Source organism: Leptodactylus fuscus, chromosome 1, assembly GCF_031893055.1.
Source record: "Leptodactylus fuscus isolate aLepFus1 chromosome 1, aLepFus1.hap2, whole genome shotgun sequence".
NCBI lineage: Eukaryota > Metazoa > Chordata > Amphibia > Anura > Leptodactylidae > Leptodactylus > Leptodactylus fuscus.
The window spans coordinates 228,982,065-229,054,153 of NC_134265.1; the positions used below are offsets into that span (position 1 = coordinate 228,982,065).

The 72,089-nt window shown below is 43.1% G+C and overlaps 1 protein-coding gene across 1 annotated transcript; it reads right to left on the reverse strand.

The window, feature by feature from the left end:
- Positions 1 to 5,583: 5,583 nt before the first annotated feature.
- RASGEF1B (RasGEF domain family member 1B) lies at positions 5,584 to 35,556 on the reverse strand. Its single transcript, XM_075283871.1, has 14 exons — positions 35,259 to 35,556; positions 25,386 to 25,568; positions 24,457 to 24,579; positions 23,491 to 23,628; positions 20,203 to 20,415; positions 20,047 to 20,121; positions 19,471 to 19,566; positions 19,286 to 19,388; positions 18,122 to 18,201; positions 17,571 to 17,666; positions 9,957 to 10,052; positions 9,691 to 9,814; positions 8,231 to 8,303; positions 5,584 to 7,914 (listed from the first exon to the last, which is right to left on the reverse strand). The coding sequence occupies exons 1-14, from the start codon at positions 35,316 to 35,318 to the stop codon at positions 7,890 to 7,892; spliced, it is 1,485 nt and encodes a 494-aa protein (XP_075139972.1). The 5' UTR covers positions 35,319 to 35,556; the 3' UTR covers positions 5,584 to 7,889.
- Between the last annotated feature and the right edge of the window lie 36,533 nt (positions 35,557 to 72,089).

Sequence of the window (72,089 nt, forward strand, 5' to 3'; positions counted from 1 at the left end):
GGTGAAGACAGCCGTGAGCAAGATCAGGAATCACTAAGCAGAACTGTAGCACTAAGAGTATTTGTAGGGCGAACATTGTAAGATGTGTCTTGCAAGGTTTCTTCAGCAGTTAGACTTCGCCTCCTCCGGCACTCACCTCTGCTACATCTCTGGTGTAGCAGAGCTCAGTGCACGGCCAGCGCTGCTACATCTCGTGTGTAGCAGAGCTGTGCGCTCAACACTGCTACATCTGAGATCGGACCACAATGGAGACTGCTGTGGACCAATCTTAGATTTTGCCACCTCCAGCAGAACCAGCATTGATTGGCCAAATGCTGTACTCTGTATGGCATTCGGCCAATCAACGCTGGTCAATACATTCCTATGGGAAAAAGTCAACTCCCGCATATCGCAAGCTGACAGGGATCCCGACGAGATAGTGGCGTAATACAGGTACTTGGGCATGTTAGATGAACCCAGACATGCTTCCCCTGCTGGCCTAGTTCCATTCCAGGGTGTTGGCATCATTTCCTGGGGTGTCATAGTGGACTTGGTGACCCTCCTGAGTCGAAGTGTGGCTTCCCCTGAAACGAAGCATTTTTTCCCCATAGACTATAATGGGGTTCGATATTCGTTCGAATAGTCTAATATTGAGGGGCTATTAGAAACGAATATCGAATCTCAAATATTTCACTGTTCGCTCATCTCTAATCCTATCATTTAAACACTTTTTTCTCCTTACCACGTCAAAATAGCCTTAAGAAAGGCTATTTGTCTACTACCTTTAGAAGTCTTCTCTGGGCCGCCGTTCGCTTGAAATACCGGTTTTTGCCTGTATGCAAATGAGTTCTCTCGCAGCACTGGGGGAGGGCCCCAGCGCTCAAACAGCACTGGGGGCGTCCCCAATGCTGCCAGAGAACTCCCCAGCGCCGCCTCCATCTTTGTCAGGAATGTCATCTTCCTGTGTCTTCTTCCGGCACAGGCTTTGAAACTAGTAGACCTCGGGCAGAGCAGTCTGCACATGCCCACAGGCCACGAGAAAATGGCCGCTTACTTACTGTGTAAGCGGCCATTTTTCTTGTGGCCGCGGACATGCGCAGTAGGCTCTGCCCGAGGCCTACAAGTTTCAAAGCCTGCGCCGGAAGAAGACGTTCCTGACGAAGATGGAGGCGGCGTTGGAGAGTTCTCTGGCAGCATTGGAGACGCCTCCAGTGCTGCGAGAGAACTCATTTGCATACCATTGAAAACCGGTAGTTCAAGCGAACGACGGGGCGAAGAAGACATCTAAACGCAGGAGACGAATAGCCTCCTACGTAGGACTCTGTTCTGAGCTTTCCGTCTTCTGCATGCAGAAGATGGAAAGCCGTCAGACCGGGTCCGGCCATGAGCGCTGGTGAGCGTTTTATGCTCTCCGCCGCGAAACCGTTTTTTTAAACTGGATACAGAGTACTGCAGATCCGACTCTGTGTCCATTTAAAAAAAAAAAAAAAAAAAAACCGGTTTTGCTGCGGAGATCATAAAACGCTCACGGCCGGACACCTTTCAAACCCATTCAAATGAATGGGTTTGAAAGAGTCCTGCAGCTTTCTGTATCCTGCTCTGTTTTGTACAGGAAACGGAAACCTGTATGAACGGAGACCGGGCGCAGATGTGAACGAGCCCTTGCTCTGCAATATTTGATATTGAAATTTTCTGCCATACTTTATGTATTTTTCTTCATTCCCAGGATGTCAGAGACACCTGGTGGTCACTTCTGTTTTGGTCAGGAGTTGGTTTTTGACTGTCATACTTATATCAGCTGTCATATATGATTACATTTTTATTCAATACCTTTCCTTGTCATGGCACCTGTATTTTGTGATTTATGCCTATAATTTGTGCCATATTTTGATAAGCTGTTAATCTATATTGATTTATAGCATACAAACTAGCACTAGAATATCTGACAAAGGTCTTCCTGAACGAAGCGTTATGTCATATTTTGCAGTTATTTTTTACTTGAAATATATTATTGGAGTGTAGAGGTCCTTTCTTCTATATGCACTGGGTTGGACTAAAGCAACCTGCAAGACAGAATAGTGCTCAATCTATTCATTATATATTGCAAAAGACGTACTGTAGACAGACTATGTAACACATTAGTATCCTCCTCTCACCTACAGTGTTGGCCAAAAGTATTGGCACCCCTGCAATTCTGTCAGATAATACTCATTTTCTTCCAGAAAATGATTGCAATCAAATTCTTTGGTATTATTATCTTCATTTAATTTATCTTCAATGGAAAACCACAAAAAGAATTGTCAAAAAGCCAAATTGGATATAATTCCACAGCAAACATAAAAAGGGGGTGGACAAAAGTATTGGCACTGTTTGAAAAATCATGTGATGCTTCTCTAATTTGTGTAATTAACAGCACCTGTTACTTACCTGAGGCACCTAACAGGTGGTGGCAATAACTAAATCACACTTTCAGCCAGTTGAAATGGATTAAAGTTGACTCAACCTCTGTCCTGTGTGCTTGTGTGTACCACATTGAGCATGGAGAAAAGAAAGAAGACCAAAGAACTGTCTGAGGACTTGAGAAGCAAAATTGTGAGGAAGCATGAGCAATCTCAAGGTTACAAGTCCATCTCCAAAGACCTGAATGTTCCTGTGTCTACCGTGCACAGTGTCATCAAGAAGTTTAAAGCCCATGGAACTGTGGCTAACCTCCCTAGATGTGGACGGAAAAGAAAAATTGACGAGAGATTTCAATGCAAGATTGTGCGGATGGTGGATAAAGAACCTCGACTAACATCCAAACAAGTTCAAGCTGCCCTGCAGTCTGAGGGGGCAACAGTGTCAACTCGTATTATCCGTCGGCGTCTGAATGAAAAGGGACTGTATGGTAGGATACCTAGGAAGACCCCACTTCTTACCCAGAGACATAAAAAAGCTAGGCTGGAGTTTGCCAAAACTCACGCTAGGTTCACACCAGCGTTTTATGCTCTCCGCCGCGAAACCGGATTTTTTTATCCGGACACAGAGTACTGCATGTCCGACTGTGTCTGGATTATAAAACCCGGTTTCGTGGCAGAGAGCATAAAACGCTCACCGCCGCTCACGGCCGGACATCTCTCTCACCCATTCAAATGAATGGGTGAGAGAGACTCCTGCAGGTTTCCGTCTCCTGCCTCTGTTTTAGGCAGGAAACGGAAACCTGCAGAACGGAGTTCACAACGCTGATGTGAACGAGCCCTTACCTGAGAAAGCCAAAAACATTTTGGAAGAATGTTCTCTGGTCAGATGAGACAAAAGTAGAGCTTTTTGGGAAAAGGTATCAACATAGAGTTTGCAGAAAAAAAAAAAAAAAAAAAAAAAAAAAAAAAGGAGGCCTTCAAAGAAAAGAACACGGTCCCTACAGTCAAACATGACAGAGGTTCCCTGATGTTTTGGGGTTGCTTTGCTGCCTCTGGCACTGGACTGCTTGACCGTGTACATGGCATTATGAAGTCTGAAGACTACCAACAAATTTTGCAGCATAATGTAGGGCCCAGTGTGAGAAAGCTGGGTCTCCCTCAGAGGTCATGGGTCTTCCAGCAGGACAATGACCCAAAACACACTTCAAAAAGCACTAGAAAATGGTTTGAGAGAAAGCACTGGAGACTTCTAAAGTGGCCAGCAATGAGTCCAGACCTGAATCCCATAGAACACCTGTGGAGAGATCTCAAAATGGCAGTTTGGAGAAGGCTCCCTTCACATCTCAGGGACCTGGAGCAGTTTGCCAAAGAAGAATGGTGTAAAATTCCAGCAGAGCACTGTAAGAAACTCATTGATGGTTACCGGAAGCGGTTGTTCGCAGTTATTTTGTCTAAAGGTTGTGCTACCAAGTATTAGGCTGAGGGTGACAATACTTTTGTCCGGCCCATTTTTGGAGTTTTGTGTAAAATGATCAATGATTTGACTTTTTTTTTCCATTCTCTTTTGTGTCTTTTCATTGCAAGCAAAATAAATGAAGATCTGTTTGGTGTGGAATTATATCCAATTTGGCTTTTTGACAATTCTTTTTGTGGTTTTCCATTGAAGACAAATTAAATGAAGATAATAATACCAAAGAGTTTGTGCTTGCAATCATTTTCTGGAAGAAGATGAGTATTATCTGACAGAATTGCAGGGGCGCCAATACATTTGGCCAACACTGTACATTCTGCTCCAATAGGAATGGAAATAGATATCTATTTTTTCCCTATATGCTTCTCAGAGGTCAAAGATTAGCACTTGAGAATTTTAATTCAGGACCTTTTCTACAGGCCAGATTGTAGTAATCCAAGATACTTTTTGTCTAGGGGTATAATCTAGGCTCCACGGTCAAGGCTAAAGGAAACTTGGTTATTACTTATAGGGGTTTATTTAGGCCCTGTACAAAAGCTTTTTATAGAAGGCAACTTAAGTGGGCATTCACACGGAGTAAAGTGGCGCTGATTCTGCCACGATAACTCAATGGGAGACTATTTAACCCATTGATTTCAATGTGTTCTGCACAGAAGACGGAACCCATTGAAGTCAATGGGAGTCTGTTTATCAGCGCCGATTCTGCTGCGAATGATCGTGGTGAAATCAGCGCCACTTTACTCCATGCGAATGCTCCCTTAAACAAGAGCCTATACAACAGTAATACTTTTAAAATAAAAAGGAAGAAAGGCCAACTATACCCAACCTGTATAAACTCATGGCAGGTTCTAACGTCTCCGTTCATAGTGCTTGTGACCTCCAATATCCCAGTCCTTTGAATTATACCATCCCACTTATTTACAGTACACAGAACTCTGAACCAGAAATAGGATCCAGCCATTATATACCCAATTTGATTTAATTTTATTTACAGAATGCTTCAGCTACATAAATTATAAATGCATTTTATAAGCAAGTCAAAAACAAATATATGCACACACACACACACACACACACACAGATTTCTATCTCTAACACTAGAGCCCTGCTTTCCACATTTCTGGAATGCTCCTGGAATACAGTCTATAGGATTGCATTTGAGCAGAGTAAACTAAAGAATACAACAACAGATTTCCAATGTCCATGTCTAACACAAGGAAGGAATGTTTCACACCCTATACCTGGTGTAGTCACAACCTGATCACAATTTATCAACCATACTGTAACCATTATTTAGCAGTGAGAAGTCAATTATGGTACCTGTATTCTGAATTTGTGTTTTTAACTCTTTCCACAACATAGTCAGAACTTCCCATTGAGCAAAGCATTACAAAACACCAAGATTGAATTTCATAGGTCCCCCCCTCCCCATACTATCCTCTAATTTGCTAAATAGGAATCTGAAGGGTCTCTTTGTCCAAATTTCTTATATACTTTAAAGCAGCAATTTTATTTTGCCCCATATACACTTTTTGAATTGGCAAGTCAGAGAGAAGATCATGTAGGGCAGTGGTGCTCTGGAGAGGACAGAGATCAACGCAGTAAAGTGCAATGTAAGGTTATTTCTGGCATTCTTCAAAGCCTTTAGGAAAAAACGCCAGAGAGCATTCCATAGCCAGAACATGGTGTATTATATAGAACAACACAAAAAGAAAAGATTTTATTTCTGGAGTGTTCTATATTTTACTAAAGACTTTTATGTAACCTTGTGGCTACATACGTCTTTGGGCAAAAAAAAAAAAAAATAATGCATTAATAGATGAACATTTAATGTGTGAGATAGGGAATACCGCAGTTAGTGGGTAAGTCCTCACTGCACATGTACATTATAGAAGATGCCACACAAAAAACTAAATCGAACATAATGCTGATAAAACCAGTTATACTTTTACTTCAACAAAAACTAACACAGACCTCAGGTTTTGTGTTTCCTACCATAATATAGATGTTACCCTTATTGCTAATTGTACCCAAGACACAATTATGTAAGGTAAGCATTGTTCTAAGCCATACTATATTGTATGTATTTCACAGTATGCTTTAAAAAAAAAAAAAAAAAAAACACAACATTTCCTCTCTATTAAATCAGTAGAGAGGAATATATAAAAATGTTATTTCCATGCACATAAAAACATGTCTGCCATAAGGAGTATATTATTCAGTAGGAATTAACACCGATATTCCTTATCGGAGATATACATACTAAAAAACAAATGCCTGGTGCTCTTCCATCCAGCACAGGGACATGTCCTTCTCTAGGGATCCACTGAACGTATTCATGCAAAGTAGTGAGGAGGTGCCGATGTCTTGTCTCAGCAGCTGCCTGTCAGAATATTAACTTCCCAGTAGTGGGAAATGTCTTTAAAATTGATTATGCAAATGTCTTGGGAATATGAGCTAGTAAGCCCATCTCATCGCTTTGTTTTGTCTGATGCACAGTAAATTATTCCCCTGTGATAGAGGAATGAGGTCATCACTTATAGTGAATTCATTAAAGACCCCCCCTCATATTTCTTGTCTCATATGGCACAGTAAACCCTTCTGAGTCAGCTATGACAAATCACGAGATATATTTAGAGTGAATGCATTAACCCCTGACCTTATTATGATCCCAAAACACATTCATCCGTTTTATACCGTTGAAACGCAGAGTGTATATTATCTCATATTTATTATCATTGTCCCTTTCACCGTTGTTAGCATTCCTATAGAGTACATGCACAAAGTAACCTATCCATCAGTGAGGTGGAGAATTACACACAAAAAAAAAAGTATACAAGGAACTCCAATGTCATGATGGCTCTTCTGCACATTGCAAGGAGAGATACATGAGGTAAAAAGGTCTGCTTGTCCTGGTCACAGGACTATCACATCAATGGAGGAAGACTAGTAAACAGACATGATCATAAATACAAATACATCTGCATTATTAATACTTATAACACTACAGTAATGTTCTTACTTGCAACTTCTCAGTTCATAGCAAAATAGAATTTTTCTTTTCGAGAAACTACAAATGTCTCTTCACAGCAGATAAGCATTGAATCTCTTGTGATTCACTGCAGGCCAGTTACTCAAGAAAACATGCATATATATTTCCCAAAATGCTAGCGCCTCTATGGAGCCTCTTGGAGAAAAAAAAAAAAAAAAAGCTGATGCTTGCAGCATTTTGTAGAACAAAATGGAGAAGTGGTAAAAAGGTTACATATAAAAATGCATTAATACAAACTGGAAGAGGGGAAAAAAAATAGCTTCCTCCCAATATACCCTCAGTGCACAACTTGTTCTGTACCAAATGTTCTGTACAGACCTGGCTGCAATAAATAAGAAAATCACATGATCAAAAGATAAAAGAATATATAAAGAAACCACAAAACAAGGAAAAATACTGTAAACCCCTCATCTATTTACACATTTACGCCATAGCCTATATTCAGGAAATAGGCTTCAACCCTGGACAATAATATATATTACTTCCAAAATTAATAATTTTAAACGTTCCGCGAGTCCAACTTTGGAGTTTACCGTCCAGCAGTAAACTAAAGCCGTACACCAAAAACCAGCTGCTCAGCATTCACATCTTAAGGACGCTCGGCCGGCGAGTGCTTGCCAGTTTTTTGATTTTCATATTACTTTGCATTTTTTCTTTAAGTAGTCCTTGTGTCAACCAGCACGGTGCATGATGATACTTTTTAATGCGGGAGAAACAGCTTCGAAGGATTGACAAGCGGGATGTGAAACCCAGTAAAGAAATAAAAGTCAGCATAGGGGCGATGGTGAAACATCCAGTAATTGTTTGTCCTAAGCAGGCTAGGCAGACAAGCCAGTTGTGATTCATTTAATGTTCCTGCCCCCAAGCGGTCTTGATTCACGTCTGCTCTGCTGGAAAGCCTCAGCTGCTTGCAATGCACCCATCATTCAAAACCCAGTGTGAAATGTCTCCATAAATAATGGTCACTTCATGGCTGCGACTTTCTACATTAGACTCTGCCCAAAAGTGCTGACCTGGAAGAAATAACCAAAAGATGGTATAAGAAATAAATAAATAAAACAATACGACAGAAATACACAGAATGACACTCAAAGCATGGTATGAAAGGGCTATAAACAACTGAAAATTCGACCCAATGAAAAATAAAAATATAAAAATTTAATGACACATGAATAATACATAAAACAAGTCTAAGAACTTAAAAGACAAAATAGCAAAAACACAGATTTTATTTAGCCATTGCAACTTGCAAATCATATTTTAGATGAGAGCGTCCAGAGTGCAGAAATGCCCCCTTCATTGATAGATGAAATGGGCTTTGACACACACCTCAGAGTTTTCCATCTGTCTTTTTCAATGTGATTCTCAGGACTCTCATTCTCATAAGAAGCCAAATACAGACCTAAAGGCAAGAGGGAATGTGAAGCAATTAATTCCATATGCATCTTATGACTGTGGGCAAAAACAGGTTTGCATAAGTACATTAACTCAATGGACAGATGCATGTATAGACAATGCTGAAATATATGGTCTATATCAAACATTTATACATTATTTAAGCATTCTTTGTCATTAAAATGTGTTTACTATTTGACTATGGCTTCCAATCCCCTCCTCAATGCAGTCATGCGGTTAGAAGGAAAGGGTGAAATGAGGATGTATGGGTAGGCAGTACAAGCCAGTTGTAAGCTTGACCCAGGCTAAGGCTCCAGAATGCAGAAAATCAGTTTGTTTTATTGTGTTGCAGATTTTGCTGCGGTTTTAAGCTATAAGCCAAAGTCAAGAAAGGCTACTGGGAAATATCTAGGTAGCTCTTATACTACTTCCTTCTGCTCTATCCACCCCTGGTGTGGGTGCAAAAAAAGTAGCAAACCCCGCCTTATCCTTAAGTTTCCCAGGGTTATGTCACAACACATCAATTACTACTACTTTTATATATAACACCGCCTTGGAATAGGAGAACGATTGTTATCAATTCATTTAAAGAGTAACTACACTTTCAGACTTTTTATTTTCTGACAATATATGTGTCATTAATACATTTTGTAATCTACTTTAGTAACACATTTTGGATCCTTTCTGTGAAATCCCTTGCTTCAGTATTGAGAGCTGTTCTCTGCTTCTCACAATCTTACTGTGTATGGGAGTTCAGGCTGCATAGTAGAGAAAATGAGGGTAGGGGAAGGTCATCTCTTCCATGTGACATGCAGTGGTATCCAAATTATTTCCACACCTATTACTGGTTGAAAACAGTGTCGGATTGGGATTTTTATATCGTATAGATTATACAGCTGCATATAAATATCCTAATCCGACTGTTTTGAACCAGTGATATCTCTGTAAATTCACATACCACTGCAGCCTTAGAATCTCTTTTTCACAAGACAAAAAAAATTCCAAAAATGTTCAAAATATAACTGTTTGAAGTGACCCTTCCCCCCACCCTCATTTTCTCTACTACACAGCCTGTACTCACATAAACAGTAACATTCAGTGAGAGGCAGGAATAGCTCTCCCTGAAGCAAGGGAAAGAGTTAAAACAAAAGACACACAGAAAAAAAAAAAAAAAAAAAAACTGGATTTCACAGAAAAAATGCAAACATTTGTTAATAAAGTAGATTACAAAATTTATTAAGGATACAAATACTACCAGAAATCAAGTTGGTGATAAGAAATTCAACATAAAATAACACAACACACCACAGTACATTAAATAGTCATTATTTAAAGATGGTGTGGTTAATTCAGCAAAAAAAACCAGTTTGTTCCTATTGGCAAAATGCACATACCATCTTCACTGAATATAGGAGCTGTCTGGACGTAATGCAAAATTTTTCGGTCTTTATCGAATGGGCACTCAACTTGCTTCCAAACCATAAATTCACTGACTTGCTTTGCTAGTTCCCAGAATTTCTAAAGCATAAGACAACAAAACATTACAATGCATTGTGATGATGCAGTACAATACCATAATGTAACAGACCGAAGAGGAAGTAAACCAGAACCATTCCCACACAATAGAATACCTGGGCATAACAACTTCTCATGAACATACCTCAAAATTCACATGACCATTAGGGAGGCGACTGGTACAGCCTTCATTTAGAAAGTAGATGTCTTTGATCAGTAAACTGCAAAACGGGATTACAATCTGCACAAAAAGAGATACATTAATAGCATTTTTTTTTTTTAAATTTAATCCAGTTAGCTGACATTAAAGCGTTTTTCTCATCTCAGGTAGAAATGAGCGAACAGTATTTGAAACAGCTGTTTCGAATAGCATGCTCCCAAAGAAATGAATGGACATAGCCAGCACGCGGGGGTTAAGCGGTAAAGTCTGCGTGCCGGCCACTTCCATTCATTCCTATGGGAGCATGCTATTCAAAACGGCTATTTCAAATAGTGTTCGCTCATCTCTAATCTCAGGCTTTCAGTTCCTACTTTTTGTAAACTGCACAGTTATCTCTGGATTTACATACACAAACAGAGAAAGCTTCAAAAAAACTACCAAATAAAACCCCAAAAAAACAAAACTCATGGCCCACACAAATTAGCTTGTCTACAGTACACCCTAGTAAAGATCATAAACCATAGAAAAAGGTAACAAGAAATTAGACAGTATACAAACCACAGTTCTGCCCACTGCTACATCTGGGGGGGGGGAGGGGGGTGTCACACACAGGAAGGGGTTACCACTTATGCTGTGCATCACACCAAATGTTGTAATGCATCATGCCAAGCTCACCTCCCACAAAGCCCCCCCCCCATATATCCTCCACGTGGAACTCCGAACAGGCGTGCAATGCCAGAAAGCCACTTAATGAAGATATGGAGAAAGGGGACGAGGATATGTCAGGCCTACGTCACATTATGCACTTAGAGCCACCTTCACCCCACTGACTTTAAAACCAGTTAGAAGTCTTTCATATACAAGAGCAAGAATTGCCTTAGCCATTAGATTGAGAGATTATATAGATATTATCTAGATATACTGAAACACAGATCCTATGTGATAACACTAGGCTTGTGCAGCCTCAACATTTATTCTAAGAACAAGGTAGACACCACTGAGCTCCCCATCCTAAATGGATGCTGGAAAGAAGGTATTTGGCTGCTCTCCAAACTCAAGCTGAGAAATAAATGGACACTGTATCTTGGTAATTATGAAACCCATTTACAAAAAGGTGAATACTTTATTTATAAGCAGAGTTGCCAGTGTGATGTGCTAGTTAATTTATATGCTGGTCGGTGTTAGTGCCTGTCAGCATAAAAAATGCTGTGAGTTTGGTATTAATCTGCAGAGTTATTTTATATGTTTTAGATGTTTTCAATAATTATTAGAGATGAGCGAACAGTGTTCTATCGAACACATGTTCGATCGGATATCAGGGTGTTCGCCATGTTCGAATCGAATCGAACACCACGTGGTAAAGTGCGCCAAAATTCGATTCCCCTCCCACCTTCCCTGGCGCCTTTTTTGCACCAATAACAGCGCAGGGGAGGTGGGACAGGAACTACGACACTGGGGGCATTGAAAAAAATTGGAAAAAGTCATTGGCTGCCGAAATCAGGTGACCTCCATTTTAGACGAATAGTGGATTTCAAATCCGGGTCATATGAGAATGTGAACTTTGTGACTATGAGACAGGGATAGCTGTACAGGCAGGGATAGCTAGGGATAACCTTTATTTAGGGGGGAATGTTATTAAAAATAACTTTTTGGGGCTCTATCGGGTGTGTAATTGTGATTTTTGTGAGATAAACTTTTTCCCATAGGGATGCATTGGCCAGCGCTGATTGGCCGAATTCCGTACTCTGGCCAATCAGTGCTGGCCAATGCATTCTATTAGCTTGATGAAGCAGAGTGTGCACAAGGGTTCAAGCGCACCCTCGGCTCTGATGTAGCAGAGCCGAGGCTGCACAAGGGTTCAAGCGCACCCTCGGCTCTGATGTAGGAGAGCCGAGGGTGCACTTGAACCCTTGTGCACCCTCAGCTCTGCTACATCAGAGCCGAGGGTGCGCTTGAACCCTTGTGCACACTCTGCTTCATCAAGCTAATAGAATGCATTGGCCAGCGCTGATTGGCCAATGTATTCTATTAGCCTGATGAAGTAGAGCTGAATGTGTGTGCTAAGCACACACATTCAGCTCTACTTCATCGGGCTAATAGAATGCATTGGCCAGCGCTGATTGGCCAGAGTACGGAACTCGACCAATCAGCGCTGGCTCTGCTGGAGGAGGCGGAGTCTAAGATCGCTCCACATCAGTCTCCATTCAGGTCCGACCTTAGACTCCGCCTCCTCCGGCAGAGCCAGCGCTGATTGGCCGAAGGCTGGCCAATGCATTCCTATGCGAATGCAGAGACTTAGCAGTGCTGAGTCAGTTTTGCTCAACTACACATCTGATGCACACTCGGCACTGCTACATCAGATGTAGCAATCTGACGTAGCAGAGCCGAGGGTGCACTAGAACCCCTGTGCAAACTCAGTTCACGCTAATAGAATGCATTGGCCAGCGCTGATTGGCCAATGCATTCTATTAGCCCGATGAAGTAGAGCTGAATGTGTGTGCTAAGCACACACATTCAGCACTGCTTCATCACGCCAATACAATGCATTAGCCAGTGCTGATTGGCCAGAGTACGGAATTCGGCCAATCAGCGCTGGCTCTGCTGGAGGAGGCGGAGTCTAAGATCGCTCCACACCAGTCTCCATTCAGGTCCGACCTTAGACTCCGCCTCCTCCAGCAGAGCCAGCGCTGATTGGCCGAATTCCGTACTCTGGCCAATCAGCACTGGCTAATGCATTGTATTGGCTTGATGAAGCAGTGCTGAATGTGTGTGCTTAGCACACACATTCAGCTCTACTTCATCGGGCTAATAGAATGCATTGGCCAGCGCTGATTGGCCGAATTCCGTACTCTGGCCAATCAGCACTGGCTAATGCATTGTATTGGCTTGATGAAGCAGTGCTGAATGTGTGTGCTTAGCACACACATTCAGCTCTACTTCATCGGGCTAATAGAATGCATTGGCCAATCAGCGCTGGCCAATGCATTCTATTAGCGTGAACTGAGTTTGCACAGGGGTTCTAGTGCACCCTCGGCTCTGCTACATCAGATTGCTACATCTGATGTAGCAGTGCCGAGTGTGCATCAGATGTGTAGTTGAGCAAAACTGACTCAGCACTGCTAAGTCTGCATTCGCATAGGAATGCATTGGCCAGCCTTCGGCCAATCAGCGCTGGCTCTGCCGGAGGAGGCGGAGTCTAAGGTCGGACCTGAATGGAGACTGGTGTGGAGCGATCTTAGACTCCGCCTCCTCCAGCAGAGCCAGCGCTGATTGGCCGAATTCCGTACTCTGGCCAATCAGCACTGGCTAATGCATTGTATTGGCTTGATGAAGCAGTGCTGAATGTGTGTGCTTAGCACACACATTCAGCTCTACTTCATCGGGCTAATAGAATGCATTGGCCAATCAGCGCTGGCCAATGCATTCTATTAGCGTGAACTGAGTTTGCACAGGGGTTCTAGTGCACCCTCGGCTCTGCTACATCAGATTGCTACATCTGATGTAGCAGTGCCGAGTGTGCATCAGATGTGTAGTTGAGCAAAACTGACTCAGCACTGCTAAGTCTGCATTCGCATAGGAATGCATTGGCCAGCCTTCGGCCAATCAGCGCTGGCTCTGCCGGAGGAGGCGGAGTCTAAGGTCGGACCTGAATGGAGACTGGTGTGGAGCGATCTTAGACTCCGCCTCCTCCAGCAGAGCCAGCGCTGATTGGCCGAATTCCGTACTCTGGCCAATCAGCACTGGCTAATGCATTGTATTGGCTTGATGAAGCAGTGCTGAATGTGTGTGCTTAGCACACACATTCAGCTCTACTTCATCGGGCTAATAGAATGCATTGGCCAGCGCTGATTGGCCGAATTCCGTACTCTGGCCAATCAGCACTGGCTAATGCATTGTATTGGCTTGATGAAGCAGTGCTGAATGTGTGTGCTTAGCACACACATTCAGCTCTACTTCATCGGGCTAATAGAATGCATTGGCCAATCAGCGCTGGCCAATGCATTCTATTAGCGTGAACTGAGTTTGCACAGGGGTTCTAGTGCACCCTCGGCTCTGCTACATCAGATTGCTACATCTGATGTAGCAGTGCCGAGTGTGCATCAGATGTGTAGTTGAGCAAAACTGACTCAGCACTGCTAAGTCTGCATTCGCATAGGAATGCATTGGCCAGCCTTCGGCCAATCAGCGCTGGCTCTGCCGGAGGAGGCGGAGTCTAAGGTCGGACCTGAATGGAGACTGGTGTGGAGCTATCTTAGACTCCGCCTCCTCCAGCAGAGCCAGCGCTGATTGGTCGAGTTCCGTACTCTGGCCAATCAGCACTGGCCAATGCATTTCTATGGGGAAAAGTTAGCTTGCGAAAATCGCAAACTGACAGGGATTTCCATGAAATAAAGTGACTTTTATGCCCCCAGACATGCTTCCCCTGCTGTCCCAGTGTCATTCCAGGGTGTTGGTATCATTTCCTGGGGTGTCATAGTGGACTTGGTGACCCTCCAGACACGAATTTGGGTTTCCCCCTTAACGAGTTTATGTTCCCCATAGACTATAATGGGGTTCGAAACCCATTCGAACACTCGAACAGTGAGCGGCTGTTCGAATCGAATTTCGAACCTCGAACATTTTAGTGTTCGCTCATCTCTAATAATTATAAACCAATGGTATACTAAAGTTCTGCACACTAGGTTTTCAGCCTGTGGCACATCTATCCTTATGCATACTAGCTATGCCGTTATGCTGAGTTTTAAAAGGAACTGTCCCATCAGAACAACAACCATTGACAAAATACCGGGGGTTTTTTTGGACTATAAGACGCACCTAGGTTTTAGAGGAGGAAAATAGGGAAAAAAAATTTGAAGCAAAAACTGGTAAAATATTTAATATATGGGAGTTGTAGTTTTGCAACAGCTGCAAGGCCACATTGACAGGTGACCCTGCAGCTGTACGGGGACGCATAGAGTGTTTTTTTTTTGCGGGGCCAGAAGTACTTTTTAGTTATACCATTTTGGGGAATATCTATTTCTTAGATCACCTTGTATTGAAAAAAAAACAAAAAACGGTGGTTTACGATATATGATTTTCTACTTTTATATATATATATTCTAGGGACAGGAGGTGATTTAGAACTTTTATTTATTTCATATTTTTATTATATATTTTTAAAGCTTTTTTTTTTTTTTTTTTTTTTTTTTTTTTTTTACTATTTTATTCCCCTCCAGGGGCTTGAACCTGCGGTCACTTGATTGCAAGTCCCATAGACTGCAATGAAACTGTATTGCTGTCTATGGGACATTCTGTATATTAGTATTACGGCTGGTCATAGACCCAGCCGCGATACTAATATAGCCGTGACAGGCCTGGGAGCCTCATTAGGCTCCCGGCTGTCACCCGAACAGGTCGGCTCCTGCGATATCGCCGCACAGGAGCCGGCCTGCAACTTCACAGGTACGGGGCCGGTGGGGACCGGCCCCGGGGGAGAAGGGGCCACCGATACTGACCCGGCATCCACTGTACTAGAGAGGTGGATGCCGGCGAGGGATAGACGCCATCATGGGGCCGGGGCCTGAGACATCGCTGCGCTCCTCTGCCCTGCATGAAGCCAGCGGCGGGGGGACGGAGGAGCGGAATAGCATCGCCGCTGCTGGCTTCATGCAGGGCAGAGGAGTGCAGCGATGTCGCAGGCCCCGGCACCTGTGCCGGCATCTATCACTTGCCGGCTTCCGCCTCTCTATTACAGCGGATGCCAGGTGCCACATTCGGCCTATAAGACGCACCCTTCTTTTCCCCCCAAATTTGGGGGAAAAAAAGTGCGTCATATAGTCCGAAAAATACGGTAGGTAATAAGAGTCTGATCACTGGGTCCCACAATCATGAGATTGGGGGTCCTTCACCTGTCTGAGCAGAAGGTTGGGTGAACACTGCTGTCCATTCAATCTCTGTGGAACAGATGGAGATTGCCAAATACAATGCTAAGCTACCTTCATGAATCCTTTACTCTTAATAGAGCGTCAACAAGCATGTAGAATTGGCACTCCAGTGAAATGGGGCACAGAGGACCTCCATTCTCATGACTACCATACAAAAGAAGTTCCAGTCATCTCACACTTGTCATATATACTGGCGTGACAACCCCTTTACTATGCAACAACCTTTGAGGTACTTTGATATTATCTATTTGAGTAAGGGATATTTGGATTTTGAAACTCTGTCCTACAATTGCTATAGTTTTTAAAATTGTAAAGACCAACTTCATGTCCAGTAACTTATGTGAGGACATCTTCAAACAATGTCTCAATGCCAACCTCCCGCCAGGGCTGGTAGTGATTGCAATGGGGAGTTCAGTAAAGCTGTACTATTCAGAAGGTCTCCAGTTTTATGACAACAAAATGTAATTATACATTCTCAAGACCCTAAGGTAGCCACTAGCAGCTAAGAGTTCATCACCAACACCATATAAGTGGCTATAACTGAAAGGTAGAAAATTATGGCGCCATCCTGCAGTTCTGTGCATCTGAAGAGACATTACAGTAGATGGTGCATATAACCTTCAATTAAAGGTCAGAAAGAGCCACATTGCTACCATGTATGGACATTAATACAGGACTCCAAACACCACAACTAAAAAATAAAATGGACAAATCACTCTGGTAAACTAGGTAACTCAGGAGAATTCTTTCTGAAGCTCTCCCCAATCCACATTTACTGAATTTAGGATACATAAAGGAAATTAAATGCTAGAAAGTTCACAGACATGCAGAAGTCTGAAGACTTGTATTATATTTCGGCAATTGCAATGCCCAAATTAGAGCGAGATTCTGTAAAAATCACTGTGGTGTGACTGGCATGCTTCATTACAGCTCCCAATAATACAGGCTTAAAATGGAGGTTACTCCAGAATAAAGACATCTGTCCTCGATTGAGAGACTATAACCTGGTAATAATCCCAGCGTCATTGCTAAACAAAGGCCTCTTGGAAGGTCGGGCATGAGGCTAAAGGGAGCAGCCATTATTGGGTTATTTCACTGGAATCCTGTCTTAAGACAGGCTTGCACATTCCAGTGAGCGCCCTCTATTGGTTTGCAACAATGAGGCAGCAACTGTCTTCCTAATTACATCATGGAAGGCGGATTTGCATATTCTTCCCATAGTTCCTTGCAAAGTGGAGTGCTAAAGGCTTAACAAGTCTCCACACACCTATATGGTGGTCTCTCCCTAAGGAGTGACAATATCCCCCGACATCTGGCTAGTGATCTAGTATGCATTGACAGTCAGGTAAAGCAGTTTTCCTTGCAATGGCTGTACCTGGTTGAGCAATGACATCGACCCGTGCAACACCACAAGTTTAATACCTTACATATGAGACAATTTGACATGGACAAGGTTACTTCCCTCTTCTTGTCATAGAAAATAATTAACAGTTGACATGATCCTGTACCCATGTCCTCTAGAAGATCTAAGGAATTTCTTCAAACCATTAAAGCTATTTATCCTTTGTGGCCACAATACTAACCACTGTATGTGCATTATTCTGCAATATATCCACACTAGATGCAAATCACACATCCTTGCCATGTTGATTGCTGAGCGGTTTGGACAACTTACCTTTTCTCTGTTGCTCTGCGCAGTTAGAGACCTTTGAGCTGCCCCTCGCAAAGCTGTTCTGTAATTGTAAAAATTGCTTGAAGGATCCATTTGATGCTGTAGGACAACAGCAAATAAAAATCAGGATTAACCAGAGAACACCAAGCCTACAAGAGTTCTGTCAAATCAAGGATTGTTTTTGGTCTAAAGACTATGTTTGAGAACATTCTTTGATGTTGGTAAATGCAACACGAAAAATTTTATACAGATTTATCCAAGTACAATACACGTTTGGATCTTGATCCGTTAAAAGCATGCAGCCACAATTACATCATTTGCAGCATGCAAGCGGACAGTTGGGGGGAAGGAGGGGGATAATAAAAAAAAAAAAAAAAAAAAAAAAAATCACAATTGTTTTGCACAAAAATCCAGTCTGAAATAAAGCCATTTATGCCTTTTACGACAGTTTTCTGCACTAATAAATCTGCCCCAATGAGCAAAACAGGGAAAGATTTCATAACAAAAGTAACCTTCAAGCAACTTTCATGTAAGCTATCACAAATACCTCATACCTCGAGAATATCAAACTTGGCAGTCTTGACTTTTGCCCAGGTTTTCTTCAGCCGAGAAACAGGACTCATGTTCATACCAGCTGTATTAAAGAAAATAGGCTATATATCAGAGTATTCGTATTTGCTGAATATTGTACATTTACAGGGAAGAGTATTAGACGAACAAGAGTTTGTATGTATCATTTAGTCGCATAGGATTTCACACTCAAATTTCACTTAATTTACTAGATAACATGGAAATATCTACACAAAACGCAGAGTAATGTTGTAATGTAGCGGAGTGGTGTAGGTAACTTGTTTCCAAGGGCAGCCAGCAGAATTCTAAAAGCAATGTATCTGTGCATTTCCTTTACATGTACATCTAAACTGCTTCTACTCTGTTTACCAAGCTCCAAGCAGTAAAGTTCAAACTAAATATATTCACGGATTAACTTACATAACACCTTCTTCTGAAGCCCTGCCAATGTGGCAGAAATACCAGAAATGATTCTTATCTAGCAAAATAAAGTAAATAGTTGCCTTTGCAGATTTCTATTGCTGACCGTACTTTACTTTCGATGTACAATTAAGATTAAGACCCCCTGGACTAAACTACTCCTTCTAAGCATAGAAAGAATAGAGAAATGAATGAATAAATGACAAGTTATACTGAACCCTTTCTACAAACCTATATAACCAGTTTGCTCTGCTCTATAACATGATACTTGAACGTAAGACTGCATTATTATGGTGACAGGTTCCCGTTAAAGCTGATCTTTTTTTATTAAAATCAGTAAAAGGTTTAAACATAATTTCCCTTTACCACCTCTTGTTATACTGGACATACCGTACAAAGGTACAGATACAACTGGTTAGTGGCGAGGCCTGGGAATGAACAGCAAACTCACTGCTCTTAAGACTGCATGCTAATTCTCGATTTCGTACGCTAGCCTTACAGTGATGTAATGTGCACCAACACAGTCCTAAGAATGATGAGTACCAAGCATACCCGCTGCTGACTCCCTGAGCCACATACTGTGTGGGAGCTGAGCTACAGCAAGGAATTATAATGTGTGGTGGCTATGGGCATTGTACTGTATGAGCATAAGTGTGCATTATATTGTGTGGGAGCTACAAGCAGACATTACACTGTGTATGTATATATTTACAGTCGCTAATACTTACAAATGATTGCCATTAAAGAGTTAAAATTCCCAATGTTGAAGCACTCCCGAGCTACATCGATGAAGAACTCAATGATCCTGGCTCTGTGTTTCTTCTTAACAGGCTACAGAGAAAGTACGTACAGTTAATAGTGAGCACACCACCGAAACACCAAATGTCAAGATACATCACTAAGTGTTTCTTACCATGCAGATCTCTGTTGCTACCAGGTAACTAAGCCGGTTGAACCACTCAACATAAGCTTCTAGATTTCGAGTTTTCTTTCGGTCACTGAAGCGATTCTTTAAAGACAAGAAGAAAAAAAAAAGTTGTTTTTTTTTTTTTTTTTTAATTCATTCACTTTTTCCAGGATGGGCAGCACTCATTGTAAATATTTAGGAGCTGGGTGCATGTTCTGTGTGGGGCTGACCACCTCCCCCATTGGTACGTGTCCAAGAGAGAAGAAAGTAGAACAGAACTCCAGAGCAATTACGCTTTATAAGGTTTAATAAGACAACACTGCTTTCATAAATTTCCAGTACAAAGTTTCGGGTAACACCCTTCATCAGGCATGTGATTGCTGTCAAGCTGTGAACAGGTTTTGGGCGACATGAATAGGTTTATCAGCTGTCCATGGAGTGGGCGGTATTTCCATAAAATGTGCATGCAGTGTGGCGTTTTATTTTTAATAAAATATATTATTATTATTATCATCATCATGCTATTACTTACTAAGCAAGGTTATAACCACACCCAAATACATTTGTTTTTGATCAGATTACCTCATTATCATCTAACGGATCCTTCTGCACAAAAGCTTGTACAAACTCTTCTGGTCCTATATAACTTAATCTCTCCTGTAATGTAAGAAGCAATGTTACAAATGTATCAGGGACATGGTATACTACATTAGGCCAATGTATGTACCTGTTGCTTACCAATTCTATGTGGGTTAGCTGCTGAGCTAATGTGTATGGGTCACTACAGACACTGATGATATCCCTTTGTATGGACTGTGGCTTGCTCTTCAAAATGGCCATACGATCTGCGCTTTGTGCATTGATTTTTGCAATAAGTTCTTCATACTGACTCAATGCAGCTAGCTTCCGAATCAGATTTTGTATGATCTGCTGAACATTTTTCCTGTACATCTGAAAAGAGAACAGACATATAATGTAATTGGTGTAAACAGCATTAATAGGCATCTAGCAAACAATGGATGTTATGTCCGTATCTTAAAATGATCTGTCTCATGAAGACAACCCTTGTTCATATGCCCTATTGGGACATATGGACATTACAGAAAGGTCTCCTGCTTGGGACTCCAATCTAGGAGTCAGAAGAGAGCCACTCTACAGATTTCAGCTGTCCTTGTATTATATAGGTGGCTATTCATTGGAGTGGATGCCATGAAAAACTGGCCAACAAAAAGGTTTTTGTTCCTTTTAGCCTTCGATGGATTTAGTTAGCTGATAGAAATACAAGAGTGACAGCCTGATGTCACTTTTACTTTAAATCTCTCTATTAGTAGAAAGTGTGACACTTTGCCAGCTGGCTTTCAGAGTTAACCTTATTAAAATAAACAGTGACGCCCACTCATGATTCATGCAGAAGAGATTCTGTTATGGTCCTGGCACAGTTTGTCCCAGCTTTGGAACTTCAGTTCATTGAACCCTGTATAGGTCCACAGTATGTTGTCCACCGGTTCTGATATTTAAAAGAAACAAAAAGCAAAACCCTAAAACCTTTTCCATTCAAAACAGAAGAAGAATAATTTAATCAGCTATAATAGGGTGAGCCTTTCCCAGAATACCACACAAAAATTAAGCCTGATGTGATAATGGTTTTATTCCTGCTGAATTCAAGGAATGAAATGATAGAATTCTCTGATATGATATTCACTAAGCCGAGACTGCATTGTAAAAAAAAGGTTCAGTATTGGAGGATACCTGTGGTACATCTGTCAGATAGTGTGCCACTTGCTAAGTAATCTTCTCCTAGGTTACTCTGTACAGTTCACTGATCTGTTCATTATTGTACTGCTATGTTCAGGGAAGTATTGCTACATCTTACATAACCCCTGATTTACTGTACCCACAGCCAAGTCCACACAGACTATATCCAGCCAATCTTTGGCACCAGTAAGCCACCCATACTTGTTTGTCTAAGATCATCGAATTGTGCCATTCTCTGCTGGATCTGCCATAGATCAAAGTAGTGCATAAAGAGAGCTATATGTCCTTTGTATACTGTCTTCCATGGTGCACTTCTGCTCCTGTGACAAACAAAGTAGTGGTTGTGACTAAGCACAAATACATTGTCAGTGAAAGCTATTTTTCCTGGAGAACTAGTTCGGTTTTTTTTTGGTGTGTGAAACAGAATAGGGGACCACCACTAAAAACGTTTTTTTAAACGCTGCTGTCTCTTCCTTTATTCTCCAACAAGCTGGTGGGGCAACTTTGAATGTTTGATGGACAGGACACTGACATACCTCACTAGATACACGCAATGCCTTTACCATGAGAGACTGATGATTACCATTACTAAAAATCTATAATGGCACGATACAATAGAAATATACAAGGGTAACCACGCTTCTCCAAGATCTTAATAGGCTTTTGCAAAATCAATAATCGTCACATATGCATCAACTGTGCATCTAGGTGGCAGAGTTCAGCTAGCAGCGTAAAACCGATGAATGACACAGGGTCGACTTTGATAATTACAGGTAGGTATTGGACTGATTCCAACCAACAATTCAGTTCCACGCTCACTCGGGAATCAAAATTAGTCAAATGGATAGAGGTTTGAACAATAGGTGGTTTACTGCAAATAGATAACGCGTTTCGGGGTAATAGAGTCACGCAAGTGGCTTCACCCCTTCATCAGATCTATTAAAAAAGGAAAATTACACTAATACACACATAAGTCCAATACATCCCAAAACAAAACAAGAGAAAAATATATAAAATTTAAAAAATACTAATAAATAGATAAAGTTTGACCTACAGTATAATAACGCAGATCAAACATGCACAGTCAAGGTACATGACATTGCAGGGGGTAGGAGAATAGAGGTCATCTGACCTAAGATCGGATAACAGGAGGGGTGTCTTGACAACAAGTGTGAACACTGGAAGGAATAATTTCACATAGCAGATCAATGAAGCAGCATTACTTAAGCAAAACTCTTGAATTTACATAAGCTAGCAGCATAGAAAGGACGCCTGAGATGTGAATACCCCTTCAAAAGGTGAAAGTATTTATTTATTACAAACCAGAAATATATAGCTTTATGTTCTGTTTTTATTTCCTGATTGTAGATTTTTTTTAAAATATTTTCTATAAATTCTACTTTCTGTACATGATTATGGAGGTAGCCATCTTGCCTGAACTGCTAATCTACTCTGTTAATAGCATTAAGTTATCTGCATTACACCATATGGTCATGGCCATAGGCAGCAATATTCTGGTCTATGGGAGAGTTTTCCAGGCATGTTACGTATAGGGAAGGGGAGAAGATAAGCTGTGACATCACCTATTCTCAGTAATAGATGCAATGACGGCTGACCATCATCTACTGCAATGCCATATGTTTTGTGTTTAATGTAAGTAAAAAAAACTTCTGCAATGAACACCCCTACAGAATTAGCAATTGTTATTCTACGATTAGGCCTAGTGGCCAAAGTGAAACTTACAAGACAGTCGTATATTTGCCATTCAAGATTACTTGATACATGTCAAAGATGCATCCCAAAAACCATAAAGATACTTTCCAAAATTAGTAAAAACTGCTTACAATCTAATCATTAGATAACAATAGTCATTGTAATACATGCACCTCAGGTTACTTTAAACAAAGAATATCACAAGATCACATGTTCCTAAATAAAGATTTAGTCATTTGGGGATTTTTTTTCTCTCCAAGAAGTTAAAATTAGTTTGAAAATGGAAATGTACAGTACATTTTTCCTACCAGACAAGAGGCTGAAGTATGAAGTTAATTCCTTGTGATGAAGCAGTACAGTATGATAGACACAAGGTTATGAGTGTTTCTATGAACTCGATGTAGCTATCTGCCTAGAATTATGTACATATTACATTTAGCCCTGTGTACAGACACATGGTTACTAACCAATGCCTGTTTGTGCAGCAACTTGCAGTGCAGTACATGCTCCGTTATGATGGAAATGGTAAAACCTATATATTCTAAGTGCCATGCATACCTCATCTCCGTGTGTGATACGGTGTGCAGTGTCTTTTAGATTTCTCATCATTCTCTCATCTCGGAAATCATACGGGAAGGTCTCGGTCCACTCCGTTAGCAGCTGAAGGATTTTAGGCGCAATCTTCTTCATGTGACTCTGAAAATTAATATATGCAGATTACCATAACAAGCCCATAAATCATTAATGCCCCATGAATGTACATGAGAACTATGGCATCTTCATAGTGTTCCACATTAAAAGATTATAAGTAGGTAAGCCCAAGTCACAATATCGCTCAGGTTGGCTTCACCTCCAATTGAGGGCTTCAAAATCACATACAGTATAGGCATACAGTGAAAATTGTTGCCCATAGACTCATTACTGTGCTGTACGCTTTTTTTACACTGTACACTGCAGAGGAAAGAGTAGTAGATTAGAATTCCTAAACAAGTGGGAGGAAATAAAATATGTATGCCGCTGCATACTGACTTTAGATACATGCCGACACAAGATGTCTATACTGGAGTCACAGCCCATATAGAAGATATCTAAAGATCATGGAGTCTATTGAGAGAGTCTATTGAAAGAATAGACTTGTGTGTAGGAAGGATCTGTGAAAACAGATTACCCTCCGGTATACACCCAGTGGTTGTTGTGTAAATGAGGTGTAAATCACTGCCAGAGGTGCCTGGTAGCAGCTTCCCAATCTCCGAGCTCACTACACATATAGTCTTAACTCATCTGAGCAGTGCACGTGTTAGGAGAGATGGCCAAGCAGTCATATGAAAGACATCTAACAGCTCTCTAAAGTGTATGGTCAGTTTTAGGACACCCTACAGCATAATGTTGTGTAATACGTGAAATGGCATGGTTTCCCTATTTAATCCAATCATCAATCTTGGTAAATCTGTATAGACGAGATACTAAAACAAATGACAGTTAGCTATTGTTTAACCAGTCTGGGACATAAGAGTCACCTCTTACCTTATCAGTTCCTGGTTCTTTTAGCCTTTGCTGTTCTATACAAACATGACAGACTTTAGCCATTAATTCAAAAGGATGAATGAAAAGGCGAGAACTGAGGAGGAAGGTGAAGATGTATGTTCTCTGAGGGGAAAACAAAAGAATGTTAATAGATGCATAAAGCTCAGTAAAAAAAACAAACATGCAAAGGTTACAGCAAGAGCCTACATGTAAATTTAGACCCAGAACAGATCTTCAATTAAATCATCCTATGTGTAGGAAATTATTTACAGAAATGATCAACATACACGAGGAGATTTCTAGTTCTGGCACAAAGTGAATTCGATAGCCTTAGCACCATCACCATGAAAACAGTTTCACACATAAGATGAATGTTAAAACCACAGATAACAGCAAAACTGACTGGACATCTAATGTATATGTAGGTATCCTGACGCTCCCCTCGCAACAGATGTCAGAAAGAAGAATAATAAAGCAGTAAAATTTCAATATGTTCAATCTTTTTGCTCTCAAGATATAAAAGTGGCCAACAGTGCTGTCTGGAAGCACAAGATTCCCCTCTCCCACTTAGGAATATAAGAATGATAGGGCGAGCAGAGTGTGCATGTGTATGGAGTGCGATCAAAAGGAAGAGATTCCAGGCAAAGAGGTGATCAAACGTTAGCCATCTAATGTATGGCTAGCATATCATTTTTTTTTCAAAATTGAATGAAAGAGATATTGTGGATTTATGTATATATTTATGTGAATTACTGAATATAAAAGTCATCCACACAAAGCCAAGAACTGTGCCTGTCTGCCAGCCCAACTCAAGTGTTACAGAGATCAGCTATCTTCGAGTTTCCTGTGCTGAAAAAGTTTCCTATGTCACATCCAGTGTGAAATAGCATGTGCAACAAGAGATTTATTTTCAGCTTGCCCCAACTTACATCCGGATAGTAGTCAACACTGGGCACCAAGTGCTGGATGAGTGCTTCAAGAGATCCAGATAGCAAGCTGTTATCTTGGTAGTACAGGTCAGAACAACTCTCTTCTTTCGACTGATACAAGTTCCGGTTGAAAGTACTGCTGTCAAACATGGCTATCAAACTTGGAGTTTGTGGCATCTTCTCCTATTGAAGAAGAATAGAATAAATGTAAGAATTATAAGTTCTCTTACTTTAGCTTAAATTAAAACCTTGCTGAACAACCAAAGTTTTACATTGTGTTATTTAGAATTCCTCAAAATAGGCAAAAAGGAAGAGACAGCTTGAAGGAGGAAAAAAATAAAAATACAAAAAACACACCAAAGGTGCATTAACATCTGACCCCTAGCACTCAGTGTTCCCATTTCTAAAGGAACAGATGCAGCCCCTCACCCCGTTTTATGATGTTGTTATGTAAAAGAAGCTCAGTTTGGAAGGTGGACAATAAGAGAAAGCAGACTGTGCAGACATCTGATCACAGAAACCAAGGGTGAAGAGACAGCCTGCAGTTAAGTACTTTCCTTCCATCTGTACGGCACATCTTTCAACAAAGAGTGTCACAATGAGTGCATGGTGGGGGAAGACTGTTAAGTTATTAGCTGGATTCCTGGGGACAAAATGCACTTCTCCAACACATCTAGCTTCTGGCAGCAAAGCCAAACAAAAGGAGCGCTCAGATCTACTCAAGAAAGATAGGGCTCAGCAAGTAAACCATTAGAATGATCCAGAATCCAGAGCGTGCACTCACAACTACAAAGCTGCTGCGACTTCAGCCCCATGGGTGACCCTTTTATCTCCTACAATCTAATATTTGCATTAAAATAAGGGAAAGCCTCTCATAGAAAGCATGAAGATGTGTCCTACATCTGCTCAGCTGTACGATGGGGTCTGAATGTAACAGGGTTTTAATAGTACACGTGGCTCAGCTTAGCAGAGCACAGACGTACCATGATATAACGCACCCAACTGGTTCTTTATAGCCAGACACAAATTCAGGGCCAAGTATTTGGCTCAAAAAATAAGAAATGGAACATTCTTCCCAAGATTAGACAGCTGGCGAGGGGGCATGGCAGTCGGAGTGGTAATGAGAAGGCGACACAGAAAAGGGACAATGTGCATTCTGATTCTGTTTGTTCCCTATGTGAGATTGCTTATCACCAGAATAATCCCCCTGTTAAGCCGGGCTTAAACATTACATGTTAGCAAGAGTCCAGACTCCTTATCAGCACACATGTCTGTCCGCTGTGTATTAAAGAACTTTTTTTTTGCTTGAAATAGAAACAATAAGTAAAAATAAAAATATTTTATGACATAAACCTGCCCTGTATAGCTCAGCTTCAGGGAAGGTTAGCTCTATGTGTCTAGTCGGCTGAAGTTGCGTGACTGCGCAGCTATGAGAGCCCAGACAATGTCAATAAACATTATATGTTTCATGCACAGACATAAATGTCTGGGATACAAATGTCATCTCTGCTCAGAGCACTTTGTAAGCAATGTATTAAGTAAGGGCCAGGAATACAGAGCCTCTCATGGAGTATGTAGGAACACGGTGTTTGCCTGCAAGCGGAATTTCCATAAAGCTTTTGCAACACAAGCTAAACTGCTTACTTCACGATAATAGAATTAGGAGCCGCTTGTTGGCACTCAGCTCTATTATAGGAAGACAGGAAATGTCTCCAGATTTGGAGTTAAAGTAGCTTTTAGATGTAATAGTCAAGTCAACCCAATCTGCATTCTCCAGGTTAATATAAGCCGACACTCTGTCAAAGCACTTAGTGACTAGTGCATTTATCCCAGGGATCAGCATGAAGAAAAAAAAAAGCAATGGCCAATGAATGAGGCGAATCAAAGACAATATCTCCCTAAACTAAAAAAGTAAACACCTAAGAAAAAAAACTGACCTGCCTTTACTCCCAGAGTCATAAATGCAAATAAGAACCCCCCCCCCCATTTCAAAATTCTAATAAAGCCCCCTGATAGTCAAGAAAAATCTATTCTGTCTGCACAAACCAATGGTAGAAATTGAGGACAATGGCTTCATAGAGCAGCTCTATTACCATACACTTCCTTGAGGAGCACATAACACCTGCAAGTTCGGTGAATAAATATTGCAACATATTAGAAATGACTTGTTATCTGCTGGTAATTTCCTGCCTTTTGTGAAATATGTGAATACATGCAAGAGGTGTGGGTGAACTGGCAAACAAGGAAATGAGTGAAAAATGCAGATTTGACTCCCATTCTATAGGGGTGAGATGGTCATCTCAGTAACCACTTATAAGGAAATGAATGACTTACAGCCATATACAAAATCCAGTCTACATACAACAGTAAGCCAGGGCTGCCATGACATTACAAAGATCTTTATCTAAACCACGCTATCAATAAGCCAACGGTTGGCAGATACTGGCAAAAAGTCTGGTATTTAAGCAAAACATATCAATAGGACTCCATTTATCCGAGAGAGGCTAAAAGTGCATTGTTTTTGCTTCTGGCGCAACAGTACAGTATATGGTTCTTGCAATGGCAGCACAGTAGTAACATAGCCCACTAGATGCGGTAGAAGATCTTGCTAATTTCTACCTCCAATATAGACTCTAAATTTGATGTGAGTAAAGCCAAATATGAATATTGAATATTAGCTACGCTGCTTGTCAGCTGAAAAAAAACTTTGGCAGACAATCATTTCATGTCTACCTGAATGATGAAATATCTGTATGTTTTCTCTGAATGACTTTCAACATGACATGCCCCTTAGGGAGTTTGGAAAAGGAACACATTTAAACGTGGCCCATTTCACAACACAGGTGATCACACCAACACAGGCACTGGCTGTTCCTTGCTGGTTCACTTTTGGAGAACTCAATTCCAAACATGAAGAGGGTGTACTAAAAGATGTTGATATAGTTTCTGCTGAAGTAAGCACTTGCTCACCTCTACTAGACTCCTGTCTAGACAGTACAAGAATCACTGTGACAGCACTCCAAAATCATTCTCATTCATCAGCTAGACTCCGTCTGACAAGACAGCACAACAAGATCAGGGAAGCAAATGCCGCAGCAAAATGCAATGAAATAAAGAATCTCCAACAAACAGCAGTGGTGACTTATTGTGAGGTGTCAAGAGTATGCATCTAAAGGGGAAACCAAGGTCACCGACCGCCTTGTACTACAGCAAATATAATAATTCACATAAAATACAAATCCCACTTGTAAGTATAATACCAACTATAGAATATATATATATATATATATATATATATATATATATATATATATATATATATATTCATACATCTTATAGTCAATGTTTGCTTAACGTGAATATTATTCAATATTGGCCACGACTAAACAACTCGTCTGATGAACCATGAAGGGGGCTGAGGACTTGCCAGCGACTCACCAACATTGAATTTTCATGTCTTTGGAACCATTCTCAATGGTATGGTTTGGGCAGGGCTGAAATGTGACACGATATTTTCCAACCTAATAGGAGGCTCATGACAAATAGATTGGAGACGGCCTGGCCAATCCTGTGTAATAGCTGGCCATTGGCAACTTTCTGACACAAATCCGCAAGGTCATTCATGAAGGTTGATGTAGAAAATCTCGAGTGGAAAGATATTCTAAGGGCATGTATTCACTGTAAATATCACCAGGTACTAGAACAGTCCATGTGTTGGTCCCTACACAGTCACAACCAGTAACATTGCACGTGCGCACTCGGTGGTATTTTACTAACTCCACTCAATCTGGAAAAATAACCAGACATGTGAAATGTGACACTTAACATAGGCCAGAGGAAAACTCAAATAGCCAACACTTTTACAACACATACATTGCCATCCATTCTCTCACACAAAAACAGACTATATGAAAGAGTCCAAGTCCTTAGAGGATCATAAATGTGCACTCAACGAAGAAAAGACACTACTAAAAACAAACAGCCGAAAGACAACTGTGTATACACAAAGCAGGATTTCTCAATTCACCAAACACCACAATTTTCCTACAACTGCGTCATACACACTCTATTCCATCAATAGGACTCAACGATTATTATCTAACTTCTGCCATTTACCCCAAGAAATGAGCCTGAGACTTATAACAGCTCTTTATGCACATTAAGCTGGTTGATGACAACCCAAAGGCAATTATGCATCTATGACACAAGTTTCCATTTTAAGAAGAAGCATACTTTCAGTAAAACATGGTCTAAATCAACCTTCGGCCATCCAAAGCCTCTAGTATATAACCAGTTTAATATTGCTTGAAGCTAGAGCCGGCCTCCAGTTAGATGACAGGATGTGGACTAAGCCATGAACGTTTGAGCTCTCCAATATCCTAAGTGCACATAATGGAACAGACTGTCCTTCTTGTAAGGTAAAGATGAAGTGCTGCTGGATCATACCCAATACAATACAACAAGTCAGAATCGTGACAGTCTGAGTTCTTTCACTGCCCAGTGTATAAGCATGCAGCACAAAATGTAGGTCACAGCTGAATAATGCTTATAAGATTCACAGACTAGCAGACAATGGCAACCACTGCACCCATAATGACTTGTACAAAGTACAAGTCTAAGCTTTTTACCAGCTGGACAGGGCCCAGTGCGTGTGAGTGGCAGCCAGTTGTCTCAGACTCTTCTTTAAAGTAGGCCCGTGATGACAGATGGGTCATAAAACATTGATGCCCCTATACTACTTGTCAGCTGTTAGTGTTACAGCTGTACATCTTCTGATCATATGCGCCAGACAACAAATAGGGGCCCCCTCTTACCCCAAACACAAGCTTCTGCCCGGCCTGCACTTCTATCTGGCCTTGGAGTTGCAGACAGTTTTACAATCCACAGCACGTAGATCATTTACACAAGAAACATGTGAAATATGGTGACAACATCAGGATATATCAGGCAATCCACCAGGAATGTGCACCTTCTGCCAGCTGTGTCACCGGAACCAAGCAGCAATGTGAATGAGGCTCTACATAATCAGAGCATGTGGAGTCCCACTGTTGTCCATTGCAACAAGATCCTTACCTAATATTTTACATAATGAAAACCCAAAAACACTGAATTCTCCTTTCATTTCTACACCTAACATCAAGATCTGGTCAGTAGCTATTGACTTCTGGCATCAAGCATTGTACTTTGGGACATTCTCTTTAACTAAAAGCATCTTATGGGCCAAATCCCAGACATGAGGACTAGGATACCAACACTAGCCAAACTAGTCAGGAATTCTGCAATACTAGATCTTAAAGTGTAGCTGGAGACAACAATTTTGGCTTTAAAGGGGCAGTCCAGGATATATATATATACATATAATAAGCCAGGGAACATGAAAAAACACCATTAACACCACTCTCGCCTATGCCCAACTCTCCAGTGTCTCTCAGCACGGTCCAGTCCGCAAGTTAGCTGTCTCAGCAACGTAGCCAGCACGTCACAGTGTGGTGGGAACTTATGCGGCAAGAAAACCCAGAAGGCTGAATCACTACATGCCCCATCCTTTGTTTCTCCAGCCACATGGCTGTGATTTATACATTAAAGTCTCTGCTCATTCTTTGCAGAGATGTCAAGGAGGGGTCTACCATTGATTGACAGTTCCGTTTGACAGCCTTGCTTGCATACAAAAATAACTGTCAATCACTAATAGGTCCGCCTCCTTGATGTCTCAGCAAAGAGAGATCAGAGACTTCAATGAATAAAATACAACAGCCTACATGTTCTGCTGTAACATACTGCCCGCTGATAGCCTGCATTTTCCATGTGGCAGATTTACTTTACTAATTTTAATTTATATAGCTCCAAGATATTCCGTGACACTTTACAATTCACTGTGTGGCCACCTTTAGGATACTTCCATCATGCCGAAATTGGCGTTAAATACTTACCATTCATGACTTTAGTCAGCGCGTACAGTTTCTTTTTCGTTTCTGCATCCAATACCAGCCCACTTGCATGCAGCTTATGGGATGCACGATATTAGAGGATTTAGTCTTGATTATGTTTGCATTGGATTAGTTTCATGGGTCATGATGTATCTAAGAATAGAAGCTTCTATAACATCGCTCTTTATCCTGCACTGAATTAATCCTTTCCAAGTGAAATGTGCGCGGTGGTCACACCACATTGGAGAGCAGCCGTGAGCACCACAGACATTTTCTATTATAAGCGGTCAGGATGGTTATTTGTATACATATTGTTTGGTTTTCTCTATTCCACAAGCCACAGCTTCCTGTGGGATGCATTGGTTGTACACCCTATAATTGGCCAGAAACGTAGGTGTCTAATTTAGTGGTTGTTCAAAATGCCAATTGAATGCTAGAAGACAAAGGGGGATATATTTATTTTACTGCTCCTTTACACTTCACTAAAAGGTCATATAGTTGTAGGCCACATATTACAAAATACATTAGAAGGCAGCAGGAGATATACTCTGTACTAAAGAAACTAAGCACCGAACTGTAATAAAGTGAATTAGAGCATTATACTGTGGCGCTGGCTTGATTCTGTCCTTATAGACCCATTTGTTGAATCATTATGAAGAGTACTATGGTGTACACACAACGCCATGTGACTTTACCATGACAAATTGACCACTGGGTGGCACTGTGCCATTATAGTGTTGGATACTGCTTGCTCTGCTCATAGAGACAAGTCATGCTTTTACGTGATGTCTGAGGAAACCAGATTGCCACAATTAGAAACAAGTGTTTCATTAAGGGAGCGTTCACACTACTGCGACATTAGCATCGGACACTAGCTGTCGGACACCGACGGTAGTGTGAACACTCCCTAAAAAAACAAATACAAAAAACAAAACAATCAAATAGTAAATAAAACTTAAGTCTAGGGCAGTGAAGGTGAACCTTTTAGAGGCCGAGTGCCCAAACCCCACTAATTTATCACAAAGTGCCAACATGGCAATTTAACCTTAATAATGTGCGGATGCACAATTGCGCACAATTACAGACCTGCAAAATATGGTCATACGAATGGGACTTTATAGAGCCTTCTTCTCCACTGTGACCCCCACACAGTACAATCTGCTTCAGTGACCCCCACACAGTACAATCTGCTCCACAGTGACCCCCCCACACAGTACAATCTGCTCCACAGTGACCCCCCCACACAGTACAATCTGCTCCACAGTGACCCCCCCACAGTACAATCTGCTCCATAGTGACCCCCCACACAGTACAATCTGCTCCACAGTGACCCCCCACACAGTACAATCTGCTCCACAGTGACCCCCCACACAGTACAATCTGCTCGACAGTGACCCCCCCACACAGTACAATCTGCTCCACAGTGACCCCCCCACACAGTACAATCTGCTCCATAGTGACCTCCCACACAGTACAATCTGCTCCATAGTGACCCCCCACACAGTACAATCTGCTCCACAGTGACCCCCCACACACCGTACAATCTACTCCATAGTGACCCACACACACAGTACAATCTGCTCCATAGTGACCCCCACACAATACAATCTGCTCCATAGTGACCCCCCACACAATACAATCTGCTCCACAGTGACCCCCACACAATACAATCTGCTCCACAGTGACCCCCACACAGTACAATCTGCTCCATAGTGACCCCCCACACAGTACAATCTGCTCCATAGTGACCCCCCATACAGTACAATCTGCTCCGTAGTGACCCCCCCATACATTACAATCTGCTCCACAGTGACCCCACACAGTACAATTTGTTCCACGGTGGCCCCCACAGTATAACCTGGAACATGGATGGGTGCCCAAAGAGAGGGCTCTGAGTGCCACCTCTGGAACCCGTGCCATAGGTTCGCCATCATGGGTCTAGGGAAACAGTCTTAAAGCCCCTTATGTATGCTGTAATATATATATATATTTTTTTATCAGAACTAGTCATTAACACTAAAGATCACTCGGTTAAGGAAGTGAGCTTCTTCGGTCAGCTTACATTCCATTCTCCAGTATCCCAAACTCAGTCTCCAAATACTAATTCAGAGACAGAATTATCAGAAATAATCAGATAATCTTCTAATCTATGCTCATCCTGAGGGTTTTAAAGCTCTAATAGAGATTACGGGTATGTGCACACCGTGGAAAGAGAAGAGAAATTTGAGGCAAAATTACTCCCTTAAATTCTTCTCCACTTTCTGTCCCGTTGACTAAGATGACTTGCCCAAACAGCAGAAGGTCTCTTACGGCTGAATCAGTCACACAAAGTGTGCAAGATAGAAGAGGTCACTAATTTTTTTTTCAATGGGTGGCATATTCCGGATGGAATTTGGGGTTAGTTTTGTTGTACAGTCTACCTCAAATCAGCTCCAATTTCCTGTTTGTGAACTTACCTTTATGGTGTGTGTGGACAGGGGGAGTGTCGAGAAAGGAAAAAACAAAAAAAAACAAGAAAATTTAAAAAAACAAACAAAAAAAACCACGCAATTACACTAGGTTAGCAGTAGAATTCATTTTTCCCTGTAGCATTCGGTTGCTCACAGAAACCTGCAGACCTCATAGACTTTTCTCTTTGCCAATTTTAAGTGGATTCTGCGCAGTCTCCTATGGAGAATCCAACGCCTTAGTGAACCCATTGTTTTGTTTCAGTGTCTGCTTCTTACTTCTGAAGTCCGGACCTTTTTGTGTAATGTCTATAAAGCAGGATCACTGGGCAGTTTTCATCTATTCATTCATGTGTGCTGATAACATAAAACCAATGACAAAAGCCTAGGATCAATCCCAGAACAGGTCTGGTTTGAGACTGACTCACCGGCTCCACTCATTTTTCATAATAACTTTAAAAGAACATTTATCATACATGGCCGAGCAGGAAGGTATATAGGCTAAAGCTGGCCACTAATGGAACTATTTAGGACTACAGTCCTTCAATCACAAAATGGATCGGACAGATCCTGAGGTAGAGGGCAAATGAATGGGAGCCTTTTTTGCAGGTGGATTCCGCCTCAAAATCTTCCTGCTGAAAACTCTGTGTGAACATATCCTAATGGGAAGAAACTTGATTCCAAATGTTTTCTTGATTTATTTCCCTCTGACATAACCCTGAGCCCAAAGTGCCTTTGGTTTTTTTTAAGAAAATCAGTCACTCCTGACCTAGCACTGAAAAAGATCAAGTACCCCCAGGCACAGCTAGTGCTTTACTTTGCACCCCAGCCCCTAGGCATCTGGGGTTGTCACCAGTGATGGTATTCCATGACTAGGCCACCAATACTTCTGCGGGACAAACACACTCATTTACACAAGACTGTATACATTCTTCCAATGCCAGTCCATTAGTCAGTACAATTTATAGGGTTAGGTCAGCACCTATATACTGCAGAGTTGTATAGGGAAGGAATCCAATAGCAAGTGTGTAAGACATCCAGACATGTGAAGGAACCTGAAAGGTGAAACTCCAGAGTTAACATACTAAAGGCAGTCCAGGAAGTGGAGTTGTATAGAAGAAGCAATCTAACACTTAGTGAGTCCAGGGAGATGGAGCTCTGCAGTTTCCCAGCCATTGCTGCCAGGTTCTCATGCCTAAATATAGCCTGAATAAATAAACTTCTCCTGACATTGTCCTAGTAATATGGAGGCCAGCAGTCAGGACTCGGTGTACCCGCTACAATAATAACTCATCACGTAACATGCAATGCACATTATAGACACAATCATGTCGGTCATAACACTGAGTCACAACCGCACATCCCCATTACAAGTGATGTCATGGGAGTCATCACATACAGGACAATGTCAAAGCTATTTATATACCCTAGGAATGAGTATAGGAGAGTGCACATACCAATATATACATATAGAATGTGCAATATACCTTACACATTACCTGAGAAAGAGTGCGGCTAATCGAGCCCCGAAAGTTCAATTCACCGGTGTAATGCTGCATCCATGTGCGGCCACTGACTAGTAATCCTGAGTCCTCGGGGAGCGCGGGAATCTCTCAGTGGTCCTCAGAAAGCTCCATACACGCTCCGGTTACCTCACACTCAGGGCTGCCTGTATATTCTATTACATCGCAGTAATGTGCACTTGTTTCTTCATTTGAAAGTTCACTCCTCCCGGCTCTCCTCCCCCACACGTCACTGCTGTGTATTCCGTATTCCCTTCTCCTCCACACATCCCCTCCCTCCCGCCTCCATCACAAACTCGTCCATGCAGAGCCGCCTCCCGCCCTCTGCTTCCCAGACATGTGAGGCAAACACTGAATCACTAGCCAGCCACACAAACAGCTGCAGGGCAGGCAGCCCCCTCCTCCATCGTGCCAGTTGTAGCCTCAGGGCCATTGGGGAGACAGGCTGATGTATGCAGAGAAATGGAGGCACAGGAGTGTAGTGATGGAGTATTCAGGCATTCCTTGAGCCAGTAATAAAATACTATGACCACCTCACAAGATGTTATTTTGTCTGTCTTGTACCACAGCAGCAAAGTTAGAAGATTATAGTTGCTCATCGTAATGCAACGCGATGTCACACAATGCAGTTTTGCTACCATATGCATGTATCTGCTATTGCTTGTTTTTTGTTTTTATTGTGTGCATACATATGTGTGTGTGTGTATACTGTAACTCCTTTCTGCCACAGGCATTTTTCGTTTTTGACTCCCACCTTCCAAACTCCACAATTTTTTTTATGCATATGGAGCCATATGAGGACTTAAAGGGATCCTATCATTCAAACACATTTTTTTTCTCATTAACACGTCGGAATAGTCTTAAGAAAGGCTATTCTTCTCCTACCTTTCGTTGTCTTCTGCGCGCCACTGCTCGCTTGAAATCCAGGTTTTTGTTGGTATGCAAATGAGTTCTCTTGCAGCACTGGGGGCGTCCCCAATGCTGCAAGCCAACTCTCTCCAGCGCCGCCCCCATCTTCTTCAGCAACGTCCTATTCACGCGTCTTCCTCCGGTTCAGGCGTCAGACTTCTAGGCCTAGGGCAAAGCCAACTGTGCATGCCTGCTGACCACTGTGTAAGCGGCCATTTTCTTGTGGCCAGCGGGCATGCACAGTCAGCTTTGCCCTAGGCCAAAGGCTTAGAAGTCTGAAGCCTAAGCCGGAAGAAGACGCGTGAAGAGGACGTTGCTGAAGAAGATGGAGGCGGCGCTGGAGAGAGTTCTCTCGCAGCATTGGGGCCGTCCCCAGTGCTGTTTGAGCACTGGGGCCCGCCCCCAGTGCTGCGAGAGAACATTTGCATACCGACAAAAACCGGGATTTCAAGTGAATGGCGGCGCGAAGAAGACAACAAAAGGTAGGAGAAGAATAGCCTTTCTTAAATGTATAATGCCAATCAGGAAAACCGGCTAGAAAGTAGGTTTTAGATCAAAAATCCAATACTAAAGTAAAGTCATTTAAAACTCAGATATATTTAAAGAGGACCTTTCACTGGCTCCATTAGGTATGTAGGTTCCGCTCCATTGACTGAGGCACAGTTGTAATTTTTTCTGTAACCCCTACTACTTCTGCGCTATCATTTACATTAGTTTCTGTGCGAATATGCACTCTGGTGTTAGGTCCACCTAACTAAAATGCATAATTTTGCTGAAACTAGCAATTTCTTAGGAATAATGGGAGCTAGAGAAAAAAAAAATCCATCTATACCAGAATCGATGGAGAGGCACCTATTGATGGATTCAAAAAACTGATGCGGTAGAGGTAGGGAAAGGTCCTTTTTAACTCCTGTTTATGGATGTTAAGGAAGTGTCCGTTTAAAAATGATGCAAAATAGATGACACTAAACCTCCAACTACAAATACGGAACGAAAACAATGCAAATACACAACAGCTGGAATAAATGTACCAATTTGTCCATTTTTTCACAGCCAAGACATGTACATGGTCATGTAAATAAGGAGTATCTACAGTATATCAGAAATACTACTTACAAGCCAATGGTATTAGCCAAGCTGTGATAATTGAATCAAATGCAGTACATTTACTCACAATTAGACTTGATAACCTCCTTTGTCATCTTCTTAAAAAGAATGTAGTATATACATTATATGTAAATCTAAATTTACTCAGGAAAGTGATCAGGTGCAATAAACAGTAACATCTTAACTAAGGTTTCTTCTGGACATTGTTGAGTGGGCTGTTAATCACAAAGTGAGTAAACCTTATTGTGGCAAGCGTCCAAGAAAAGCAGCTTTAAGGCCAGGGCCCCTTGTAACATAAAGGCCGCTGCCTTTTAGAGTACCTGTAAAATGGATGTGATTCTGGCTTACTCCATCCACACATTGCAGAAAAATATCCGCAGCAGAAATGCTGCAATTTCAAAAAACATTACATTTTTGTAAATCGCAGCATGTAAATTATACCTACAAAACACTGCTAAAGGTATTCAGTTGCACTTATTAACCTATTAATAGCACAAACAGAGTTGGGTTTTTTTAAATTATTTTTTTGCCCAGAAAACCATTGCAGCTTTCGGTCGCAGCATGTCAATTATACCTACTGTACATACACACCGGCAGTTTCCCTATAGCTATACTTAAAGCAGAAAGTCCACAGCAAAACCCTCTGCGGTATTTCTGGTAGCACTTTTTTTGCTGTGGGATGCTATATGAGGCCTTAGCCTTAAAGGGATCCTATCTTTTAAACAATTTTTTTCTCCCTAACATGTCAGAATAGCCTTAAGAAAGGCTATTCGTCTCCTACCTTTCCTTTTCTTCTCTGCGCTGCCGTTCGCCTGCAATCCCGTTTATTCTCGGTATGCAAATGAGTTCTCCGGCAGCACTGGGGGCGGGCCCCAGCGCTCAAACAGCACTGGGGGCATCCCCAATGCTGCCAGAGAGCTCTCCAGCGCCGCCTCCATCTTCTTCTGCGATGAGGTCTTCACTTAGGGCAAGCCGATTGCGCATGCCCACAGCCACAAGAACACAGTATTGTAAGAGGCCATTTCCTCGTGGCCAGCGGGAATGCGCAATCGGCTTGCCCGAGGCCTAGAAGTAAGAAGACGCTGCCGGAAGAAGACGGGGTGAAGACCTCGTCGTAGAAGAAGATGGAGTGCTGGAGAGCTCTCTGGCAGCATGGGGATGCCTCCAGTGCTGTTTAAGCACTGGGGCCCGCCCCCAGTGCTGCGAGAGAGCTCATTTGCATACCAAGAAAAACTGGAATTGCAGGTGAACGGTGGCGCAGAGAAGAAAAGGAAAGGTAGGAGACAAATAGACTTTCTTAAGGCTATTCCGACATGTTAAGGAGAAAAAAAATTTGTTTAAAAGATAGGATCCCTTTAAGTGTATTCGAGGTGCGGCTATACTTGCCAGATCAACTAGTGTTTGCCTTTGATCACCTATAAGCGAATGCTTAATTGAATTTAGTGTTCATTGATTCCACTTTTCTGCTGAAAAAAAGAAAATACTTTATAGGCGTTGGCTACTTTCAGACCATTATTGAGAGACATACGTTATTGTTTATATAATAAATAGATATACAATTTTCCAATATACTTTCTACATCTATCTATGCTCTATCTGAAACTAAATCTCTCTGACGCTAGGTTCACACCTGCGTTCAGGGTCTCCGTTCTGTGGTTTCCGTCTTCTGCATGCCAGAAGACGGAAACCACAGACCGGGTGCGGCAGTGAGCGTTTTATGCTCTCCGCCGCGAAACCGGTTTTTTAAATCCGGACACAGAGTACTGCATGTCCGACTCTGTGTCTGGACTATAAAACCCGGTTTCGCGGCGGAGAGCATAAAACGCTCACCGCCGCTCACGGCCGGACAGCTTTCTCACCCATTCAAAGGAATGGGTGAGAAAGATTCCTGCAGGTTTCCATCTCCTGCTCTGTTTTATGCAGGAAACGGAAACCTGCAGTACGGAGAGGAGAACGCAGATGTGAACGAGCCTTAAGACTGAACTACTACTGTTTCCACCATCTAACAGATCTGTCCCTGATATATCCATTGCAGTCTCAGGCCTTACTATAACCCCTAGGCAGCGCTTCCCGCTGCCTCGGGGTCATGTTTGACGCAGACCTTTCCTTCACCCCTCATATTGAATCACTCGCACTTTCATGTCACCTCCACCTCAGAAACATCTCCAGAATACGCCCTTTCCTTACCAGAGATACACTAAAGACACTTATTGTCTCTCTGATTCATTCTCGCCTTGACTACTGTAACTCCTTACTAATCGGTCTTCCCCTCACTAAACTCTCCCCTCTACAATCTATTCTGAATGCAGCGGCCAGGCTCATCTATCAGGCTAGACGCTACAGCGATGCCTCGGGTCTGTGCCAGTCGCTACATTGGCTGCCTATTCATTATAGAATAAAAAAGTTATCACCCTCATCCACAAGGCTCTCCATAATGCTGCACCTCCGTACATTTCCTCCCTCATCTCTGTCTACCGCCCAACCCGTGCTCTCCGCTCACTCAATGACCTAACACTTACATCCTCTATTATCAGAACCTCCCACGCTCGTATACAAGACTTCTCCCGAGTTGCACCACTTCTCTGGAATGCTCTACCCCGGACAATAAGATTAACTCCCAATTTCTACAGTTTCAAACGCAAACTAAAGACACATATTTTCAGACAGGCCTATCACAATTTCTAACGTAAACCCTTCCATACTACAATTAGAATCCCTAAATTTAACCTTCCTCTGTCCCCGCTCCCACATTACCCCACATGATATGATGTCTTTTCATGTCCAAGCTCCATCCACATGTTACAGTACACCACTAGTGATGGCTCATAAAGTTTTGTTTGTGTAATGACAGTCACCTCTATTACAAAATTGTCTGAATACTGTATAAGCAATGCCGGCCCTGCTACCTCTTGTGTCACCCCCTCTACCTCATAGATTGTAAGCTCTTGCGAGCAGGGCCCTCAGTCCCATTGTGTGAAATGATGTTCTTTGTTATGTATCTGTCTGTATTTGAACCCTACAAATTGTACAGCGCTGCGGAATATGTTGGCGCTATATAAATACAATTTATTATTATTATTACTACATTAATTCCAGTTTTCTAGATCTCTGCTTGCTGTCATTCATTCTGCTTTCTCCCAGTCGATAAAAATCAGTCCATGGTAATGTGATGGGCATACAGGTGCACAGCTCCTTACCAGGCAGATGTCTCTTTATTGTGCTGAGACTGTAATTGCATCTCTGTGTTCACCACGTGAATGCAACTGTATAACACATGACCATGAACTGATTTTATCAGTCATACAGCTCTGTGAACGTAATAATAAAAATGTTACAGGGTTTGGAAGGCTGGAGTCAAAAACAAAAAATGCCTGCAGCGGGAAGGAAACAAAACAAAATATAACAGCTAATGTCCATATGGTTAATATAAATGCATATACAATCACCCAACTAATGGTCAAAACAAAATAAGTGTCAGCTAATCGCATCATTCATATAGTGTTATAAAAATCATGATTCTTGGCAGCACATCATCCCATTGTAAACAGGACATCATTGGCAGCACATCATTGTAAACAGGACAATATGCTGTCATCAAATACTGCATGGGGATGAGCGAATTGTCCATACAGTAACGATGATCTGTTTATGCAGCAGATGATCGAGAATGAACGTTCCTGAGGTACAACTATTTCCAATCATTGAGTCAGCCATTGTAAAAATGCTTTAATACATCAGTAAACCTGGATTTCTACTTAATTGTGTTCACCTTGACCTGCAGCCTTCCCTGTGTTTTTATGTGAGCCACTGGGGAGCACTACTAGGTGCCTGGGGGGTCACTGGAGAGCACTAATAGGTGTCTAGGGGGCATTTTTGTGTATTTGAGGACCATAGAGGAGCATTGTTATGTGTCTAGGAAGCATTATTAGGTGTCTTAGGGCAACTGGGAGTATTATAAAGTGCAGGCCACTGGGTGGCATTATAAAGTGTTAGACCACTGGAGAACCATATACTGTTTGTTGCACCACTGTGGAGCATAATACTATGTGGGGGCCACTAAGGGAGCATGGTGATGGTGAAAGATACATTTTGATATACTGTATACTAGATGGAAAGAATAGGATGCTGTAGCTTTCAAAGTGCATTTACACAGTTCAGCTGTGATGTAGTTACCATTGCATCACAAAAACATTAAAGGGGCCTCGATCAGCAAAATTATGCTAATAGAGCCCCACATATGCGTGAATAGCCTTTAAAAAGGCTATTCAGGCATCATAAATGTTATATTAAACCCCTGTCCCATTTTTAAATAAAAGCATTAAAACATATATGCAAATCTTACCGAACGTGCACCATTGGCGGGGATGCACAATGCGACGTCAGCTTCAGGCACGCCTGCCTCTTCTGTCTTCTAGTAGTGACGCCCTCTGGTTCCGTGTCTTCTTCTGGCTTCTTCTGTTCAAATCCCGTGCTTGCGTAGTAGCGCTTCCCACTCACAATTTTACTTAATGGCAGTTCGCGAGTGAACCTGCGCAGTAGCGCTCCGGAGGGAAGCGCTACTACGCAGGCACGGGATTTGAAGAGAAGTCGGAAGAAGCCACGGAACCAGAGGGCATCACTACAAGAAGACAGAAGAGGCAGGCGTTGCCGAAGCTGACGTCGCATCGTGCATCCCCGCACATGGTGCACGTTCGGTAAGATTTGCATATATGTTTTAATGCTTTTATTTAAAAATGGGACAGGGGTTTAATATAACATTTATGGTGCCTGAATAGCCTTTTTAAAGGGTATTCACACATATGTGGGTCTCTATTAGCATAATTTTGCCGATAGAGCCCCTTTAAGGCTAAAGCCCCATGTGGCAGGAACACAGCTTTTTTTGTTGCAGGTTTTATTGCGGTTTTTTGGGCCAAAGCCAGGAGTGGATTTAGGTAAAGGAAGACATATAAGAACTTCCTAGATATTTCACATTCCTTTTGCAGCCATTCTTGGCTTTGGCCAAAAAAACACAACAAAACCTGCAACAAAAAAGCTGCGTTTCCACACCATGGGGCCTTAGCCTAATGCAGTTTTGATGTGGTTTTTGGTGAGATTTTCTAAATTGTCTAAAGGTAAACAAATGTATGTTTTGGCAGTAAAACTGTGCTTAAAAAAACGGATCAAAATTTCTGGCATAAAGTATTTTGAAAGCTACAGCATCCTATTCTTCTCATCTAGTATACAGTATATCCAAATTTATCTTTCACCATCACCATGTTCCCTTAGTGGCCCCCACATAGTATTATGCTCCAAAGTGGCGCAACAAACAGTATCTGGTTCTCCAGTGGCCTAACACTTTATAATGCCACCCAGTGGCCTGCACTTTATAACACTCCCCATTAAAGTTACAAATTACTGTGAAACATACACATTAGGTATCTTTGTGTCTGACAATGCCCGGTATGCAAACTTATAAAAATATTTTTCCCGTACGGCTGAATGCCATAGTGGGGAAAAAAAATCAAATGTGCCAAACCTCCATTTCTTTGCTGTTTTGCTTCTGATAACATTTTTAATAAAAAGGGATCAAAGCAGAAGACATTCCCCAAAATGTTATAACTAGAGATGAGCGAACACTAAAATGTTCGAGGTTCGAAATTCGATTCGAACAGCCGCTCACTGTTCGAGTGTTCGAATGGGTTTCGAACCCCATTATAGTCTATGGGGAACATAAACTCGTTAAGGGGGAAACCCAAATTCGTGTCTGGAGGGTCACCAAGTCCACTATGACACCCCAGGAAATGATACCAACACCCTGGAATGACACTGGGACAGCAGGGGAAGCATGTCTGGGGGCATAAAAGTCACTTTATTTCATGGAAATCCCTGTCAGTTTGCGATTTTCGCAAGCTAACTTTTCCCCATAGAAATACATTGGCCAGTGCTGATTGGCCAGAATACGGAACTCGACCAATCAGCGCTGGCTCTTCTGGAGGAGGCGGAGTCTAAGATCGCTCCACACCAGTCTCCATTCAGGTCCGACCTTAGACTCCGCCTCCTCCGGCAGAGCCAGCGCTGATTGGCCGAAGGCTGGCCAATGCATTCCTATGTGAATGCAGAGACTTAGCAGTGCTGAGTCAGTTTTGCTCAACTACACATCTGATGCACACTCGGCACTGCTACATCAGATGTAGCAATCTGATGTAGCAGAGCCGAGGGTGCACTAGAACCCCTGTGCAAACTCAGTTCACGCTAATAGAATGCATTGGCCAGCGCTGATTGGCCAATGCATTCTATTAGCCCGATGAAGTAGAGCTGAATGTGTGTGCTAAGCACACACATTCAGCTCTACTTCATCGGGCTAATAGAATGCATTGGCCAGCGCTGATTGGCCAGAGTACGGAACTCGACCAATCAGCGCTGGCTCTGCTGGAGGAGGCGGAGTCTAAGGTCGGACCTGAATGGAGACTGGTGTGGAGCGATCTTAGACTCCGCCTCCTCCAGCAGAGCCAGCGCTGATTGGCCGAATTCCGTACTCTGGCCAATCAGCACTGGCTAATGCATTGTATTGGCGTGATGAAGCAGTGCTGAATGTGTGTGCTTAGCACACACATTCAGCTCTACTTCATCGGGCTAATAGAATGCATTGGCCAATCAGCGCTGGCCAATGCATTCTATTAGCTTGATGAAGCAGAGTGTGCACAAGGGTTCAAGCGCACCCTCGGCTCTGATGTAGCAGAGCCGAGGCTGCACAAGGGTTCAAGCGCACCCTCGGCTCTGATGTAGCAGAGCCGAGGGTGCACTTGAACCCTTGTGCACCCTCGGCTCTGCTACATCAGAGCCGAGGGTGCGCTTGAACCCTTGTGCAGCCTCGGCTCTGCTACATCAGAGCCGAGGGTGCGCTTGAACCCTTGTGCAGCCTCGGCTCTGCTACATCAGAGCCGAGGGTGCGCTTGAACCCTTGTGCAGCCTCGGCTCTGCTACATCAGAGCCGAGGGTGCGCTTGAACCCTTGTGCAGCCTCGGCTCTGCTACATCAGAGCCGAGGGTGCGCTTGAACCCTTGTGCACACTCTGCTTCATGCATTGGCCAGCGCTGATTGGCCAATGCATTCTATTAGCCCGATGAAGTAGAGCTGAATGTGTGTGCTAAGCACACACATTCAGCACTGCTTCATCACGCCAATACAATGCATTAGCCAGTGCTGATTGGCCAGAGTACGGAATTCGGCCAATCAGCGCTGGCTCTGCTGGAGGAGGCGGAGTCTAAGATCGCTCCACACCAGTCTCCATTCAGGTCCGACCTTAGACTCCGCCTCCTCCGGCAGAGCTAGCGCTGATTGGCCGAAGGCTGGCCAATGCATTCCTATGTGAATGCAGAGACTTAGCAGTGCTGAGTCAGTTTTGCTCAACTACACATCTGATGCACACTCGGCACTGCTACATCAGATGTAGCAGAGCCGAGGGTGCACTAGAACCCCTGTACAAACTCAGTTCACGCTAATAGAATGCATTGGCCAGCGCTGATTGGCCAATGCATTCTATTAGCCCGATGAAGTACAGCTGAATGTGTGTGCTAAGCACACACATTCAGCACTGCTTCATCACGCCAATACAATGCATTAGCCAGTGCTGATTGGCCAGAGTACGGAATTCGGCCAATCAGCGCTGGCTCTGCTGGAGGAGGCGGAGTCTAAGGTCGGACCTGAATGGAGACTGGTGTGGAGCGATCTTAGACTCCGCCTCCTCCAGAAGAGCCAGCGCTGATTGGCCGAATTCCGTACTCTGGCCAATCAGCACTGGCTAATGCATTGTATTGGCGTGATGAAGCAGTGCTGAATGTGTGTGCTTAGCACACACATTCAGCTCTACTTCATCGGGCTAATAGAATGCATTGGCCAATCAGCGCTGGCCAATGCATTCTATTAGCTTGATGAAGCAGAGTGTGCACAAGGGTTCAAGCGCACCCTCGGCTCTGATGTAGCAGAGCCGAGGGTGCACAAGGGTTCAAGTGCACCCTCGGCTCTGCTACATCAGAGCCGAGGGTGCGCTTGAACCCTTGTGCAGCCTCGGCTCTGCTACATCAGAGCCGAGGGTGCGCTTGAACCCTTGTGCACACTCTGCTTCATCAAGCTAATAGAATGCATTGGCCAGCACTGATTGGCCAGAGTACGGAATTCGGCCAATCAGCGCTGGCCAATGCATCCCTATGGGAAAAAGTTTATCTCACAAAAATCACAATTACACACCCGATAGAGCCCCAAAAAGTTATTTTTAATAACATTCCCCCCTAAATAAAGGTTATCCCTAGCTATCCCTGCCTGTACAGCTATCCCTGTCTCATAGTCACAAAGTTCACATTCTCATATGACCCGGATTTGAAATCCACTATTCGTCTAAAATGGAGGTCACCTGATTTCGGCAGCCAATGACTTTTTCCAATTTTTTTCAATGCCCCCGGTGTCGTAGTTCCTGTCCCACCTCCCCTGCGCTGTTATTGGTGCAAAAAAGGCGCCAGGGAAGGTGGGAGGGGAATCGAATTTTGGCGCACTTTACCACGCGGTGTTCGATTCGATTCGAACATGGCGAACACCCTGATATCCGATCGAACATGTGTTCGATAGAACACTGTTCGCTCATCTCTAGTTATAACTAAAAAGTAAACCTGTCCCTACAAAAAAAAGACACCCAGTGGCAATGTGGTGGCTCAGTGGTTAGCACTGCAGCGCTGGAGTCCTGGGTTCGAATCCCACCAGGAACAACATCTGCAAGGAGTTTGTATGTTCCCCCAGTGTTTGTGTGGATTTCCTCCCATTCTACAAAGACATACTGATAGGGAAAAAAAATGTACATTGTGATCCCTATATGGGGCTCACAATCTACATTTGAAAAAAAAAAAAACACCCTATGCATCCCCATACACAGAAATATAAAAATGGTATCCCTGGAATTGTACCGCAAACATAGAGTACAGGTGACATGTCATTTTGGCTGCAGAGTGAATGCATTAAGAATTTTTTTCCAGCTTCCCAGTACATTTTACAAAATAAATAATAAATAGAACCATTATGAAGAACAGTTTGTCCTGCAAACATTAAGCTCTCATATGGCCTCGTGAATGGAGAAATAAAAAAGTTATGGGATTTGGGAAGCGAAAGTAAAAAAAAACGAAAGTCGAAAATCAAAAAAATTACTCCAACAGGAAGGGGTTAAAGTACAGGGTTAGCCAGGGAAGCATGGATGATTTGAAATAACAGTTAGGGTGAGTTCACACTGAGTATACGCCAGCTTATTCTGAACGTAAAACACGTTCAGAATCAGCGGCGTATAAAGCAGTTCCCATTCATTTCTATGGGAGCCGGCATACAAGCACTCCCCATAGAAATGAATGGACTGCTTTTTTCACTACGAGCACTCCCATTGAAGTGAATGGAAAGTGCTCGCGTGTACGGCTTGGCAGAGGCAAGTGAGGCATTTTCGCAGGAGTTCTAAGGCAAAAAAAAAAATAGGGGGAAGGAACATTGATGATTCCTAGGTCATGTGGTAGCTGCAAATAAGCTTTATGTTTACACAGCACTCAGTCCTAGAAAAAAAGAGGTCACACTGTGATCATGTAATTCCTTAAATAAGGTAAAAACAAGATAAGGAAGGACACTAATAGTATTAAGTCTGTTAATATTAAGGGGATGTCTTTAAGACTGTACATATAATGAAACTGAAATAACAAAATCATGCCTGCAGTTTTTAATTGCAATTATGAGTAGCACTTGTCTACTATGCCTGTAAGGGCCCTTTTACACTAACTACTTTTCTTGCCATGTGCTTTCTGTAAAAAAAAAAACAACTAAAAAATGGACTGAAGATGGACCCATTGTTTTTTATGGACGCTGAAATAAAACAGAGGCCTTCCATTTAATTGTGGTTAGCATACAGGTAAAATGCATAGTAACATGTGCTACTCCTTACAACAATTAAAAACTGTATGCAGTTCTTCAGCAAAGAAGTACTGTGTAAATCCAGCCTTACATCGCATTCACATGACCGTGTTTCAGCCATGAACTCGGACAATGTGTTGGCTGGATTTACCGGCCTGTGTGGTATTTCAGTTGAGGGACTCCAAGCAGTATTGTCATCTGTGATACTAGGAATGCCGGTCTCCCAGCGACATACTGTCCTGTACTGATTATAGTAGGTGGGGCTGCTAGCATCACAGATAACTATAATGCTAGGAGTCAGTGTCTCGGCATTCTGTTCAGGCTGGTAAATCCGGTTCACACACAGACCAAGATTCACAGATGAAACTCGGTCGTGTGAAGGCAGCTTTAGACTAAGGCCCCACATAATGGGCCACAGCAAAAAAAAATCACAGTGGGAAAAATCACGGAACCTTCTGTTTTTTTCCTGCTGTGCTTTTCATAGAAAGTCCGCAGTTTTCCTCTACGGACTTTCTGCTTCAATTATATCTGTAAAGAAACCACTAATATTTCCGTAGGTATAATTGAAATGCTGCGATTTAAAAAAACACAATGCATTTCTGCAACTTTACAGGGACTGTAAAACCCCGCTGGACCCTGGCCTTAGGTTGCACATTTTGGAAAAGCTGCATTTTTTTTCAGCTTTTTTTTTTTTTTTTTTGAGCCAAAGTCAAGAGTGGCTTCAAAAGGAATAGGAAATATAAAGACAACACTCATATTTCTCCCTTCTGCTAAATCCACTCTTGGATTTGGCTCGGAAAAAATGCAGAAAGGTCTGAAACAGATTTGTCCTCAACCTTAGGCCAGATGCAGACAACTGTGTACTTCTAGTCGGTCATGAATTACAGGTAAAGGCGGTGCACAGGGGAGACGCGTCAGTCAACCAGGTGCCACCCGTGCACTGGCCATGCTTCCACGGCCCCTCTCATTAAATGAATAGGAGCCATGGGAGCATGGGCCGCAAACATGACCGTGTAATTCATGGTCATGTGTACAGGCCCATAGAAATGAATAGGACCATGTGCTATCCATGAAATACATGGACAGCACAATGATCACAGCCACGGTTGTCTTACTTTGTGTATAATAAACATTAAAGGGGCTCTATCAGCAAAATCATGCTGCTAGAGCCCCACATATGCGTGAATAGCCTTTAACAAGGCTATTCAGGCACCGTAAATGTTATACTAAACTACCCCCCCCCCCCCCTTTTTTAAAATAAAACCCTAAAACCCTACGGCTACTGCGCATGCGCCCAGGCCATTTTTTTTAATCAATGTCAGTTAGCAAGCGCCGGAGGATGACGGGACCCGAGAACATCGGAGGAAGAGGAGGCGTGGAAGAAGAAGAAGACACACCCTGAATGCCCGCCCAGCGTGCATGATGCGTAAGTAGATCATTCTTTTTTTAGGTTTTGCTGATAGAGCCCTTTTAAACCCACTACCTCTCTTCTCTACCTCCAGTTTTCCACTGTAAGCTTCTGGGCAGGGATCTCTCTTATTTTAGGGCCTGTTCAGATTCTGCCACTGATTTTTAGGAGAATTCTGCCCCCAAAAATTGTATTCAGTGGGAGGCAGAGATAGATGCAAGACGCAGAACAAAATAAGCCCACCCATCAAGCTCATTCATCTGCTCGGCTTTGGCATTGGAGGCGCCTCAAATTCCTTTTCATTTTCCGTATTATCAACATAACCTTATTGTCATTTTTCTTACTTTTTCCTTGACAGTTGTTCTTGTTTTCTAAGCTTAAACCTGTCCTGTGCCACAATGTATAGAGCCAGCCAAATTAAATTCTAATGTATGGGTACGTTATATGAAAAATTTCTGCTAAACACTTTTCTTTCAGAAATTCTGTACCTAGCTACTTTATTACCAACTTTATTGAACTTAAGAAAATGAATTCAGGCCTGAAGTAACCAAGGTTCGGTAACTATGCTGCAGACAGCAAATATTGCTACAACTGCTTATTAGTATTCCAAATGTGTAATGCATGGCGAATATTAAGCATGCACCCCCTCCTGAATTGTAAGCATGTGTTCATCAGCATTTGGCACCTGGGCAGCCTCCATTATACACTACTGGACCTGGCTGCATCCTTCACTGATCTAGTGCTTAACCATGTATCTGGTAAATATGGCTTGTAAATTGTAATTTTGATGTCGTTTTCAGTGAAATGCTCATTCAGACGACAGCTATATTCTTCATAAATTATTAGATAGTAAGGCTATGTGCACACAAACATTGTAAAAACGGATACAACATCTGTGATTTTGCATCCGTTGGGCAGCTATTTTCACAGATCCCTCCTAGACTTGAGTCTATTAAGGGTCAATGCACACAGAGTTTTTAGGCAAGGATTTTGACGCTGAATCTGCCTCAAAATCAGCCTCGAAAAAAAGCTTCCCAATAGAACCCTACTGAGAGGCTTTTTTTGGAGGCTGATTTTGAGGCGGATTTAGCCTCAAAATCCTCATCAAAAAACTCTGTGTGCATTGACGGGATTTGTGAAAATCTATTCTATAACATGTTCTATTTGATGGTCTTTTAAAAAGGACCATCAAAAAAGTGAGCCCATCAATACTCCCATTTTAATCAATGCATTCTGAAAACGACCACTTGGAGTTCTTGAATTGATGGGAATTAGGGCCCCTTCACACAGCGTATACGCTCACTGCTTTGGAGCGTGTAAACGTTCCGTAGCAGCGGCGTCTAAAGCACTTCCCATTGTTTTCTATGGGAGCCGGCAGACGCGCGCTCCCCATAGAAATGAATGGAAAAAGCAGCCCATTCATTTCTATGGCGAGCGCGCGTATGCCGGCTCCCATAGAAATCAATGCGATCTGCTTTTAGACGCCGCTGCTACGGAACGTTTACACGCTCCAAAGCAGTGAGCGTATACGCCGTGTGAAGGGGCCCTTAGGTTAGGTTCACATCTACGCCAGATTTGTAGTAGACTCTGTCTCAGATTCCACAAAAATCAGTAGAGAGAAAAGACCTGTACAAAGGTCTAGTCTGTGGCCTAAGATTACACTGCTTTATTGTTCCCTTGAAAAGGAGAAACAACCAAATACATCTAATTTCGGGAAAAAAATAAAAAATGTGTTAGCTCACCCAGGTCCTCTGTTTCCAGTTTTAGGCCGTGGCCCCACAGGACGTAAACGCCGCGATTTGCCCGCAACAGAGACGCTGCGGGAAAAATTGCAGGGTTGTACAGTGCAGGCAGAGTGGATGGGATTCATGCGAATCCCATCCCCACTTTGCGGAAAAGATAGCAGCGTGGACACGCTGCGATTTGCAAAGCCGTTGCGGCTCTGTAAATCGCAGCATATCAATTATATCTACTGAAACGCCGGCGGCTTTCTCGTAGATATAATGTTAAGAAAAAGTCCGCAGAGGAAAAGTCTGTGAACTTTCTCTTAAAAGCGCTGCAGTTCTTTCTGCGGATACGGTCCAGGGGGCCTTAGCCTTAAGGACCCTTGATTGACTTCACTTCTGTTTGTATAAGGTGAATGCTGCAGCTATTTGAATGCCTCAGCAGTAACCTCTGCACAAGTGATGCATGACTAACCCTATATTTCCATGACAGCAATGGTTTTAGAAATCGCAGCGTGTCCAATGTACGTATATTACCGCATTGTGGGGATGAGACTTGCTAGAATCCCATCCACTACACAGTGACTGTGAAACGTCATGGTTTTTTTCCACAGCGTTTATGCCACATGGGACCCCGTCCTGAATGTTTGTTTACCTAATAGCTATTCTCACCCCCATTCCCCAAACACCTGCACACTCAGTTCAGCAGCATGGGATGAGTTTAGTAAGCCACAGTCAGGCACCATGGATAGCAGCTTTTCTGCCATGAGTATAATGAATCAAGCATGTTAAAATCCAATATGTCAGATCCTTCTTTCCCACTGCATAGGTTCTACATTAGATTTTCTGTAGGACAGACCCTCAAAACCATACAGTATATGTATATGGGCACTTCTACATGTTTCATTAGACTGTAACATGGATGTATACAACATGTAATACCATAAAAATAGAAAGAAAAACTGTATACCTATGAGTCTATCATCTAGACTTGAAGTTTCATGTGATGTTCTGCCACAATCACATCTTCATTCAAATTCTTCCTTAACTAACCTATGACCTTATGTTGACAGAGGTCAAGTCAGTAAGGCCAAAAACAAATATGAACACTGGTTGTTGCATTCCAGACTGACAGTTTGACAAATACTGTGAATGGATTGTTATAATGCCATAGATTCATTTAGGACTTCACATTTTAATCATTATTTCCTACCATAAATCTAGTCACAGGGATGCCGAGATGATCTATATCGCCAAACACAGTCAAAAATTGCCAGACGCAATAGTGAGTAGAGAAAAAAGTGTCAAGCTTTATAAAGCCCTAAAATTGGCCTAACAAAAAAAAATTGTTAGCAGCATTTTAATGGCCGACAGTCAGGAAAAACATTGAGAATAAGCCTTGATTCAGAAAGAAGCGCTATTGAATCTGTCAGTGCTGTACACTTTGTATGAAGAGTCAGGACACGTATAACTCCATTTACTCTCCTCTTAGCCATGGCCTTGTGTCAGTCAGATCCCCGCCAACTAGTCTTTATCTCTTATCCAGTGGATAGGAGACAAATGCTGCTGACTGGAATAATAATATTACTAATAATGATAACTTTATTAATATAGCGCCAACATATTCCACAGCTCTTTGCAAATCAGAGACTATATGAACAGACAATATTAGACTTTACAGTGTGACATAGAATTAACTTATCATAAAATAGGAGTGAGGACTCATTTCACAACAGCTTACAATCTATGAGAAAATAGGTAGACACAAGAGGTAAGAGGACTTGCTTGGTCCAGCCATCTTTTAATAAATAAGGTCATAACTGAAGCTGTATGAGCCATCACCAGCTGGTGTATATACGGATACTAAGTGCATGGAGTGCAGAGTAACTTCTAGATGGAGAGGTCAGGGTCTGAGGAATAGAATAGAAAGTATAGCTTAGGATAAGAAATGTTAGATTAGTGTGCAGAGGTGTAGAACAATGTGATCAGGTCATGTGATAAGCCTGCCTATAGAGATGTGATTTTAGGGCAGTTTTGAATCTTCCATGATTGTCTGAGGTAAAGCATATACTGATGTGATTGACCTTTGAGCGCTCACAATACACTTTCTCGTAACTGAATTTAGAATTTTGAACTTAATTAAAATTTCAAACAAACTTTCTTTCCAAATATACTGTAGATAACAATGTATGATAAATTTCCAAGTATATTCAACATTTTATGCAACAATAAGGTTATGTTCACACAGCAGTTGCATTTTATATTTGGCATAAATGCAAACATTTCCACTGGACTTTACAGTCCCGATAGATGCCAAAAGAGTGTCTTTTTGGCATTTGCCAAGCAGGTATACATTTTATTAATTGTATAGGAATTCATAGTTGACTGCAGGCTCCTGTCCAATGGACCATTAAAAAAAATATGCTATTCAGTATATGTTGATTTTTCTAAATGGGGACCTATGCATGATGTATGTTACTCGCTAGCATAAAGTGGCATGCATTGTGGTTTTAAGTTTGGTGCACAGTCTAGGATTATGTCATATGCTCTGAATATGATTAAAGGGGTTTTCCATGAATATAGCCATATTTAGATTTGTAAACTATTAAACATTTTTTCAAATATAAACAAGTAAAATTTTTGCAGTGTTTAAAGAGGACCGTTCATGTTCTCACAGATCGGTGGTATTATATACTGCTAGAAAGCTGACAGTGGTCTGAACTCACCAGTGTTGCCAATATGTGCCCGCATGCTGGAGATATCAGTGCTGATAGTTTCGGCACTGATATCCCTTCACTGTCAGAAAGACAAGCCATACAGCACAGCATCATTGCTGCGATTGTTTTGATTGGTTGCCAGTGGATATTACTGTGAATTCATTGCATTCTTCAGAAACCCAGCCATGATTTCCTTGTTGTGGCCTGGTTATCAGGCAGGGGCACTTTGTGCATTAGAAGATCCAAACACAAAAAGGTCAAGGCTGGGTTTTAGAGTATAGAAAGCTCTTGCATTCATGGTCGTATGTACTGGGTACTGGTCTAGACAGCAGATTTCCACAACTGACATGGTTAGAGAAAATCTTTAAGGCCATGGGCGTAAACGTCACGTTTAGCAAATCCCATCTAAAAAAAAAAAAAAAAAGTGCAGCAGAAATACAGTGATTTCCAAAAACTTTGCATTTTTGTAAATTGCAGCATGTCAATTATACCTACAGAAATGCTGGCGGTTTCCCTATAGGTATAGTTGAATCAGAAAGCAGAGGAGAACTCTGCGGACTTTCTGCGAAAAGTGATGCGGGAAAAATTGCAAAGCTTAACCTTAACCTAAAACTTTCCTAATTTTTTATTATTTATATATGCAAAAATGTTTGTATCTTTCAATTACAAAAAAAAATTTGTAGCATTCAAAATAGTATCAATACTTGAACGGTCCCCACTTGTCAAAACAAACAATAAAACTTAACTTTTAATAAATATGGTTATAAAAATCGTCCCTCCTCAGTCCCTAACAAGGTATATACAACACCCTCTTTTTGGGTGAAACAGATACAATATTAGGACGGCACTGATCTTTCTGCCAAACAGATTGAGGGGGTGGTGAGTAGGTGTCTAACCCTGTTGGTATGGGTGGGCACTACGCAGTCAGTCCTTCCACCCTCTGCCTATATCTCACCACTGATAAAAACCCTCTTAGATGCCAGGTCTGTGTCCATTCCTAATCTAAAGAAATCCCCTACGCGTTTCCCTATGAAGTTTAGTTCATCAGGGGGAGTTAAATGCTGCAACCGATGTGCGGTAAAAACCGCAGTTCGCGGGACCACGGGAAAATGCAAGAGTTACCCCAAGAGAGAACTTACTTGTTCCAAAAAAACAGAGAAGAAACATCTAAAACAATACGCATGATTGGAACATACAATCAGCATGCTATGGAGGTCTCTAAGATCTTCGACAATTATTGGGGGATATTGAAACAAGACAATGATATAAAAAAATTACTAACAGCACGCCCCTCAATAACGTACAGGAGAGGTAGAAACCTAGCTGACATTGTAACAAGGAGTCACCTTGCTCCCCTGCCCACTGAAAGTACTTGGCTGGATGCGAACAGAACTACAGGGACATATAAAAGTGGCTCATGTAGAGCGTGTGCCTATATCAAAAAAGGTATGGAGGTTATGGCATATGGAGTGGGGAGAAGCTTTAAAACGAGACAATTCATAAACTGTAAGAGCGAGGGAATCATCTATGCCACATCCTGCTCCTGCTCGATGAACTATGTCGGAAAGACTAAGCGAGAGTTCAGGAGGAGGATTCTGGACCACATTGGGGACATAGTCCACAGGAGAGACACCCCAGTAGCGAACCACATATGGTTACACCATGCGGGTGATCCATTTGCGATTAGATTCCAAGGAATTGAGAGAGTACCAAAGTCTAACAGACGGGGGGACTGGGACGGATTGATTCTCCGGAAGGAGACTCAATGGATCTCCAGATTTAAGTCAACTAAACCGACTGGTCTGAATGAGTCTATATCCTTTTTACCCTTTGTTTGAATTCCGGATAATGATGTCTGTTTGAGAACCACCCCACAGTGATATGGGAAATATATGGATCACAAATTGAGCTACATAAAGGGAAAGTGGACCACACTCAGTGGCATGATATAAGAAACAGTATTGACTGGACACGCATGTGTAGAAATCGGTATCCATGGTGCCCATAAAGCTATCACTCTAGTTGTTTATGAATGTTTTACTTGCAGCCCCTCTCAAAGTTTGGTCATTTTTGTTAGAGCAAGGGTCTAAATGCCAATTTATTATGACATGCGGAGTGTAGATTATGATACTTACCTGTCTTGCTGCCTTGGACAGACACTTGGGGTGATCACTGGATAAGACACTTCTCACGATTTAATCGTAGCCCAATGTGAACATCTTGAACAATGTATCGATCCAACACCACCAGTAATATTGACCCACAACATTTGGGGGTATAGTGGGGATTTGAGCACCTTATTGAGAACCTTGCCCCTACCCTGACTGATATCGGGACATGTGGAGTGTAAAAACAAGAAATAAAATATGATACCTATTTGTCCTGCGGGTTTGGTCATAAAGGTACCCCATATTGATATTTCCAACAAATGAATCAATATGTACTGATCAAATAATAATTTGCAATATTGGTGGATATACTGGAGGATTAGGGACTGAATCTGGGTCCCTACCTGTGCCCTGGCTGTAGGGAGAGAGGTGGCAGCAGTAAGGAAGAGGGTTAATAAACATACACTCCCGATATGAATGTGAAGCGCCGCAAGAAGAAAGACTTGTGTTTTATCTTCAGTTCGCGCATGCGCGAGCAGCCTTCGGCCCGTACCGGGAAATTGACCACGCCCCCTGGAGTGGAATAGACGCCCAGCCGCACAAGGATTGGTGCATTTGGGCGAGGGGGGCGGGAACTCTGGGCCTGCCCGTCTCGTTCTATATAGAGTCGGGCTGACACAGCGTTCAGTGTCAGTCTCTAAGTAGCGGGGCCATCCACCGTGGTCCCGCGAACTGCGGTTTTTACCGCACATCGGTTGCAGCATTTAACTCCCCCTGATGAACTAAACTTCATAGGGAAACGCGTAGGGGATTTCTTTAGATTAGGAACGGACACAGACCTGGCATCTAAGAGGGTTTTTATCAGTGGTGAGATATAAGCAGAGGGTGGAAGGACTGACTGCGTAGTGCCCACCCATACCAACAGGGTTAGACACCTACTCACCACCCCCTCAATCTGTTTGGCAGAAAGATCAGTGCCGTCCTAATATTGTATCTGTTTCATATTGGTTAAACAACAGCAACATCTTATATAGAGTGAAGGCAACCCCAGAAAACTATTGGGTGGGGAGGTAATGTGAAGTGTATTGGGGTGTTGTAGATAGAGGTGTCGACCAGTCACCTGGAAATACTCACCTAGCAACTCCTACCTCCTGATCTGGGTGTCTACACTAATTTTTAACACACCCAATCTGTTACCAAAAAGAGGGTGTTGTATATACCTTGTTAGGGACTGAGGAGGGACGATTTTTATAACCATATTTATTAAAAGTTAAGTTTTATTGTTTGTTTTGACAAGTGGGGACCGTTCAAGTATTGATATCAATTAGTTTCCCTACACCCTTGTGTACTCATTCAAAATAGTAGTTTCAAAATAATTTTTGTAAATTCAAAATGTTTCCAAATAATTGAATTTTTGTTTTCTTTACATTTTAGACAGTGTCCCAACTTTTTTAGGATTTGGGTTGCAGAAAGACTTGAAGGAAGTGAAACCTCCTAAACAGGATCTTCATAATAAACCTTGCTCTGGGGAAGGCTAATTGAGAACTGTCCCTCTGACTTGAAGTGTAGGCTCTACGTTTGGCTAGATTCACATCTCCTTCGGACATTTCATATTTCTGTTCTGTTATAGGAAAAGAAAAACAGAATGCAAACTGGAAATGGATTTGTTACATGATGGAAGCCAACTGAGTATCCCATTGGGTCTGTTGCAGTATCCATTATTTTGCTGGATGAAAAAACACAGTATGCTATACTCCTTTTATCTGCGATTTTTGACAGTGGGTCCTGTTTCAGATATGGGCATCGCCTAATTGATTCACTACGTATGTATTTATAGTCTTCATTCTTAAACCAGCCAAATCTTGTTTCCTTTTCACTTTAGGATTAACTTCTCAAATCCTGCCTGACAGCATGCAGTAATCACCATGTGAATGGCAAATCATTTTCACATTGACAGATCCTCATTTATGTTGACAGTTGACAGCTTTTCAGTACACTTGAATATGCATTAAGACATTAAAAAGCATGGTTGACTTACTGAATACAGCATTGTGCAGCACAAGCAAATTTTAACCTGAAGGAAATATGTTGGTGCAATATGTTCAGTGCAGTAAAATAAAATGATAGTAACAGCATGTAGTATGGTAGCAAACACTTATAATGAGGGTCATGAAATATGTTGTGGCATTTTTTAATTTAGATCTGATATACTTAACATTCAACCCTATAGTTTCAGTCTGCAAGCAATTAAAGTGGTAAACTACCTGTTTAATGCCCATACTGCTTATTACTATGTCTAAATGTTACATTTATCAAACCTCTTCCTAAGATATTATGATAAGCCATAAGGTTTTGTTTAGTTTTAATCACCATTTTACAATATAAAAACCCCTATAGGGACACTCCAACACTAGATGATTTGTTCCAAGATGAAATGAAGAACAGAAAGATTCTAACCAAAGTTTCCTGTAATTTTTTTACACTTATATTGCAATATAAATACAGAATATAGGCTATTATTTTGTAGAGGACTTGGCCTCCCAAGGAAGCCCAATATCACAGCTTTATCATCCTGGGGATGTACCTGCAACCCTAGGGCCCATTGCCATCAAAAAGCATCATCCTCATCCTGGGACCACAGATCCTCCATGTGCGTGATTTGATTAAGTGCCTCTAATCCACATCAGTCTGGTGGGAGCTAGCATGGACTCCCAAAGTCTGGGAATAATCTGGCGGATCACAATAAAGAAATGGCGCAAGAGGCTTCTCTTTAGCTTAGAGATGGGGCCCAGGAACATGGACAGGAGCGCCTGTTCAGACATAGACATCTTGTGAGTCCTGGTAAAGGACTTAAGCCACTGCTCAGATGAAAGGAGCAACCCAACTCCCCCTCCCAAGTCCCAAAGTAGTAGGGATTCTGGTCCCCCATCTCCTGGCCTAGCAGCAGATTGTATAGCAAAGTCCAGTTCCCTAAAGGAGTGAGTAGGACCATGAGATTAGAGCTGGGGGCTAGAAACTGTATATAACTGTGTGATTGGAAATACATGAGCCAACTCCAAGGAGAAATGCCCGAGAGGCCTACTATGTCAAAGAGGAAGAGTAACCCAGTGTTGTCAGCTCTAATTCTCTAATTCTAGGAATCCGGGAAACCACACAGATTAGGATGCCAGTTTTCCAGGGAGAAATGTGGACCACCCACCAGTGGAGTCAAGGGACATGGTGTGGTAATTAATCCCAAATTCTGTGAGATCCTGTGCTAAACAGAACATAGGGTTCCAAGGAGAAGGGAAATGGACTTCAGCAGTATATCACTTGGGGAGGGGAAGAGGAACCCCTGGAGATGGCATTAAAGAATTGTAGAAGTAGTGGGAGGAGGACATCCCTAAGGGCTTCTGTAAAATCTTGGAGTAAATGTGGCCCAGAGCTTTTACCAGATTTCACTTCTTTGATAACAAACGGTAGTTATGTGCCTATGGACTCACTAAGTCAGTTGCATCATCTGAAGATGTAGGCTAAGAGGCATAATTTCACAGATATACCTCTGCGGCTGTTGAGGTGATGGAAGTGTCAAAGGGGTATATTTACCACATAAGTTGTATAGTTTGGGATAATATGACTGGAATTCCGTTAATATATCAGAAGTGGAGCGCACCATCCTTTTAGTCAGCGAGTTTATGGACAAAACAGGGTGCACAAGAATGTGGAGCCTATAGCCAGCCACAAACCACTTTTGTTACATATTCAATGAACCCCTATCGATCCTATTCCTGTGGCACCTTGTCCTCTGATCCAATATAGATAGGATCACCTGTCTAAGTGAGTAGATTTCCACCTTAAGCTCGTCTGATGGGGATGTCTTGTTAGCGGCCTCACTATTACTCAGAGTATATAAAAACCAGTAGGATTGCTCTTTCTTGAGTGTAGACCTGTGAGACATAAGAACCCCTCTGATAATGCCAAAAGGTGTGGTCAGAGTCTACCCAGAGGGATTAAGGAGTTAATTCCCCAGAGAATGGATGTGGATGGGGTACAGAATAAAATAGGGGGACTTGGGTCTACAGTAAAGGGCCAGTGCTGAGACCTACAGCAGTGGTGAGGCTGAGGGTTGGAGCGGAAGCACCTGCAGAGGAGCCACTTGAGGCCACCAGTGCCATCTTGGCTGCCATTGCAGCAGCTGTTGGAGCTCCTCAATTCTGGCTGAATCCAGATTTGGAGGAGTGGTGAATGTTCCCCTCTCCTTTCTGTGGAGACTTAGATTTTTGCCCGTTCAGATTGGATGGAGCAGCATTGGAATTCACAGCATCTGTGAACAGCAATTTTCATGTCTTGCCACAGATGTTCAATGAGATTTAGGTTTGGATTTGACTGGGCCATTCTAACACATGAATAATCTTTGATCTAAACCATTCCACTCTAGCTCTGGCTGTTAGGGTTATTGTCTTGCTAGAAGGTGAATTTCCTTCCCAGTTTGAAGTCATTTGCAGCCTCTAACAAGTTTTCTTCCAGGATTGCCCTGTATTTTGCTCCATCCAACTTTCCATCAGTTCTGACCAGCTTCACTGTCCCTGCTGAATGGTGTGTTCAGGGTGATGAGAAGTGTTACTTTTCTGCCAGACATAGAGCTTTGCATTTAAGCTAAAAAGTTTAACTTTGGTCTCATCTGATCAGAGCACCTTCCTCCACATGTTTGCTGGGTCCCCTATATGGTTTGTGGCAAACTGCAAATGTCAGTTCTTATGTCTTTCTTTCAACAATGGTTTTCTTCTTGCCACTGTTCCATAAGGGTCAGATTTGTGGAGTGTACAACTTATAGTTGTCCTCTGGATAGATTCCCCCACCTGAGCTGTGGATTTCTGTAGCTCCTCCAGAATGACCATGGGCCTCTTGGCCACTTCTCTGACCCATGCTCTCCTTGCTCAATTTGTCAGTTTAGGTGCACGTTACACTCTTCAGATTATTCGGTTAAAATTCTGAAAACAGTGTATTATTTTCATTCCACTTTACAACTATGATACTTTGTGTTGGTCTATCACTTGAAATCTCAATAAAATACGTTTAAGTTTGTGGTCGCAAGGTGACAAAATGTGGAAAAGTTCAAGGAGTATGAATACTTTTGCAAGCTATTACATTAAATGTCTCAAAGGAGTTAAGGTCATACTGCTTCAAGTGAATAAGGATAGTCATAGTCACTAAATAATGTCTAATACAATTATTCTCTCATATTCTAAGTATGCTTAAAGAGCAGCCTTGATCTAACAGAACTGATATGGTAAGTGTAGACAAGTACTGGTACATAAAATGCAAGTTGTAAATTATGAAGTGCAAATGTTATCTCCTAGCCTATGACTTCTGTAACACCCTTAAAGCCTGTTTTAAATATGTCAAAGGAGTTTGGTTCCAAAATGTGCCCTCCTGCACAGAGCTACATTCATACATTAATTACAAAGGGATTCCTTTGGGAGCGCAAGTGGCAAGGCTGAGACCTTATGTTCTGGAGGTCGGCACACTTACAAGGATAGACTTTGATATATGGGAAAGTAATAGGAGAAGGGAGTAGAGGAAAACCATACATCAGTAAAAGCTAAAACAAGAGGCGGAAATGGGAGAGCTATAAATGAAGGTAAAATTGCTCCCTATGAAGGCCCCAGTCAGTCTATTTGCATGATTTGTTACTTGCCTGGTGCCTGCATATATTGAAGGTTGTACAGTGATACTTAAACTATGGTTAGAGGACTGTAATTTGGAATCACAAAAATGACATGCACCTATCTTGTTGTCAATGCTGCTTTCACTTTAGTGCTAATAAGATTTTGAAGCCAACAAGGGCTATCTCTATTTAATGCACAGCAAGGTATTACTTAAATGCACACCTTTATTCAGGAGGCTGAAGTAACCAGTATCCTATTCAAGATCATATTTCTATTCACTGGTGCTAGGGAAATATTTTGGGCCGATTTGATGTCAAATTTCTACATTAAGGCCTCTTGGTATAACGCACAAAATAGGCAAGTCACAATCTTATATCTATTTTCTCATGGGTTTCAATATTGGAAGTGTATAGATTTTCACATGGGATATATTAAAATCTTTGAACATTTGAATCGAGAACTGAATCATGTTTTCGTAGAGTTGCGCTTGCGTTCATGCAGCTCAGAGTTGTTCCCCTCATTAGGTATGTAGAAAGACTATTGCTCTGATATAAAGCCACTAATTGGATATTGCAGTTCACATTTCTTCACACACCACGAGACTGAATTATGAAAGTGTGTAATAGAAATAAATTCACCATGCACTGTAAATATAAGTAATAATAAATAAATAATTTTTTCTTTTTTTTTTTTTTTTTTTTTTGTAACATTTAAAACATGGATTTTTTTTTCTGACATTTTTGAAGATCCTATAGGGAAACCTTTATAGTAAAGAAGGGAAAAAAAAAAACAGACTCTCTGCCACATCCCAGACTTCCCAAAAATTAAAACACTTTCGAAAATAAAAACAACATAAAAATAAAGCCCTATGTGTCCCTGAAAAAAGACACAAAAATTAGTTGAATGAGACATACGAGAAAAATGTTACAGCCCTCCAAACCTCACATACCAAAAAACCCGAAAATGTGTCTGGTCCTGGACCACAAATTGGCCTGGTACTGAAGTGGTTAATCTGATGGATGATGAGAAGAAGAAATTCTACATCCTACTGGGAGAAGAGGAGTCCACTGTGGAGATCGCCGCCCAATATGTGTCCACCTGCCATCAACTAAGGGGAAGATGAGACTGCAAAGTCTATTATACCCCAAATCACCCCCCCCCACCCCCCCATACCCACCATTCTCCCCCCAACTCTCCCCCCCCCCCCACTTTACTTGCTTTGACAATGCCAAATATCTATTCGGACGTGCCAATAAAGCTTCTTAGATTAGATTTGATTTGACATAGCCAGAGCATGTCACATTTTGGAAAGAAAAATTCCACAAACCTGAGCAGTTTGCATGTAGTGCATTTTATATTTTACTGTAGACTTTAACCTTAAAAGGAAATGTGTCGCAAAGGGAATGTAATTTTCTTTTAGTTATTTTTAAAAATGAATATAAATAAATTAAATTAAATCATAATTTTCATGCTTCTCTAGTTTGACCAACAGTAAGTTCACATCCCAAAACCGCAGCAGGGTGAACCAAGTATAGGATACTTGTATAGTGCCAACATATTCCAGTCCGCTTTACAGACATTGTCAGTCACTAACCCATATATGGCTCACAATCTAAATTCCCTATCAGTTTGCTTTTGAAGTGTGAGAGGAAACCTGAGAATTATTGATAACAAATAGCTGAGTTACATTATAGGGGAAAAAAATTCTCCATCGTTGAAATCTGTAACAGAATTACATTATGGGAAATTAGCTAACATTTAGGCTAAGGTTCCACATAATGAGCCACAGCCAAAAAGTGCAGCCAAAAAAATGCATCGGGAACAAACATTGCAGTTTTTCCCACAGCACTTTTTACAGAAAGGTATCATTCACATTCTACAATTTTTAAAAAAATGCAATCGTGTTTGAAATCGAACCATTTCTGCTGCAGATCTTTTTTGCAATGTGTGGATGAGATGAGCCAGAATCCTATCCACTTTGCAGGTACTGTAAAATGCTGCAGTGTTTGCCATGGTGTTTACATCATGGCCAAATTGTGGCGTTGATGCTACGTGGGGCCCAAGCCTAAGGGCGCATTCACATGAAGGAAAATGGCGCTGAATTTGGTGTGGAATCCGCATCAGATTCAGCACTGAAAAAACAGCCTTCCATTGAATTCAATGGGTTCCTTCTTTCTGGAGGAAAATGGTGCTGAATTTGGTGTGGCATCTGCATCAGATTCAGCGCTGAAAAAAAAAAGCCTCCCATTAACTTCAGTGGGTTCCTTTGAAGTTAATGGGAGGCTTATTTTTCAGGACTGAATCTGACGTAGATTCCACACCAAATTCAGCACCATTTTCCTCTGTGTGAATGCACCCTAATGAGTTCAGAGTTTTTTGGTCAGTAATTTGGTGAGAAAACTGAATCAAATTCCTCCTCCAAAAAACACCTCACCATAGGTCTGTATGGTGAGGTGTTTTTAGGAGGAGGAATTTGAGTCAGTTTTCTGACCAAAAACTCTGTGTGAACTCTTCCACAAGGTGCTTTATCAGCGCTTCTCCCGATCATTAAAAACCGGTGAGTGGAAACTGTTAACTACACCAAATCATCCACCAAGACGGTGTACATTCCTGCTGTAGTTTCCAGATCTGACCACAAGCACGCTTTACTCTGTTGCCGGAAATCATCTTACACATCCCATCGATGTCCGGTATTACATATGCTTTCCTGGGGCTGCAGGTATCTGAACCGATATCTCCCCATTGTCAGAAGGGTGGGCCTTATAGCCTAGAATCATCGCTGAGCTGTGAGCAACGCCCCGCTGATTGTAATCTAACATAGCCTTGTACTCTCAGAGGTGGCGTTCCTTACCACCCTTCGATGGCGCTGAGCTGTGAAGAACATACCCTCTAACAGTACAAAGCTATGACAGTGGGCAGATATCGGTGCTGAAATTAAAGGTCTCCAACAGCAGGGCACAATCCAGGAAAGCTAATATTGCAATGAATTCAGAGACCAGGTAGAAAAATGTGTAGAAGGAAATGGAAAGTGTAGAAGGAGCCCTACAAGGTACAATCATTAGTTTGATAATCATTTTTTTGTTGTTGACAGACTCCCTTTAGCTGCATAAGAAAGAATAGTCTGCTGTACTTTCCAAGCGGTGGACCATTACAAACAAAAACTGTATACCATGTGGTATGTGCATCATTTGTGTTTCTGAATGGCATAGTGGTATATTTGGTGGCTTTGTTTGATACAGCACTGGCCTATATCTTGAATGTGTTGTGAATAGAGCCCTGAATAAATTAATATTTCTACAGGAAGTTAAAAATGTTTTTTAGATATTGTGGAAAATTGTCATCAGATATTGTATTAGGATTTGCAAAATGTCCAAAGGAAAGATGCCGTGAGAAATCTGACATTTTGAAAATGGATAATCTGTTCATGATCAGTTTCATGGTGCTTTGCTTTAGGCTCCAGAAGTCTAGGACATGGAACAAATGGTGGCATTTAGAAGTATATAAGTGATTATTTTTTATGTTGTGTGGGAGTTTGGACAGCAGCCCTCATAGTTTAGGTATTAGCTAAATATTTTCTGAGCAATCTGTAAGAAGAGCTTCCAGTAACTAGAATACAACACACTGTTTACATTCTATATGCTTAGTGGACCACAAAATCTACTCCTGAAACTTAGTTTTAAAGGTGATGAATATCAGGGTCCCCAGGAATCCCCCAATCCGTAATCCCGTGAGGACAGAGATTTTTCTGTTTTTTATTTTTTTCTTCCTTTGCATGAGGGCTATATAGACATAGCTGTATAAGGGCTTGTTTTTTGCTGGAAATGTGTTTTCTAATGGAACCATCCAATTTTCAATATAATATAGTGCAAAAAAGTTTTTTGTTTTTTTTTTAAAAGTGACTTGAATAGGAAAAAACGTAACTCCACCATCATTCTTTTGGTTTTGTTTTTACAGCAATCTCTATGTGGTAGAGATTAGAGATGAGCGAACACTAAAATGTTCGAGGTTCGAAATTCGATTCGAACAGCCGCTCAATGTTCGTGTGTTCGAACAGGTTTCGAACCCCATTATAGTCTATGGGGAACAGATACTCGTTAAGGGGGAAACCCAAATCCGTGTCTGGAGGGTCACCAAGTCCACTATGACACCCCAGGAAATGATGCCAACACCTCTGGAATGACACTGGGACAGCAGGGGAAGCATGTCTGGGGGCATCTAACACACCAAAGACCCTCTATTACCCCAACATCACAGCCTAACAACTACACACTTTACACACTCAATACCACCTCTCTGACAGTAGGAAAACACCTTGAAACATGTGTATTTGGCACTTGCAGTGAGGAGAGCTTGTCACCAGCAGTGAATTTGGCCCTTGTAGTAAGTTGAGGTTGGCACCAACATTTGTTTTGAAAATCAGGGTGGATTGAGCCTCTAACCAGCAGAGTTTGGGCAAATTCATGGTGGAGGGAGCCTCTAAACACCCCAGTTTGGACCAATTCATGGTGGAGGGAGCCTCTAACCAGCCCAGTTTGGGCAAATTCATGGTGGAGGGAGCCTCTCACCAGCCCAGTTTGGACCAATTAATGGTGGAGGGAGCCTCTAACCAGCCCAGTTTGGACCAATTAATGGTGGAGGGAGCCTCTAACCAGCCCAGTTTGGACCAATTAATGGTGGAGGGAGCCTCTAACCAGCCCAGTTTGGACCAATTAATGGTGGAGGGAGCCTCTAACCAGCCCAGTTTGGACCAATTCATGGTGGAGGGAGCCTCTAAAAAACCCAGTTTGGACCAATTCATGGTGGAGGGAGCCTCTAAACAGCCCAGTTTGGGCAAATTCATGGTGGAGGGAGCCTCTAAACAGCCCAGTTTGGGCAAATTCATGGTGGAGGGAGCCTCTAACCAGCCCAGTTTGGACCAATTAATGGTGGAGGGAGCCTCTAAACAGCCAAGTTTTGGGAAATTCATGGTGGAGGGAGCCTCTAACCAGCCCAGTTTGGACCAATTCATGGTGGAGGGAGCCTCTAAACAGCCCAGTTTGGGCAAATTCATGGTGGAGGGAGCCTCTAAACAGCCCAGTTTGGACCAATTCATGGTGGAGGGAGCCTCTAAAAAACCCAGTTTGGACCAATTCATGGTGGAGGGAGCCTCTAAACAGCCCAGTTTGGGCAAATTCATGGTGGAGGGAGCCTCTAACCAGCCCAGTTTGGACCAATTAATGGTGGAGGGAGCCTCTAACCAGCCAAGTTTGGGCAAATTCATGGTGGAGGGAGCCTCTAACCAGCCCAGTTTGGGCAAATTCATGGTGGAGGGAGCCTCTAACCAGCCCAGTTTGGACCAATTAATGGTGGAGGGAGCCGCTAAACAGCCCAGTTTGGACCAATTCATGGTGGAGGGAGCCTCTAAAAACCCCAGTTTGGACCAATTCATGGTGGAGGGAGCCTCTAAAAAACCCAGTTTGGACCAATTCATGGTGGAGGGAGCCTCTAACCAGCCCAGTTTGGACCAATTAATGGTGGAGGGAGCCTCTAAACAGCCAAGTTTGGACCAATTCATGGTGGAGGGAGCCTCTAAAAACCCCAGTTTGGACCAATTCATGGTGGAGGGAGCCTCTAACCAGCCCAGTTTGGACCAATTAATGGTGGAGGGAGCCTCTAACCAGCCCAGTTTGGACCAATTAATGGTGGAAGGAGCCTCTAACCACCCCAGTTTGGACCAATTCATGGTGGAGGGAGCCTCTAAACAGCCAAGTTTGGACCAATTCATGGTGGAGGGAGCCTCTAAAAACCCCAGTTTGGACCAATTCATGGTGGAGGGAGCCTCTAACCAGCCCAGTTTGGGCAAATTCATGGTGGAGGGAGCCTCTAAACAGCCCAGTTTGGGCAAATTCATGGTGGAGGGAGCCTCTAACCAGCCCAGTTTGGACCAATTAATGGTGGAGGGAGCCGCTAAACAGCCCAGTTTGGGCAAATTCATGGTGGAGGGAGCCTCTAAACAGCCCAGTTTGGACCAATTCATGGTGGAGGGAGCCTCTAAAAAACCCAGTTTGGACCAATTCATGGTGGAGGGAGCCTCTAAACAGCCCAGTTTGGGCAAATTCATGGTGGAGGGAGCCTCTAACCAGCCCAGTTTGGACCAATTAATGGTGGAGGGAGCCTCTAACCAGCCAAGTTTGGGCAAATTCATGGTGGAGGGAGCCTCTAACCAGCCCAGTTTGGACCAATTAATGGTGGAGGGAGCCTCTAACCAGCCCAGTTTGGACCAATTAATGGTGGAGGGAGCCTCTAACCAGCCCAGTTTGGACCAATTAATGGTGGAGGGAGCCTCTAACCAGCCCAGTTTGGACCAATTCATGGTGGAGGGAGCCTCTAAAAAACCCAGTTTGGACCAATTCATGGTGGAGGGAGCCTCTAAAAACCCCAGTTTGGACCAATTCATGGTGGAGGGAGCCTCTAAAAACCCCAGTTTGGACCAATTCATGGTGGAGGGAGCCTCTAAAAACCCCAGTTTGGACCAATTCATGGTGGAGGGAGCCTCTAAAAACCCCAGTTTGGACTAATTCATGGTGGAGGGAGCCTCTAACCAGCCAAGTTTTGGGAAATTCATGGTGGAGGGAGCCTCTAACCAGCCCAGTTTGGACCAATTAATGGTGGAGGGAGCCGCTAAACAGCCCAGTTTGGGCAAATTCATGGTGGCGGGAGCCTCTAAACAGCCCAGTTTGGACCAATTCATGGTGGAGGGAGCCTCTAAAAAACCCAGTTTGGACCAATTCATGGTGGAGGGAGCCTCTAAACAGCCCAGTTTGGGCAAATTCATGGTGGAGGGAGCCTCTAAACAGCCCAGTTTGGACCAATTAATGGTGGAGGGAGCCTCTAACCAGCCAAGTTTGGGCAAATTCATGGTGGAGGGAGCCTCTAACCAGCCCAGTTTGGACCAATTAATGGTGGAGGGAGCCTCTAACCAGCCCAGTTTGGACCAATTAATGGTGGAGGGAGCCTCTAACCAGCCCAGTTTGGACCAATTAATGGTGGAGGGAGCCTCTAACCAGCCCAGTTTGGACCAATTAATGGTGGAGGGAGCCTCTAACCAGCCCAGTTTGGACCAATTCATGGTGGAGGGAGCCTCTAAAAAACCCAGTTTGGACCAATTCATGGTGGAGGGAGCCTCTAAACAGCCCAGTTTGGGCAAATTCATGGTGGAGGGAGCCTCTAAACAGCCCAGTTTGGGCAAATTCATGGTGGAGGGAGCCTCTAACCAGCCCAGTTTGGACCAATTAATGGTGGAGGGAGCCTCTAAACAGCCAAGTTTTGGGAAATTCATGGTGGAGGGAGCCTCTAACCAGCCCAGTTTGGACCAATTCATGGTGGAGGGAGCCTCTAAACAGCCCAGTTTGGGCAAATTCATGGTGGAGGGAGCCTCTAAAAAACCCAGTTTGGACCAATTCATGGTGGAGGGAGCCTCTAACCAGCCAAGTTTGGGCAAATTCATGGTGGAGGGAGCCTCTAACCAGCCCAGTTTGGACCAATTAATGGTGGAGGGAGCCTCTAACCAGCCCAGTTTGGACCAATTAATGGTGGAGGGAGCCTCTAACCAGCCCAGTTTGGACCAATTAATGGTGGAGGGAGCCTCTAACCAGCCCAGTTTGGACCAATTAATGGTGGAGGGAGCCTCTAACCAGCCCAGTTTGGACCAATTCATGGTGGAGGGAGCCTCTAAAAAACCCAGTTTGGACCAATTCATGGTGGAGGGAGCCTCTAAACAGCCCAGTTTGGACCAATTCATGGTGGAGGGAGCCTCTAACCAGCCCAGTTTGGACCAATTCATGGTGGAGGGAGCCTCTAACCAGCCCAGTTTGGGCAAATTCATGGTGGAGGATGCCTCTAAAAACCCCAATTTGGACCAATTCATGGTGGAGGGAGCCTCTAACCAGCCCAGTTTGGACCAATTCATGGTGGAGGGAGCCGCTAAACAGCCCAGTTTGGGCAAATTCATGGTGGAGGGAGCCTCTAAACAGCCCAGTTTGGACCAATTCATGGTGGAGGGAGCCTCTAAAAAACCCAGTTTGGACCAATTCATGGTGGAGGGAGCCTCTAAACAGCCCAGTTTGGGCAAATTCATGGTGGAGGGAGCCTCTAAACAGCCCAGTTTGGACCAATTAATGGTGGAGGGAGCCTCTAACCAGCCAAGTTTGGGCAAATTCATGGTGGAGGGAGCCTCTAACCAGCCCAGTTTGGACCAATTAATGGTGGAGGGAGCCTCTAACCAGCCCAGTTTGGACCAATTAATGGTGGAGGGAGCCTCTAACCAGCCCAGTTTGGACCAATTAATGGTGGAGGGAGCCTCTAACCAGCCCAGTTTGGACCAATTAATGGTGGAGGGAGCCTCTAACCAGCCCAGTTTGGACCAATTCATGGTGGAGGGAGCCTCTAAAAAACCCAGTTTGGACCAATTCATGGTGGAGGGAGCCTCTAAACAGCCCAGTTTGGGCAAATTCATGGTGGAGGGAGCCTCTAAACAGCCCAGTTTGGGCAAATTCATGGTGGAGGGAGCCTCTAACCAGCCCAGTTTGGACCAATTAATGGTGGAGGGAGCCTCTAAACAGCCAAGTTTTGGGAAATTCATGGTGGAGGGAGCCTCTAACCAGCCCAGTTTGGACCAATTCATGGTGGAGGGAGCCTCTAAACAGCCCAGTTTGGGCAAATTCATGGTGGAGGGAGCCTCTAAAAAACCCAGTTTGGACCAATTCATGGTGGAGGGAGCCTCTAAACAGCCCAGTTTGGGCAAATTCATGGTGGAGGGAGCCTCTAACCAGCAGAGTTGTGGGAAAGCAGGGTGGAGGGAGCCTCTAACCAGCAGAGTTGGTGGAAATCAGGGTGGAGGGAGCCTCTAACCAGCAGAGTTGGGGGAAATCATGTTGGAGGGAGCCTAGTATTAGCAGAATTGTGCAACGCTTATGGTGGATGAGTATGAGGATGCGGAGGAATTGGAGAGGTTGAGTACAGACATGGAGTTTCATGTTGGGGTGCTTTACACAGGTGGGCACAAAAATGAAGGCTCTATCCAGTGGTGGTTCATTTTTATCAAAGTGAGCCGGTCGGCACTCTCAGCTGACAGACGGGTGCGCTTGTCAGTGATGATGCCACCGGCTGCACTGAACACCCTCTCAGATAGGACGCTGGCGGCAGGACAGGACAGCACCTCCAAGGCATATAGGGCAAGTTCAAGCCACAGGTCCAACTTCGACACCCAATACGTGTAGGGCGCAGAGGGGTCGGAGAGGACAGGGCTGTGGTCGGAAAGGTATTCCCGCAACATGCGCCTATACTTCTCACGCCTGGTGACACTAGGACCCTCCGTGGCGGCACTTTGGCGAGGGGGTGCCATCAAGGTGTCCCAGACCTTAGACAGTGTGCCCCTCGTTTGTGTGGACCGGTGAGAACTTGGTTGCCTACTGGAGGAACTGCCCTCCCTGCCGCCAACGTCACATGCTGGAAACATCTCCATCATATTCTGCACCAATTGCCTGTGGCAAGCATTGATGCGATTGGCCCTCCCCTCTACCGGAATAAAAGACGAGATGTTGTTTTTATACCGGGGGTCAAGGATAGCAAAGATCCAGTACTGGTTGTCCTCCATGATTTTGACAATACGCTTGTCGGTTGTAAAGCACCCCAACATGAACTCAGCCATGTCTGCCACAGTGTTAGTTGGCATGACTCCTCTGGCCCCACCGGAAAGTTCAATCTCCATTTCCTCCTCATCCTCCATGTCTACCCATCCGCGCTGCAACAATGGGACGATTCGAAGTTGCCCGGAAGCCTCCTGTATCACCATCACATCATCGGACAACTCTTCTTCCTCCTCCTCCTCCTCCTCCTCCTCCATTAAACGCAGTGAAGCGGACAGATGTGTGGACCTACTCTCCAGCTGTGACGGATCGGATGCTATCCCTAACTCCTCTGTGTGATCTGAGTTATCCCTGATGTCAATCAGGGATTCTCTCAGAACACACAAGAGCGGGATTGTAAGGCTCACCATCGCATCCTCAGAGCTCACCCTCCTTGTGGACTCCTCAAAGACCCGTAGGATGTCACAAAGGTCTCTCATCCATGGCCACTCATGGATGTGAAACTGAGGCAGCTGACTTTGTGGCACCCTAGGGTTTTGTAGCTGGTATTCCATCAAAGGTCTCTGCTGCTCAACCACTCTATTCAACATCTGAAACGTTGAGTTCCAGCGTGTGGGGACGTCGCACAAAAGCCGGTGTTGTGGCACATGCAGGCGTTGCTGGAGAGATTTTAAGCTAGCAGCGGCTACTGTCGACTTGCGAAAGTGGGCGCACATGCGCCGCACTTTCACCAGTAGCTCTGGAACATTGGGGTAGCTCTTTAGGAAACGTTGCACCACTAGGTTGAAGACGTGGGCCAGGCATGGAACATGTTGGAGTCCGGCAAGCTCCAGAGCTGCTACCAGGTTCCGGCCGTTATCACAAACGACCATGCCTGGGCCCAGGTGCAGCGGCTCAAACCATATTGCCGTCTCATCGAGGAGGGCATCCCTCACCTCGGAGGCAGTGTGCTGTCTGTCCCCCAAGCTGATCAGCTTCAGCACAGCCTGCTGACGTCTACCAACGCCAGTGCTGCAACGTTTCCAACTCGTAGCTGGGGTCAATCTAACAGCGGAGGAGGAGGCGGTGGCGGAGGAGGAGGCGGTGGCGGAGGAGGAGGCGGTAGAGGAGGAGGAGGAGGGGGGTGTTCTTCTCGTGTCCCTGCCAGGAATGTTAGGCGGGGAGACGAGGTACACCGGGCCAGTTTGGGAAGCAGTCCCAGCCTCAACTACATTCACCCAGTGTGCCGTCAGTGAAATGTAGCGTCCCTGTCCGCATGCACTTGTCCACGCGTCGGTGGTCAAGTGGACCTTTGTGCAAAGCGCGGAACTAAGGGCCCGCCTGATGTTGAGTGACACGTGCTGGTGCAAGGCGGGGACGGCACACCGGGAGAAGTAGTGACGGCTAGGGACGGCATAGCGAGGTGCCGCAGTTGCCATCAGGTCCAGGAAGGCGGGAGTTTCAACAAGCCGGAACGCCAACATCTCCTGGGCCAGCAGTTTAGCGATGTTGGCGTTCAAGGCTTGCGCGTGTGGGTGGTTAGCAGTGTATTTCTGCCGCCGCTCCAATGTCTGAGAGATGGTGGGTTGTTGTAAAGAAACGCCTGATGGTGCCTTTGATGGTGCAGGAGAAGGAGATAAGACAGGACCAGGGGAGGATGAGGTAGAAG

Bases quoted from the DNA above. Each gene is read 5' to 3' on its own strand.
- RASGEF1B (XM_075283871.1), bottom strand. From the start codon at position 35,318: ATGCAGCATTACACCGGTGAATTGAACTTTCGGGGCTCGATTAGCCGC. The intron at 24,580-25,385 runs GTAAGTTGGGGC...TTTTCCCCTCAG, and splicing joins GTGTTGACTACTATCCGGAT to AGAACATACATCTTCACCTT. The intron at 20,416-23,490 runs GTATGCATGGCA...TTCTCTTTTCAG, and splicing joins GTATCACACACGGAGATGAG to ATGTACAGGAAAAATGTTCA.